Below are 72,089 nucleotides of genomic sequence, written 5' to 3' on the forward strand. Positions count from 1 at the left end.
ATCTTCTCAAGATGTATTATATATTATAAGAAACGTCATGTTTAGTCAAGGTCGAACCCGGCATGGACAAAGTGCGTGAGTAACTAAAATAAATAAATAAAAGAAAAAGATACATAAATTAAACTTGAAAACAGGTAAAAAGTGCTGGAACCCGAAAAGACAAGTGAGCATTCCCAACTACAGTATATAATTTTCGAGAGCAACACCACCACCTTTAAGGTAGACTCGTAGAACTTTCCAACCATAAAAGAAAATAACGCAAAAGTAACACTTGGCATGGCAGCATCACTGAATAGAGAAAATCAGGACCCATGCGGCTTTTTTTATAAAGCATTATTGTCTAAATTCTCATTTCTCAGTCATATTGGTGTTCTCAATACAACATCTCATACATTATTTAGCTCTTCCAGAGCCTCTCCATCAAGAAAAAAACAGAAAGGGAAAACAAAAACAAAGACAATATGCCAACATATTAGTAGTAAACCTAAACCTTTCATGTGAAAGCACCTGGATGGTGGTGGGTGGGTCCAAAATAATATCATAATCCATGTCATGGAATTTCTTAGTAGAAGGTGTCAATGATGAATCATGTATTAATCACTAATTCGTCTAAATATGAAATTAACAATAGTTAGTTCCAGAATTCTCACCAGAGGAACCCCCTTGGCAGCTCTTTCAGCTAAGTAGGCACAAGACTTGAAGAATTCTCCATACATGCTTGACCATTCTTCCAATCTTGAACAAATGTATTTGGATCCAAGAGATTCAGCCCAGAACATGATTCCACCCCTGATCCATGAGCATCCCCATTGATTATACCAACACTTCTTGAGTTTTGTAGAAATGACCTAAAATCAGATAAAACCACAAACCCGTATGGTGGGAATCCCATGCCCATTACGGCAGCAATGTCCAGATCAGCTGCTTTGACTGCAATTCCTTCAGCAAGGACTCGGCAGGCTTCATTCACCACAGGGAAGAATATCATCTCTATAATGTCCTTGTCTGATAACTTCACGAGCTGCATCCACGTTCACCACCACCAAATTCAGAAATATCCTCACAAAACAAGCACATCTTACAGATATAGATACACCTTCAAGTCAGACAATTATTTTACTTCCCAGGTATGGCATGTCATAACTTCAAGTCAGACGATATATTATGGTATATCATTGCAGCACCTGCCATGCAATACATGCAGAACACCAACACAAACTCCCTAGTCATTTCCAACTAGTAAAAAGCAGAGAAAGAGAGAGATAGAGACCTTAGGGTCCACAACAATGCCAGAGATATCCCTCGCCTTCTGAATAAATTTCTTTATTTCTGGATCTGGGTTTGCCTTGCGTTTGTCATCATAGACGTAAAACCCTTTGCAAGTAGTTTCACCTGAAACAAGTGGCATACAGTAAGAAATATTTTATGATTCAAACCCCAGAAATCCCCTGAAATTTGGAGTGACGTAAATCATACCTGCTCTCTTCTCCTCTTGCATCATTGGAATTAACATTGATTTATAAGTTCTCTCAGGAAAGTTCTCAACAAATTGCATGCCAGTTGCAATAGCAACACCAAAACCAACTAGATCACACAATCTGCACACATAAACAAAATATTGTGGCCAGTTCAATTTCACATATCATATCATTTTGACACTCAAGATCAAGAGGTCAAACAACAACATGACACCCTAAGTATTACCAGAATGGGCCCATTGGCATTCCGAATTTGGTAATCGCCTTATCAATCTGATAGACATCTGTACCACGTTCAACAAGTAAAAGAGCTGCTTGCGTGTAAGGGAAGAACATCCTGTTAACAGCAAAGCCAGTGCAATTCCCAACAACAACTGGGGTTTTCTTTATCCTTTTCCCAACATCCAGTAAGTCGACAATTACTTGGGGAGATATTCTCTGAGTACGAACAATTTCTAAAAGTGGCATGATGTGTGCCGGACTGCATTGAAAGCACAAACCAATTATTTTATGCAATAAGAAATGAGGAGAAATAAAAAAATGGACCACAAAGTTACCGAAGAAGTGGGCTCCAGCAATCCGATCATGGGACTTTGTCTTCTCACCAATCAGGTTCAAGTCAATTGTGGAAGTGTTAACTCGCAAGAATGCAATGCGGAGGGCAGAATTTTTCAAGATCCACAAAAATTTGTTGCTTTAAAGAGACATTCTCAATAACTGCCTGTTTCAAGCATAAAAAATAAGAAACATTAAGACTCGGAACAAATTAGTGACCACCAAGAGTTGTAGCCTAATGATACCTCGTCACCTTTCAAAGTAGGAGGTCGAGTGTTCATTCAAGGCCACGTAGATTCAAAGTGGGTGAGTGAGTTTCAAGTAGAGATAAAAAGAAAAGGACAAAATAGTGTAACAAAGCACACAAATGGTAAAGTAAATTAAGATGAATTCTGCAACACCTCTATGACCATGTCCACATCTCTAAAGCTTTCATAGTCAAGAACACCCTTTAGAAGAGAGAGGGTTTTTTCAAACTTCTCGAGTCATTTTCCCTTTCTTGACCCGGCTCTGCAAATTGGCTGAACAAATAAAATTTCAATCAGAAATCATAAAACAAAATAGCCAAGTTAGAATAACTTAAAGCTATAGTCAAAACACAAAACCCTGGCCTCACCTTTAACTCTACCTATCCCAGCTTGTAGGAACTTCTCATTCACTTCTTTCAGGATCACCAAATAGTTGCTAAGAATTAAAGCTGTTGCTATTCCAGAGCCCATTAATCCTCCTCCGATGATAGCAACTTTACTTATTCGTCTTGGTTTTAGACCCAGATCAGTGACCCCAGGAACCTGTTTATAATTCCAAAACTGTGTGTTACAGCATTAAGCAGAAAACTTTGTACCGCACAGACAGATAAGGCTGAATCAAGACCGCAACTCCATGGTTATAATTTGAAGAATTTTTTACCATGATGCAAGAGCAAATCCAAATCTATTCAACATTGAACTTTATAAATTATTCATTGAACAAGATCAAAAAGGTATTTCCTCATGTAAGCATCCAGACAAGTTTCTGACATCTACTCTGCAATCATCAATGGTTGCAGAAAACTCAGGCACAAGCCATGCAACTTGGAAGTGTGAGTGATTTCCGAAAATAAATAAATAAATGAACTCGGAGTGGCTTCCAAGTTTGAACAATAAATCACAAAATTGTTCCATTTTCATTGATTATCAACAATAACTCCATCCTCGGTTCAACTTAACACCAGGATCAATCTTTTTTAAGATTAAGGGTTTCTATAACTAAACTTCAGAGAATTGATTCCACTTCATCAAAATAAAAGATGGAGCTGAGTACAACTATATTGATGGTTTGGTTTTAAAAATTAGCAAACTTCCTGAAAGCTCGCCACACATCCAAAAATTCAGTTCAATTATGGATTGATAGCCAATCAAGTGTAGTGGTGTAGTGACAAATTTAACTTTCAGCCTTGCTTCTAAATGAGGTAAGAGGAATGTCTTCCTCTATCAAATGAAACCTACGGCGGGCTAATTTCTTTTTGGTAATAAGAAGTTTTAATTTTTTTGGTAATATAAGATATTGATTAGTTAATTGCAGGCTAATTTCAGTTTAAGCTAGAAATGAACTGTAATAATTATAGCAATTCTAACTTCAATAAACCTTCGAGGTTCCACGTTGAGCAAAGAAGATGTGGACCAAGCTCTTGCAAGTGTCTGAATGTAGAAGTCCTTGGAAAGCTTCAGCTTCCTGCCAATATCAGACGGTCAAATTTTTGCTCAGCTGTGATCTGAAGGTAAATGAAAGTGAATTGGGGACGGACAGAACCTTCCAAAGCCCAGCACGCGGACCAGAAACTATACCCTCTTCAATAACATCAATGCAGACTAATGGGTGTCTCAGATTGGGAGCTTGTTTTGGAGCCTGATCTCTCGCAAACTTGAGTATCTCCCTTGCCTCACCAAGAGGCTCAATCTTGTCAGTCTTATAAAGGCTAGAAACCCATGGTCTTTTTCGTTCCAAAATTTCAAGTGCCCATCGACGAGCAGTGTTTACTAAATCATCTGGTGAGACTATGGCATCCACAAGACCCAAACTATGAGCTTCCTCCCCTTAAACAGGCTTTGACATCTATCAGAGAGAGAGAGAGAGAGAGAGAGAGAGAGAGAGGTTAAAAATAATATTTGACATTCTATAACTACTTTACATAGGAGCAAGAAAATCCAGATCAAGACAAGATGTACCAGCATCATTTCAAGGGCCTTGGCAAGGCCAACAAGGCGTGGAAGCCGCTGCGTACCTGAGGAAATTCATAAGCAATGAGATCTTTCTCTCACCTTGACTAATTAAAAAACATAGCAGCAATCTCAATATGTACCATTCAATGTGATATAAAATCCATTTGAAGGCATTGTGACAAGATATAAGCAGCAATTCTCGAGAAATCATACAAACTTCAGTTATTTATGTTCTATTTTATGTTCTGCTAAGAGAGCATGCGGACTGACAATCATATATTAAAGCAAGCGAGAAGTCATACTTGAACCCCACATTATCAAATAAGAATCAGAGAAAAAATCATTTGCCGAAAGAGCTTGTATATATGTTATCCATGACATGCACCATAAGAGCTTACAAGATATCATGTATAGGAGTAAGTCACAGATGTTGGGTTAGGTTTGTATATGATTATGCTCATGTTATAATCATTATTCTCCTTAGAGCGTCTTGCAGACTTAAATCCAATTAAAACCTTCCTATTACTGTGTTTCTTAGACAATCTGTTAGTTTGCATGGTTTATACAACATAAGCAGCATAAAAGAACGGTTAAAGATAACTAAGATACCAGCTCTATACTAAGATAAATATCATCATTTGCATAATACAATAAAAAAGAGTAGACAGGAGGGAGAAAACAAAATATTTTGTGTTTGTGCGAGTGTGAGTGTGACAACCACCACAACAGCACCAGCTCTATACTACTATCAAACTCTTGTACTCAACCCTGACCAAACTTTGGTCAACATTTGGAGATCCTTCTCTACTAGGGCTATGTCGAATCAAAGGCAATCATGTCTTCCCTCACAACCTCAAGTTCCTCAACTGAAGTTCTTTTCACTACCCATATAGTGCCTTCTATTTGAACCTTGTTGCTCTTTACCATTGCTATAACAATTTTAGTTGCACATGCAAAACCCATGTCATCCAACTTATGGACATCTATTTTATCAACACATTACTTCTTGAATAAATCATTGGCACCAGCATGCATAGTCCTGTAGCCACCTAACAGAAGATTGTATCGCATTTTTGTTTACAGGAGCCGTCATGTGAAAATTATCCTTTTAATTTGATATGTGCATGTATCAGCCCAACAACACTCGAAAGGAACTTTTCCCCTACTGAATTTATCCTGCTATAATCCTTTTGTGAGTGCAACCCTATTCAGTCTTCCCCTACTAATATATTATCAATGCAAGATAAATTTTCCAGTTTAAAGAAAAAATTTATATATGTTTTGTAAGATCTCCACTTTGTAGATACCAAATTCCATTACCATAAAACTAGATTTTCTACATAAACAGTACACAGTGATGGCTTTAGCCTTAGCCGATTCAGATTGTCCAAGGCCCCAGAGATTTTTTTAAAATGTTTTTCGAAGTAAGCCCCACTCTAAATTTTATTCAATGTAAACTTAATATTGGAGAATGTGAAAATCCTTTCATCTACTTCTATTTTTCCTCTTCTTTCCTTTCTTTTTTTTTTCCCTATTTTAACTTCTTCTTACCTTCTTCTTTCTTCCTTCTTTCCTTGCAAACTTCACTCTTGTGTGTGCCTAATCGTGATACTCCAAAAGATTTAATGGCAATAATTTGTTTTTAAGCTAATAAAAATGAGGAATTATCCACTTGGATGCTAGAGAACTTCACTAGAAGCTACAAAATAGAAATAAAATGGATTCAAGAATTCGTTGGAGCACTGGACGAAATTTTTCTAGCATCACGTTCTGTTGCTCTTTAACTTAATTTAGTTTTGTCTTATTGTTATTTTTATCATAAAATGTGTATTTTGTTTGTGGGAAAAAAAAATTATTTATATTATTGAATTTATTTGCAGGATATGAAAAACTTAAAAAGAAAAAAGGAGGAAAAAAAGAAGAGAGAAAAATAAGTAAACTAATTCAATCTCAAAAAGAAGCTCTTGACAATTTTGTTACTATTAATAACCAAAACATAACAAAAAATTCAGGTGCAAAATATATTTTAGCAAAAATTGAATACAAAAATCTAATTAGTACTTTTGCATCTCAAAAACCAAGAAGGGTGTTTTTTAAATTGAAATTATTAACTATATTTGATATTAGTATATTAAATATTAAAAGGCCATTTTAAAAAAATTCGCCTTAGGCCTCAAATTATTTTAAGCTGAATTGAAAATGATTTAGTTACACAAAATTAAGAACAACTTCGAAATAAATAACATGCCCAATTGATCACTTATTCATTTCAAAAGACATGCTAATAGACTATCATGGTTTTATTTAAACAAAAAGACATACCTCCAAATCCAGGAATTACACCAAGCTGAAGTTCAGGCAATCCTAACTGTGCATTGGCAGTAGATATTCGGGCATGGCAGGCCTGACAACATATTTTTTTAGGGTCATTTACACAAAACTCAAGAGGACAGCTATTCATCCCAAAATAAGAAGCAGCACATACCATTGCAACCTCTAGACCTCCACCTAAGGCAAGACCATCAATAGCAGCAACTGAAGGTTTTCTTGCACCTGAGAGAAAAGGAGAGCATGAAAATAATTAACACAACTTAAATAACCGCACTCAAGAATGAAAAAAAAAAAAACGAAGAAGAAAAAGAAGAAGAAAAAAACCCAACAAAATACCTTCCACAGTGACAGTAAGAACCTCTACAATAAAACCAGGTTTTGGTGCTGCAGCTGTGAACAAAAAGAACTTGAATTTCAACAAAGACGTGACAATGCCTACAAGGATATAGGACTCACAAAACGTTACACATACTTTTTCCCCTTTGAATTCCACCAAAAGCTGATATATCAAAGCCACCAGAAAAACTTGCCATTTGCACCTGCTCTAGTAAGAACATATTAGCTTCAAATCTCAATCATCTCCAATGCATACAAAATAATAAGCAACTCTCCACATTTACCCGTAACAACAATTGCCTTCACATCATCTCTTCGTAACGCTTGCTCATAACTCTCTTTCAGGCTATGTAATACTGAGAAAATATGGGAGCAAAAATAGTGAGTTATTTATTTATTTCGAAAGGTTGAGCAATATATTTATATATGTGTGTGTGTGTAAAACTGTACAAAAAGAAATGGGCCGTCACCTTAAGAGAGGGACCACAAGGAAACATTATCAGAGTTAGACAGCTAACCCAACATAGGCTAAGCCCATCTATGTCTAGAGTCTAGACAGAAGTTAGCCCAAAATAAGCCTAGAAAGAGAACTAAGCCCAACAAGCCTGAATACAAAGGCAACCATAACCGATGGCAAACAGTTAATTCAAATTTTAAAATCAGAGAACAACCAGCCCCTCCACAAGGAGAGGCAAGACATTAGATGTCTGGAGGGCGCACCGGTGGACAGATTATGGATGACGGCAAGCCCCAAGCACGACAGGCACACTGAGCATCCAAACCATTTTAGAGAGGGTCTTGAGTTTCTCTCAAATTGAGTTCCTAGTCTTCAACAGAATAGTATGCTGAGAGCTGCAAATCCCTTTGAAGATTCTTGAATTTCTTTCCTTCCAAATATGGCAAATGGTGGCTAAGAGGTCCAATTTGCTGATAGAATTTGCTGTGGAATTTGATTTCCAATGATGAGCAGCTCACATGATAAAGTCATCAAGGGTGATGGAAGTGTATGGAAACCACAGAGGTTTTGGATATAGCTCCAAATAGGGCCAATGAAGCTACAGGAGAAGAAGAAATTATCCAAGGATTCACTGGTAGAGAGACAAGCTGTACAATGGTTCGGAAAGTGCCAATTTGACAGTGAATTCCGATCTAGTGTTGAGAGGCGGTTGAGAATTGCAAGCCATAGAATGAACTTATGGCGAGGGATAGAGGATGAGCTCCAAACAAGTGACTCCATGGGACAATCAGCATTGGGTTGTAAAATGTGGCGTGTATGCTTTAAAGAAAACAAACAATTTAGAGATGGAGACCAGGATATAGAGTCAGGGCACTGCTTTATTGAGTTATTAAAAGAAAAAATTGAAGAAATCAAAGATATGAAAAATCATGAAAAATGTCTTTGCAAGTAGCCTAAGAGCAAGCCCTTTGATGCATATGTCACATACATCTCATTGAACAGAAAATTAAAAATGAAAACAATCAAGAATAAAAAAGAAAAATGAAGTTAACAGGGTATTGATTTCTAACCAAGAGACAAAATAAACCAGCATGAAAACGTAGTAATATAACTTAGCCACTAGTAACTCTAGTCCATAGGTAATAATGCTCCCCTTACAGAAGTATGACTTGAACGAGAAAGAAAACTTGACATGGAATATATTGGTATGTGCAAGTCCTTTTTTTTCCCCCCCTTTGCTGTTTGTGTGTGTGTCTGTTATAAAACCTGCAATTACAGATAAATGAGGGACAAAGACGAAAACTTAAAGAGGCAAGATAAGAGGAGAGTAGTTCTTTAGATGGCTAGTTAATATGCTGTAAGATCAAACGATTTAGCATGACCTTCTAAAAACATATTTAGCTCTACATTTTTCATTTATACAAAAATTATATAAATTTACCTTCACATTTCTTGGGCACGAAATTTTATCCCATCCATATTGCTAAACATTTTGCTAGGTACCACGTCTGAACCATGGTTTATTTTCTCTCAAATTCTAATGAAATCTCAATCGTTTTCCCCCAAACTCTTTTGTGATACGAGGGAGTATCAGCTGAGATACTTGAGATGTGTTTTGAAAGAGTAAGTTGGTTCCAGTTGAGGTGGTTGAGGAGATTCACGGCCTCGCTGATATTCTTGGGTGCTGGGTTGTCTCTTTCCCTACCTCTTCTTTGGGAGCTTCGTTGAGGAGGGCATCCATTAGGGACCCAGTAGTACAGTGCTTTGAGAGGAAGCTTTCTGGATTGAAGAAGTAATATCTTTCAAAAGGGAGCCTTTAACTCTAATGAAAGTACCCTTTCAAATCTTCCAACATACTTTATGTCCCTTTTTCCGATGCCTATGTTAGTTGTCCAGTCAACTAGTCAACTGGGAGGAGGTCTGTACCCACATTCAGAAGGGCGGTTTGGGAATTGTTACAAGGTTAAATTTGTTCAACAAGGCTTTGGAGATTTGAGGGTGAGAAGTCCAGATTGTGGAGGGCCATTACTTGCCGGAGTGGGGAGGGCGGTTGTCTAGGGAGTGAGTTCTCCTTCATGCGTGGGGGTTTGGAAGTTTATCCGAAAAGGTTGGGATGAACTTTCCAAACGCATTCGGTTCAGAGTCCGGAGTGGGAGACATGTCAAATTTTAGGAGAATCTTTGGTGCAGGGACATTGCTATGGCTCACAGATTCCCTTGGCTTTTCAAGGCAGCTACGAATAGACATGCCTTGATTGTTGACTGTTATCGACTTGATAGCGGAAGGATGACTTGGGACATGCAATTTCGGAGGGAGTTCCATGACTGGGAGCTTGCGAAGGTAGCAGAGTTCTTAGCTTTGCTATACAAACAAGTCGTGAGGGGGAAGGGGATGGATAAGATGGTTTGGATGGGTTTCCCAAGAGAGATCTTTGAGGTTTGATCTTTCTACCAAAGCCTCTTCCAGATTCCGGGTCCCACCTTAAGTTGGAAGGCCATTTGGAGATCGAAAGCCCCGTTGAAGCGCCTTTTTTGCTTCGTCAGATGTCAAGGATTTTCGCCTTAGGCAATCTTAGAAGGAGAAAACAGATTGTGGTGACCTGGTATTACATGCGCAAGAAGGCAGAGGAATCACAAAACCACCTCTTTCTACATTTCCCAATGGCAAGGGATGTTTGATTTATGTTCTTGGCTGCGTTTGGTATGTGTTGGGTATCTCCAAGATCTATGGTGGATATGATCGAGGCTTGGAGAGGGTGTATAGTGGATAGCCGAGCCAAAGATGCTTGAAGGGCCACTCCCCTTTGTTTATGGTGGGGCTTGTGGTGTGAGAGAACTAGGAGATCTTTTAATGGTGGATTCTCTTGGGGGCGCTCCCCTCTTGAGCACCTTTAATGAAATCTTACTTATCATAAAAAAAAATATAAGAATAATAATTAAAAACCTCCCCCAAAGTCTCACCAGCAAGAATCTATAACATATTACAACGGTCATATTCTCAGCCTATAATATGGGGAAATTCCAGTTATCTAGAAAGAAAAGAAAAACAAAAGCCAAAATTATTTGACAAAATTCAATGAAAATCAAACATCCAGCTGAACACTTGAACAATATCCAAATATTTAAACAAATCAAGAAAATTTGGAACCTCAATAACTATGATACATCAACAAGAAATGAAAAGATAGACATACAGCTCCTATATGTATGTTGAACAACAACAACAATATAGTGAAGAAATCAAATGAATTTAAAAATAATGCTTTACCAATGGAAATAATTTGCTTGTTTGATACAACATGGTGGTATAAAGGGTTTGAATCATGCTCTGCTTTCTGTATATACAAGATATTTATATCCTTGGGCAGAATGAAAGACATTTTTGGCAAAAAAATCATGTTCGATGAGCTATAGCATTCTAACTAGGCAAATAATCCATTCTAACTAGGCAAATAATCCACCGCATTATTACTTCACCTAACTATATGTGAAGTGGTAAAATCAGCAATTATGCCTCAATCAAGTAGACTGAATTTCAATCCCCATTTGGTTCCGACTATTTGAATGTATGACTAACTGCAATTACAGGCACATATGCATCCTCCCCGTAAACTATAATTGCATCCCTCAACTAGGATTCATGTGAGGTGGCAAAATCAACAATTATGCCTCAATCAAGTAGACTGAAAATCAATGCCCATTTGGTTCCAACAATTTGAATGTATGACTAACTGCAATTACAGGCACATACGCACCCTCCCCGTAAACTATAATTGCATCCCTCAACTAGGATTCATGGGTATTGACACCCAGCCTCCTTTTATCAACTAAATTAGTGGTCATCCGTTAGAATTTTATAAGTACTATTTGTTGTATTTGAAACCTCATATTACTTTTCTGAGTTTTGTTCTTAATAACGAATAGAGTTTTGTCAAATGCTAACCAACAGGCAGTTCTATAGTTCACATGCTCCACTGTTCCTCTTCTTATTTCAGATTGTGCATTTTATAAGCCTCCCATCTAAGGATTACACAGGTAAAAAATTTAGTAAAATCTCAATTTACATGAGATTCTCCAACTCCACATTTGATCTCCACAATTTCCTCATAAACAAATTGTTGCAAATGAAACAAATTTAGGGCAATGTTATGATGAGTTTTCAACCATAAAGTGAAAATTGACTTCAACACGAAGAACAAGCTCGCGATAAAACTGTATAGAAAATTACAGAGAGACCCCATAATCTACACCGACTAAAAAAACATATATCAGAAACTTAATACTCAGAAAAACGAAAATGAAATCAAGGTTAGTATGAAGCAAAATTGAAGACAGGTTGATGAGATCTGATTAGAAATGTACATAAACACAAACATATATATAATAATATATATGTGTGTGTATGTGTGAATTGTGCTTTACTGACTATTGTAAATTCATATTGAAAAGGAAAAAAAGAGTACCATCAATGGCGAGAGAATTGACAGGAGGGTTGATGATGGTGATGAGGGCCACCCCATCAGCTCCGACCTCCATGACTGTTCTTCCCTTTGTTCCCATGTCTCTCTCTCTATCTCTAAAAATGAATATCTTTCTCTCTCTAAAACTTTCAGATTACACTGGCTTACTGATTGGGTTCTGAGTAATATGGGAAATGGATAGAAGGGGTTGTTGATTTATCGATGGCGGTAACGTGCTCGACTGTGCACGGTAACGTTGGGAGCGTTTGGAAGGAAACCAGCAGTGTTAGAGATAACGATATATACGTGTATACATATATATATATATATATATATACACGTATATCGAAATCACATCATGGTTACGGGAAATAGTGGAATACTGAGTCCGTTCCCATATCGAAATCACATCATGGTTACGGGAAATAGTGGAATACTAAGTCCGTTCCCATATGCAGAGTTTGTGAAACACGCTCTTCACTTCAGTTAGTCTTTTTTATTTTAAATTCGGAAATTAAAATAAAATTGATAACAAATTGCACCGTTTAGTTTGGTGTCATAAATTTCGTTGATGGCACAATTATGAGTATATTTATTTTGGCAAGTGAAGCTTGCACAATTATATCATAGCATATTTATCCGATTTGGATGAAATTAATCCTTTTAATACACATGTCATATCAAGTAACTTTAAATTGTGAAGATAAAATTCTAGAAAAGTAAGATCATACCGAGTGTAATTTTGTGACAAAAATTATGCGCTCTCCTTATTAATAGTTAAATTAAGTGACTTATTACAAAAATTGGTTAGCTTTTTGCAGATTAAAAATTATTTCAAATCAATAGCAAATGAAAAGGGTTTTTTTTTAATCATAGAAGACTCTCTTTATAACAAAAATTACATTGAAAAAAGTGGGTCAAATTAAAGTTGTTTATGCTGTAACGGGATATTTGGTCAATTGTTCTCAATTGCTTGATTCTACATCAGCATTTCTATCAAAATATACCATTCAACATCGTGATAAACGTGACCGACTCATGGCTGACTTTAATTAATTTAATAAAATTAATCAAGTTTAAATAGTTTTAAGTCCCGTAAAAATCATTGCCATTTGTTAATTTGCTTTGTTGTTGAATTCAGTCAAAAACATTGTCTAACCTTTTTGAACAAAAATAAAAATAAAAATAATATATACATATATATACACACAATGACACAAATAAGACTAGAACTAGAATGGCCCGAGGAAACTGAACCAAAATTTTAACCCGACCCGATAGTTAGAGATGGTCGTTTTGTCGACGCATATTTCTGGCGATTCATGGCTAAATAAATTTCTTGAAACTTTCAATATATCACAACACTCGTGTTTCTCTAACAGCACGCCACGTCGGATGGTCTCAAACGGCAAGAGAAGGTCTACAACACACCTACTGTCAGATCTGATAAATCACAGCCCAATAGAGAGGACTCAACGTCACCCCCTCACTACGTGTTCCCATGTGATTGGATTTCCTTCGACATAACCTTTCTAGGTGGCGTGGAGTAATATTGCTTCAAAGGGTAAGGTTGAGATTGAAAACTTCATTAATAGAGTCGAGTGATATTTTCGATGTTCACACATTATGATGTCGTCTTTTTCAGATTGAATTTTCCATTTATTATTTTGACCGTATTATATCTTCCCATTAAAACGCAATCTTTTTTTTTCTCCGAAATATTATACTCGGTATAAAATATGTGCCTTACCCTTGTGTCACACTAATACAATACATTACCAAAAAAAATAATAATAATTAAGTGTTCATGTTTTTGCACTGAAAAAACAGTGTTTAGTAAAAATTGTTTATTTTGTGGCGTCTAAACTTTTCATAAATAATTGTCAAAAATTGAAACAAAAATTGAAACACCAATATAATATGTTTATATGTTTTTGTATTGTACCGTTTAGTATGGTAGTGATGAATAATAAATTTTATATTTTTAAATGATATGTTTAAAGTAATCATTATAATTTTATATTTTTAAATTAATCATTATATTTTTTAAAGTTATATCACTTTTTTACCAAATATGTTTTTATGTTTTTCGTTTCAAAAATCTTATAACAAATGAACATTATCAAAAAATACTTTCGATTACTATTCAAAACACACTATAACAAAGAGTTATTTTGTTTGGAATTAGTAAAATAAACGGTTAAAAATAAAATGCATACCAAACATGTCCCATGTAAATATAATTGGAAGAGCAATTTTTGTCACATAAAATGTAAGGATTAATTCTCCTTTTTGTATTCTTCCCTAAAGGGATTGATTAATGTCCCCGTGGTTATGGATCATTAATTTAAAACTTCAATTTATATAAAATTTTCATGAAAAATGTTAAGAATGATGGTTGTTTCAAGAAAAAAATAAGATTCCAATTTTGAGCATTAAAATCGTGCATAACAAAAAATTCAAATAATTAATAGGTAGTGATTCATACACAGCATCGAAATTCAAAGCATCAATCTTCCATTTTAATTAATTAATCGCACAAATAATTTCAAATCTCACATATTTATCTAATCTTCTTCTTATAAACATATTTTATCTAGTAGTCGTATTATGACAAATAGCATTAAAAGTGAGATTTGTTTTATAAGAAAAATACAGACTGATCCATTTAATTTATTGTCTTCTAAATAAAATTTTGGCATGATGCCCACAATGTTTTGCTCATGTGACGCTTACGCCCCTATTATAATTTGGACATTGTGTCAAAGCTTTGTCACCATGTAAAATCATCTGTATGCCCTTGTGTCTAAGCAAAGCAAATACTAAACCCACTTATGTCTAAGCCTAAAGAAATTTCTGGTGAATGACCAATGAATGAGACATTTTTCTGCATTTTAGGGACAAAATGGAGGTTCCTCCAAACACCTGCTCAGGGAGATAACCACCAGAAACATGACACTACTAAAAAGATAATGAAAAAATTCTGAACCATGTTTTCTTCTCCACCAAACAAAAACATATTGTTCCCAGAACCATGTTTTCTTCTCCACCAAACAAAAACATATTGTTCCCAGCAGTTGTCTGCCCTCCCACATCTTCCCTCAAACAATATTCTCCTTTTACTACTACTACTTTCTTATGTTCACTAACTACTCTGTTGCTGTTGTAACTCAAATAAGCATTGGTGGGCCATCTAGGTCTAGGGTGGTTCCAGCTATAACCTCACCCCAGCCTATGAGACGCCAGTGCTTCTCAATCCTCCTGCTCAGTGCAACCTTCGCTTCTGGTTCGGCACACGCTGGTTTGATAAGTCGCAGCTTTGCCACATTATTCTTTATGGAGATTACATGAGCTCCCGTTGAGATGGACCCAATGTTCACCATCAACACCTCTCCCTTCACGAGCTCTGAGACCCTTCCCTGCTTCGCACCCAGAAGTCGGGACAGGACATGTCTGATTTTAACCTGACCATAGACCACGAGGTTCAAAACCGGAAACACAAATGACAGAATTTAACAAATAAAAGGGGATGACATTATGGCGTGAAGCTCTTAGCAGGAGCAAATAAGACCATTTTGCATGTTTGCAGAACAATATTATAATGTTTGAATTGCAGTTATAAATCAAAATGGAACGGACTTATCCAATTAGTGTCATTATGTCATCCTCCAAAAACCTCAACCTCCGGAACCCCCAAAGAAAACACGCAAGCAACAGGGGGGGCAGGAAGAAAAAAAGATTTTTACAAGCTCTTAAGAGATTGATTAAAAGGAATGCTTGATGCAAAGTACTTCCCTAAGCAAGGAATAATCAGCGCAAATGGACAGGTATAGAAGCATAATCTATTACCTCCAATTCAGTGTAAACTTTAGGCAGGGATCCGACCGCCCCAAGAACCTGACCAACCAGCCTATCAGCACGAGTTAATGCCGGATCCATTGTAGTGCCAATGCCAATGAAACCCCCTGGCACTGCAAACTGCAACTCATTTTCTTCGGCAAAAAGAGAGACAATCCTAGTATACACGGGGGTACATTTGAAATTTTTATTATCATCTCCTACTATAACCCCTGGTCGAATTTCAACCAACTGGTTCACCTGTAAAACACCCTGCACAGAACAAATTTGCCAAAATAAGACTCTGATTTGATATTGTTCAGCTACTTCAGTATTCCACATGTCTCTCTGTGTCTTTAGAGTAACAAGGAAGAAGCATATACCCTGAGGATGCTTCCACCAGCAACACCGCCTTTTATTTCTTCAATCTCGTAACCAGGTTTGTTGACGTCAAAGGATCGGATTATGATCATACGCGGTGGTGCAACAAAATTCCTTTGCGGAACAGGTATCTTTTTAACAATATACTCGCACACGACATCAATATTATGCTTCAGCAGAGCAGAAATTGGTACCACTGGTGCACCTTCACCAACAGTGCCCTGCAATGTGAAAACCCAACATTATTTCAATACTATAAATTTAAAAAGCAGGAATTGAATGACATTCAAAGACAAACGTACAGACCTGGACAAATTTTAGAATCTGCTCCTTCTGACGGATGGCTACATGTTGCGGAACCAGATCGACTTTATTTTGGACGATGATAATATCTTTGAGTTTCATAATATCAACACCAACTAGATGCTCGACAGTTTGAGGTTGGGGGAAATCCTCATTGGCAGCTATCAGAAGTAATGCGCCATCCATAATTGCAGTGTCGTCATTGAGCATAGTAGACTTGAGAATGCCATGTCCCTATAGGAAATAAATGAAAAAAAAAAATCAAGTAGTGAAAGTTAGATCAACCTACAATGTCTACATATTTTTTTTAAGAAATTCCTACTCTCTTTGAGAACAAACACTCATGGTCGTAACTACTCTCTTTTAGTGATTTAAAGTACCTGAAAGTAAAACTAAGAAGAAGGGAAAAAAGAGAGGGAGGGAGGAAGGAAGGGAGGGGGTCTGCTACCTCAAGCCTCACAAGGTGAAAGAGGATTAAGGAAGGCGTACAGTTTGATTAATTAGTTGTACATTTCACAAGAGTCTACACAATAAAGTGAAATGTCATGTTTGGATGTAGCTCTAAAGTTACTTTCATGTACAGGCCAAGTCTGAATATAATATTGGGAAGACGGGAATAAAATGTATCACTTGGGTTAATTTGGGTTCACGAACAAATAAAAATTAAAAATTACACCTTATGCATAAAAGAGAATTCCCAGGGATAGCTTATTACCGGGCAATCAACAAAAGACACATGTCTCAGCAGTTTCATCCTACACTCTTCAAATCCAGGCACATCACATAAGGGACTATCTTCCTTCTCACTTCCATACGCCCTGCAGATATTTTGTACATTAGACTAAAGTTCCAAAGTACGCTGTTAAGTAATCATTACATTTCTTAAAGACGAACATACTTGTAGCACATAGGTCGAGGGCACCGTTCATCTTCACATTTATAAATCTTAGCATTCGGATATCCAAGATTAGTAGTTGTGTTCCGCTCAAGTTCATTTTTAAAACGAACTGTCTGCAAATTAATGTCAAACCATAAGACCCACTTCTACAATATATGCACGTAAACATTTGTAACAAAACAAATGGAGGTTAAATATACTATGTTCTGATTCTGTGCATAATTTTTGTGCAATAGCTAGTAAAACACTAATTTAATGAACTTTTAACACTAGGTAACACTAGTAAAGCAGATATATGCTGAATTAGAAAAGAAATAAACTTTGTTCACTTGGTTGAAAGTCATAATATCACAGGAAATAGTTAAAGTCACACAAGTATAAGTCTACTAATTTCAGCCCCTTCTAAATAGAAATTAAGAAGCTAAAATTACCATTAAGGATGACATGTCATGTATTGATTCAAAAAAAGGTCACTTTAACTCTGAGCAACCAAGTATTAAATTACTTCTACAGCTCTGCTTAGACTCCTATAACTTTAATAAGTTGGTAATAATTTACTCCTTATTCTTTTCCCCTTTTAATACATCAACATGTTAGTTGTAAAATCTATTCCAACAAATAATTGCAAAATTAAATAAATATATATAAACTGAGCATCGTTGAAAATTCAGTTTCATAACTCATAAACTTAACTGACAAGCTGGCCATAAATGCAAGAAAACTTCATGAATGTGTATCTATTTATTTATAACTCAAACTTATTTATTTATTTGGACAAATCTCCCTGAAGACACTTATTAGCAGAAAAAACAAGAAATCTTCCAAGAGATGAAGCTTGAAATCCGACAGATTAAAAATCTTGGCATTAACGTTTAACGGTACTAACATCCATATATCCATTGAAACTGACTTTTATTTCTCATGATAAACATAATATAATGATGAAAACAAAATGAAAGTCTTTCTTTATAGGGCTTCCTCACAAGCCTTGGGCAGGTGTTTACCTCTAAGCCCAGTTAATGATGTTGTCCCAGGTATCAAGATGCACCTGAGCAAACTAAATTCCACATTTATCTTGAGATGGTCATGGTTCTTCTGATGACTGGAGAAGGGATGTTTTTCTGCCGGATAGTAATGAGGATAGGACCGTTGCTGAGGGTGACTCTGTTTTGGATCTCCCACCATCAGTGTGGGAAAATAGTGGAACTGCTGGAATTGCCTCTCCACTGGGAGCAATCAGGGAACTGCAGAGGACCACAAAAATGGAAGGCAAGAACGGGAAGTGGTTTATGGAATGCATTGAAGGGGCACAATTTTTTAGGACTGACGTGCAGGAGATGATAAGCAAGTCCATGAGATGATCCAAGTGGTAGATGATGAGTGGGCACTGGTGAATCATACGAAAAGTGCTGAAATGGAGAGAGAGAGCTTAAAAATCTCATTTCCTATGTGAACTATGAGGGGAGGAGACGAGGTGGAAGTGAGAAGAGAAAGGTTGGGAGGAGAGGGGGGAAGACATTGTGTGCTTAGGAAGCTCAAAATCGTGTCTTGGAATGTTCGGGGATTGAACGACCCAAACAAAAGGAAGGTGGTGAAGGTTTTGATGCGCAAATGGGAGGCGCATGTGGTGTGCTTTGCAAGAATCTAAGTTGGCTGTTCTACATATAGGGTGTTGAGAAGTCTTTGGGGAGGCAAGTTTGGGAATGGGAGGTGGTTGATGTGGAGGTTATTTCGGTGGGGATTGTGGTTCTTTGGTATAAAAGGTGGGTCTCACAGGTTGACAGGTGGAAGGGGATGCCACCTATCTCTCTCTTGTTTGCTTTGGAGGATGATGGTTCACAATGGATGTTTTCAGGAGTTTATGGCCCAGTTGGGGATGTGGAGAGGAGGGATTGTGGGAGTTGTTGATAGCTAGGAGGAGATGGACAGCTCCGCGGTTTGTGGGAGGGGACTTTAATGTTGTTAGGATGCCTAGAGAAAAATCCACAAGACGAAGTTGGACTCCGGCCGTGAAAGAGTTCTCGGATTTCATCGACTCTCATCATCTTCTTGATCTTCCGATGGAGGGAGGGCAGTTCACATGGTCCAGTGGTAGGGAATCCCCTATGCTGTCTTGCTTGGATAGATTTTTTATTTCTGGAGGCTTGGAGGAGAAGTTCCCTAATGTATCTCAGGTGGCTTTGGCTCGAGTGATTTTGGATCATATTCCTATTCTCCTTGATTGCGAAGGGGTTAGGAGAGGGGGAACCCTGTTCCGATTTGAGAATATGCGGCTTCGAGTAGAGGACTTCAAAGAGAGGGTTTGAACCTGGTGGACTAGCTATGAGGTTAGGGGCAGCCTGAGTTCTATTCTAGCTACCAAAATTAGGTTGATTAAGGGAGACATTAAGAAGTGGAACAAGTGTGCTTGGCAATCTGAAATGGCGCAACAACAGAATCCTCCTTGAAATCTCTAAGCTGGATAGGAAGGAGGGAGAGGGGGGCCTTAGCGACATGGAGGTAAGTAGGAGGGAGGAGTGCACGCCTGAGTTTGGAGAAATTGTGGTGATGGTGGAGATCTTGTGGTGGCAGAAATCTAGAGTGCTAAGAAGATTATCGGAATACGAGATTCTTCCATCGCTTTGCAAACATCCATAGAAGAGGAAATCATATTGGAAGGATTTGTATTGATGGGAATATGGTGACCAGGGAAGAGGATGCTCAGGCTGTTTTTTTTTTTTTTGTTTTTTTTATTAGAGGATTCAGGCTGGTTTTGTGTCTTTTTATCAGCAACTATTCACAGAGACAGCTAACTGGATACCTCTACTTGATGGGCTTGAGTTTGCAGTAATCTAAGGGATGATAGAGATTGGCTTGAGAGGCCATTTGGGGTGGAAGAGGTGTTGGAGGCTTTGAGGAGTTGCGATGGTGACAAAGAGGGACCGAAAGGGTTGACTTGGGCTTTTTTCCAACAAAATTAGGAGTTGGTGAAGACAGAGGTGATGGGAGCTCTCAGTTCTTTTTATTCAGATGGTCATTTTGAGAAGAGCCTTAATGCCTCGTTCATCATGGAGTAGTTTCAATTTTGTTAAAAACGAAATCTGATAATTCAAACAATGAGGCCAACAATTTTTGTCTATATAATCTCAGGTACATAGAAAGATTCATAGTGCTCATCTCACAATCAAGGAGCTCAACCTCATTGAATATCAGAGTTCAAGACTTAAGTAAGTCTAATAAGTAATAACTATTTCTTCCAAATTACCTAGAAAGGGTTCCTAACACAATGAAAGAGGCACAGCCACAATTATACCTAAAAATACCTTGTCAATTCAGCTATGCTTCACTCGATGGTACAAGCATGAAATAATAGCGCACCTACCATGTTCAGTGGACCCCGACTAGTATAGCAACAATCAAAGTTCAACGACAATACTTATCAAAAAAAGTCATTGCTGTTGAGCTTTCCTTTTTTATAAGTAAAGATGTATTAAAAAGCATTCAAAAGGGGAACGCATCCCACATAAAACACAAGACCTAATAGGGCCTCTAGACTCTCAAACAGTCCAAAAAATCAAGAATCTCATCTATGGATTTACAATTTCTCCCAAGAACTCAACAAAAAAAGAGAACTAATAATGGAGAACTTCAGCAATGAATCCCACTATAACTCTATAATTTTAAAGTTAAATTTTATACTAGAAATTATATTGTCATGTGTAGATAACAAATACATTGTCAAGCAGATTTCAGAAATTCTACAATACGGCCACAACTTGTCTAAACGAGGATAATAACGTAGTTGCAATGAAATATTAATGTTGCACTGCCTAAATTCCATATTTATTTGAAAAGAAAAGAAGCTACCAAAAAAAATGTTCTTGGCCGACTTATAGTATAGTTGTAATGAAATCTTAAATTGATATATTTACATTCCATGTCTATGAGAAAGCGATGATGGTTATGATAAACCCAAAGCTAAGAATTGCCAAGGTGCAAACAATTCCTTGAGGGGGGGAGGGCGGTGGGCAGTGGGCGGTGCGTGTGAGTGTCAACTAGGTTAAAAAAATTGCTATTTTGTATGGTCCTGAGTGCAATATTGTCTCAGAAATGGAGGTTGAAATAAAATTAGAACAGAAAATCGAGTTGTTATATAAGGAAGAACTATATTTACTCTAGAGTCCAAGTGTTGAAGAGCGAAGGAACTTTGGCATTGATAAACCTGTACTAGCCTTGATGCTTTTTAATGAAATCTTAAAAAAAAAATAAAGTTATGCAGTTGATGTATAGATAAAAAAAGCCATAATTGCTCGCACTCAGGCACACAAACACATTACTTAGATGAAAAACAACCTTAGTTGTAGTTATAGATTATGTAAGGAAATAAAACAAAGAAAAACAAGAAATATGATACCAAAGGTTATGTATGTAGTTCATCAAGTTAATGACTATAACAACATCCAAAGATGACTAGATAGTTCTAACATTCAATAGTAGAAATAATACTCATATGTTGGTTTATTAGCTCTCTCCTAGAACTCATGCATATTCTTATTCTCAATAGTTCTATGTTTCTAATAAATACAAGTCCGCAACTTGTGACTAGAATGAATTCTGTCACCTAGTACTAAATTAGCCAGAGAACCCACTCCTTATGGTTTAATTTGCACCCGAGCAAGCATTAGAGAAGCTACTTCCATAGAACCACCAGGCATGGAATTCTAATTAATGGGGCTACAATTGAATGAAATGAAATAAGTAATGCATAAATGATATCTTCAATTATTTTCTAAGACCTAATCCAATAATTCAATAATGGGGCTAAAACTTCATGAATGCATATTCTTATTCTTTTCCCTTTTTTAAAAAATGGCACTGTAAAGAACATGCAGTATCAGAAGTAAGCTAGAAAAGCAGTCACCTGTATGCCAGATATCGCTTTCACCAGCGTCGATTTACCATGTGCCACGTGACCAGTAGTAACTGATAAAAGATAATTGGTTCCAATGTGTTAGTGTCAACTATAGGATTGTTGACCTTAATCTTCACCAACTTGATGTTAGTGGAGTCATAAGGATTAGAAATCACTAAACCTCAACACAGAGATGTATTATTGCACGAGTGGTAAAAGGCAGTTCAGACATTCATAGTAACGATGATTACCAATATTTATGGTAGCCTGATGAGAAATAACTTCAGGTGAGAGTGGATTTAGCTTGCTCAAGTCCTGCTCCATCAATCCTTTCTGATACATGTTGACTTTGCACTCCTATATAAGCAAGTATTGCCATTCAAAAAATCCAGCGAGAGAAAATGAAATGCCCAGAGACAGAGAGAAAAGTAGGTGCTTGTTCATGGTGACAGAAATATGTAAAGGCCAATAAAATTATACAATTCAATTAAAAAAATAAATTTGTCCATGTACCAAATAGTTTTAAATCACTGGTTGTAATTGCTTTGTATACAATTTAAGCTAATCCAATCTTTAATACTGAAAACCTTATTTTAATATTCACTTCAAGTTAAATTTCATTAATGTAAAGCCAAAACGAAAGGGACTTTTATGCAAAGAAGACTCCTTAGTAACTAAGTGTCCTATTAAAAGGGCTTATACACACACACACACACACACACTCTAGTTCTTGTATAACACTTTAAATGTACACATTAAATGTACACAGGGTAAGTCTTGTTTGAAAAATCAATTCATAACCAAAGATCCAATACAGTCCCCAAATTACACACCTCTTCTGCAAATTTGCCACATGCATATTAAGCAAGTTGGTCATGTGTGTGTGTGTGTGTGTGTTTCGTCATATATAGCAAGAGAAGAGAGAGTACGTTGTGTGTTTGTGTGTGTGAGAGAGAGAGGGGGAACAAAGATGAGAGAGATTAACTATTAGAAATAGCAAAACACGTTTGGAAAGGTCTTGTGTTTCAGGAAATCCGAAAACAAAACACGTTTGGAAAGTCCTTTTGTTGTCAAAATTTATGAATCAATAACAAGAAACATATTTGGTTAAGGGCTATTTTGTTTATGGTTTGAAAAATTAAATATATACTAATACAATTATAGTCCATTTTTATTTGGTTTAAGATATTCTGTAAAAAAATAAATAAAATCTTGGAAAATTTTATAATTTTTTTCTTTCATTAATACTTACAATAAAATTATATGTACTTTAAAAGGTCTCTAACCATTAGTTTTCTAATAGAGTAACTTTGTATTTAACCCATCTCCGTTATATATGATTATTGTTAGAGATTTAATTTAAATAGTCACTTTTTATAATGCTATTACGGTGTTAAAACCAACATTTTGATGCCTTGCTCAGTTGCCTTGGTAATATGTGATATATTAATTTCCCAACACTCTTGTTCATTGTTGGGACAATATATTTATGAGAGGATTCTTAATTTCCATATTGAACTTACATGGTAGTGCTAACAGTGGAAGACTCATATTATGTGCAAGTGTGTGACCATCATGCAATAGATTTTCCTACACTTAACAATTTTTTCTTTGCATTACCTAATTGTAGTACCTCATTATCCAATTTTTTGGAATCTTTGTATACTCAACCCAGGTTTGGTAATGTGCACAAATTACATTGTTAAAAAATTATCAATGTGCACAAATCTGAAAATTACTATTGGTTGCATGTGCACTAATATGAAAAATACATTGGCTAGACTATAGAAATCTAATTTAAATGAACCATACATTGTGCACTAATCTGTAAACCATAGATTGTGCACTAATATGTGAGTGTAGCATTCCATCAACATTGGAGAGTAGCACCAATGTAGTAGCAGCATGCATCAACAACCTTGCATAGAGGGTAACATTCCAGCAACATTGGAGAGTAGCACAAAATAGAAAAATTTTGAACTCAACACCAACACAGGAAGAAATGACAAGAATTAGAATTAGGACAACTATTTATACCAAAAAAATAAAATAGACCAAATTTAGTCATATTTATGTTACCTTTTATCAAACTCAGTGTTTACACAGTAGCTAATAGAGTAGACCAACCAAGTACCACAGCTGAACTCAACAACACATGAAAAAATGACTCAATACTACCAAAAATTACACCACACATGTCCAATTTCCATCATCCAGTGGGTGCACAGTAGAGATTCCACGCATCCACAGGAACAACACATCTTTATATAATTTCCCATGAAATGCATATCAGTTTGATTTTTGGTGTTTTTTATAAACCAGAAGAGAGAAGAAAAAAAAAATCATGGATTTGAAGCTTCATTGATTCAAGCTACAATGCTACATGTTGACAAAAGAACCTTTTTGTGTTTGCACAGAAAGTTTTCCTTTCTAATATTTTGCCTTTTCGGCCAATATTTCTTTGGATCATCAAAATTTACTTCCTGAAAATTCCTCAAAATTTACTTCATGAAATTTTCTTTTTAAAGCAGCGTTTCATTTAGTTATATTTGTGCATCTACGCAAATTGTATATTTGTGCGTTCCATTTACTGAGTTCTATAATGTTAAGTGACTTCTATAAACAATAACAAAGAAAACAAAAGAAGATTCAATGATGTCATTGATAATTGTAAATTACATTCTAAACTCATCATGTACGCAGGGCATATGTTGAGGCCTTAGGCAAGATCTATAATCTAGGCCTTTAAAATTACATGAAATTTTTGTATAGTTTCGCTCATCTTTTCGGAACTACAGAGGAAAAACACAACACACACACAAAATCATATAGACGCACATACATACCGTGGGGTTCAGAAGCTTTTGCTGAGAAAAAGAGACGAAACCTGAGATCCTCCCTCTAGCGACCACGAGCTAGGGTTTCGGTGGAAGAGGCTTTGAATCGCCTTACACACCTGAGAGAACAGACACGATCGAGAGGAAGAAACGGAACTACAGAAACAGACACACAAAATCATATAGACGCACATACATACCGTGGGGGTCAGAAGCTTTTGCTGAAGCTGAGAAATCAGACAAAAAGAGACGAAACGTGAGATCCTCCCTCTAGCAACCACGAACTAGGGGCTTTGAATCGCCTTACACACCTGAGAGAACAGACACGATCGAGAGGAAGAAACGGAGGAAAATGTTCGAAGACTAGGGTTTGTGTAGAAAATACGCTTCACACGGGTCAGAGAACAGACACGGTCGAGAGCAAACATCAACGGGATTGCAGAAAAGTATGTAGGTCTATCAACCACAAACACAATCGAGAGCTCACAACCGGGTTTTAGTGGAATTGCCTTCAGTCGCCTCCCGCGAGAGGAGAGAGAAACGGGAGGCAAAAATGAGGTTTTAAAATTTGGTGTAAGTATGTTTTTGGTTTGGGCCTTGATATGGCGTTACAGTGCCCATAACACCCAATATCACGATATGGGTTTTGCCCAAATATTCATAACAATTTTGGTTCTGTTTAAAACACATTGGGCCACCCCAAACACGATTTGGGCCCAAATTCAGATATCAAAACCATTAAAACAATATCACATCCGATGCCAAACAGGGCCTGTATATCTGTGTGTGTGTGTATATTACGGAGTATAAGTTACCCTCCCTCCCGTCCCATAAAAAGTATTATTTTTAGAGAACTCATGACTCTTACAAATTGAACTGACACAGTTCTCCATTAACGACACTTTTTTTGGGACTGAGGTAGTGTAACATTTGTCCAAAAAATCTTTATTTATTTTATTAAGAAACTCAAATTTTTTTATTCTTTATTTAACCCTAAAACTTTGTACAGTTTAAATTTAACACCCTGAGAATTTTACAAATCACACACTGATCCATTTTTACGTTTAAAAGAAGAACCAATGGGCTTCAAGTGAGAATTACAAGAAAAAAGGATGGTCGAATTTTCAAAGCAACAATTTTCTGCTATCGATATATGAGATTATTCTATTTACATAAATTTCTCTTAAAATTTACATTCAACGCAATGCAATTGTCTCAAAATTTATTTTATTTTTTTGTTAATTCAATCCTATCACGAGTTGTAAGGAAAATACCTTTTTAAAAATTCAAAAAATAATAATAATAATTCAACGGAAACATGGATTTGCTTCTATGCCCGTTAAAAGCACTTTTTATTTTGAAAAACTTTTAATGATTACAAAATTTGAATGAAGCTAAAATTTGAAATCTTAAATATTTTAGGTAATACTTTTTCATGAGTTAATTATGTCCTTTTTTTATTTTTTATAAAGATAATTACACTCATTCCTTAATTAAAATATATTATTGTAAAATTAGTAATAAAATGTTTAAAATAATATTATTACAAAATAAATTAAAAAATAATTTAATTATGAAAAATACTTATTATAGTTTTCACAGATCTATTGAAAAAAAACATTTTGTTGAGAGAGTTATACTTGGATCTTTCTTTTGTAGTTGAAATTGTAAGTCGCAAGTCGGTTTCTAATATTTCTGTCTAAGTTAGAATACTTTTTTTCTAAAAAGTAAACAATACATGATATGATTGATTTTTTTTTTTTTTTTTTTTTTTTTTTTTTTTTTTTTTTAAAAAAAAAACTATTGCTTGCAAATATAAAGTGTTAACAATGTCAATGTGAAAATAATTTTTTTTCCTTCAAGTACGAAACTTAATAATTACGTACTTTTGATTATAGTTGAAAGGAGGGACAAATTTAGTAAAAGGAAGCAAAACAGTAGAAAATGCAATAAAGACAAAATAAAAAGGTACAAAAACCAAATTAAACAAAAGAATTGAACCATAATTATCAGTTAAAAATAGAAAGATGGGTGTCAAGAGCACACGCTCGTGATTCATTGACCAAATTCTCGTGGAAATTCGTGCTCCATTTTAGAAGAAATGAAAATTTGAAAAGAAGGAAGGAAATTGGTTTTGAGGGAAAACATTTCATAATTTGGTTAGAAGGAAAGGAAAATTTTTATCTTTTTATGAGTGATATTTCATTTTTGATGGAAAGAAAAGGAAAAAATTTCTATATATTTTTTATCCGCATACTCTCACTATACACATTAATACATTCCAGATTAGTAGGGTTTTACCAAAGTAATTTTTCATATTTATGGAGCAATTCCTCCTCTTTTCCATCCAATACCAGAGGAATGGAAGGAAAGAGAAAAAATGTGAGCCAAAAATGATGGATGCTTCATCCCTCGTTTCCATTCTTTCAACTAAACAAAGCATATATCTTCGGTAAAGTAAAAGAGGCAAGTTTAAAATCTGTGTTATAAAATTAGTCATTTTATGGCAACTCACTTTTTGTAACATCCAAACAATTTTCTTTTTTTGAGATAATTAACTTACAGTTACACTATCACAAAGCTTTTCCAGATCATTTTATGGCAACTCACTTTTGTAATTCAATTTTTTGCAAATATGGTACACCCACATTCAGAAAATTAGCATAAGTTACACATATCACAAAGCTTTTCATGAAGCTGCTTCTTCGTACAAGGGAAGGGAAATTGCTTTATGGGAACACTCTGCTTTATGCTTTGATTCGACATAGCCCTAGTAGAGAAGAATCTGCAAATGTTAGCTCCATTTTCGTCCTTTTCTTAATAGGTAGTGATTCATACAAAGCATCGAAATTCAAAGCATCAATCTTCCATTTTAATTAATTACTTTGCTCTGCATTGAAGGACCCAAAGAGACTTGCATTTGGTTCAAAATGTACCAGAAATCTCTGCATGATCAAGGGGCCCAAGAAGGCATGCATGGAAGTAGGATTCAAAGGGCTTAAACAGCAAGTGCATGGCTATCTCATAGCACACCTTGAGGTATGCACACATGTCAAACCTCCTGTGTGATTATAGTGCATGGGTGAACGCTGAACTCCACAGCTCAGCAGTCTCTGTCCACACCTCAACTTAAATAAAAGAGATCACATTATTTCTCCCAAACGAAACGACAAATACCCTCAATTATGTGATGACACTTGTATCGGACAACATCCAACACATGCAACCACATCATAAAAACAACCAACCCCATTGGCAAATGAGGGCATCTTAATGAGCCACAATGCAACTTGCCTGAGACGCTGATTGCCTCGATAGCACCCTAACCAGCACCAACTACCCCTATGCCTGGCGATGGCAATGGGATGGGTTTGGGACGGGTTGCCTTAAACTCTACCCCGCCCAGTTTATAAATCCCGATCCAATACCCGTCCCATAGCCGGGACAGGTTCAAAATTATTATCCCATCCCCACCGCATGAATGGAGCTCAAAACCCATCCCCGCCCCCTCAACATCTGAAAATTTTGAAATGAAGAGAGATTAGATTGTGAGACAACCAAAAAGTTACAAAGATTGTATATATATAAATAAAATATAACATAATCCCTATGTATAATTGTGTATATATGTAAATACTATAGATAGTGAGAGAGAGAACTCTAGCTTACCATCACCAACAGCCAACCGCCGAAGAAGTAGCCGATCTCGTTGAGAAATTCTTTTGAAAATATTCATGAGAAAAAGCAGTGTTGGGGATTATTCATTTGGTGAAGTTGGGTGTGATCGATTACCATTAGAGAGAGAGAATTGTATCAGTGAGTGAGACATGAGAGCAGCTACCCCTCTTCATTTTTTTTTTTTTGGGTATAAAAAGCTCTAATAGGGCAAAGCTGACAATTTGTAATGTAATCGGGGCGGGGCACATACAAACCCGTCCCTGCCCTGAACCGGTCCGGGTTCAACATATCTATCCCATACCCGTCCTAAACCATTTAATGACGCACCATATCCGTCCCATTAGGGGCGAGACAGACATGCCAGATCAGGACAAATTGTCATCCCTACCTATGCCTGCAATGACGCCCATACCACATCCCAAATTTGTTGGTCATCAATCCACGTGGCCCCATCCATTGGGCCATGGTAGAGTATGTAGCACGACCTCATCAAAGCCCTGCATGGAGCGAGCACTGCGGCACCGCCTTACCCCCTCAGCCGTGAAGTATAAATAGACCCATGCTAGACCAGAGACAAGAATAAACCTGTATGCTAAATAAGACCATGCCGTATTTGAAACCTTGAGAACACTGGCTAGACCTCTCAATATCTAGACCAACCCTTGGCAACACCCTAACATCATGGAGTTTATGGCGACCTTAGTCTTGACCTCACTTGATTTAAACCACATGATATTCCCACTACATTACGTGCAATGCCTTCAATTTCTATTCAACAACAAGAAAACACCATAAGCGTTATTGAGTGTAGTCCCCATTACTCGAGGGTGGACCCTTAAACTGTGAAAGACCGTGCCTTATTGCCCCTTAAACTAAATAAGATCAAGACATTTGAAACCTTAAGAAACCTGGACTAGAGCTCTCAATATCTAGATTGATCCTTTGCAAGACCTTATTTTTATTCAACAAGCAAAGGCCTTAGGGTCATTTACCTGTAGTTCCTCTTGATCTTGTAATACAACACAGGGTGCTAGGAGGACTAAACAAGATACTGACCTAACATTTGGCATTAAACAACAATAACTCACGCTAAATGGCAATTCCATTGAGGATGTATTCTCCTAATAAATAAGATGGTACCAAGCCTTGTTAAGGTAGACCTCAACCAACAGCAACTAGCTTCAATAATAAGGATAGTAATTTTAGTTCTTTTACCGAGGGGCATTTTCACTGAGTATGATGCAAGGCTAAATCTGAAATTATCAGGTCATTCTCATCATGCTCAGGGCGTAACTCAACTCAACAAAGTCTTTTTCCCAATTTCTTGGGGTCAGTCACATGAATCATAGTTTTCCATTCAACACTATCAGAGGACATGGCATAAATTAAACCACATACTATCATATTCATACTTATGAACACTACCTACCCGCGCAAACTTTGGTCTTCTCCTTCCCCTAACAACTCAATGTGGACCATGTTACACTTCCTAACCGGCACACTTAATAGTCTTCTTTGTACATGACCAAACCATCTCAATCAGCAATCTCTCATTGTATCTCCAATTGGTTCTACTCCAAGCACTCAAGAATGTGCTCATTTCTAATTATATCCTATCTTGTTTTCCTGCACATTTGTCTCAGCATTCCCATTTCCGCCACACTCACTTGATGCATTATGTTGTTTCTTAGTTTCCCAAAATTCTATGCCATAAAGAACAGCTGGTCTGGTAGTTATTTTATAGAACCTCCCTTTCAATCTTGGAGGGATATGCTGATCACACAAAATATGCAGAAGATTCAGTGTATTCTAACAAGAAAGCATGTTAATCTTATAATATGTAAAGGTACTAGTCAAGATAGCCACATGCTTACTGAACAAGCTATAAATTGTGTAACATCGAGGCCCTCAATTGTGATAGCCTAAATTTCACAAAATAGTCAATTATTAATACACCAAGAAAACATATAGCACATCTGTATCTAAAAAACCATTCAGTTTATTAGTTTATCCACTACAACAGAACATCAAGACACAAACAATATATGGTCAAGCAAAATTAATCATATCAAACAGAAGAGCAATCAGAAAATCCAAAATCATCAACACCGAACCTAACCAAAGAAGAACTACTACTAATTACGGAAACATGACCTTTGTGACAATTCGAAACCAGGTTTGTTGACGTCAAAGGATCGGATTATGATCATACGCGGCCATGCGACAAAATTAGACAAAAATTAAATAAAGTGAAGTGTCATGTTTGGATGTAGCTCTAAAGTTACTTTCATGCATAGATAAGTCTGAATATAAAATTGGGAAGACAAGGGAATAAAATGTATCACTTGGGTTAATTTGGGTTCACGAACAAATAAAAATTAAAAATTACACCTTATGCATAAAAGAGAATTCCCAGGGATAGCTTATTACCGGGCAATCAACAAAAGACACATGTCTCAGCAGTTTCATCCTACACTCTTCAAATCCAGGCACATCACATAAGGGACTATCTTCCTTCTCACTTCCATACGCCCTGCAGATATTTTGTACATTAGACTAAAGTTCCAAAGTACGCTGTTAAGTAATCATTACATTTCTTAAAGACGAACATACTTGTAGCACATAGGTCGAGGGCACCGTTCATCTTCACATTTATAAATCTTAGCATTCGGATATCCAAGATTAGTAGTTGTGTTCCGCTCAAGTTCATTTTTAAAACGAACTGTCTGCAAATTAATGTCAAACCATAAGACCCACTTCTACAATATATGCACGTAAACATTTGTAACAAAACAAATGGAGGTTAAATATACTATGTTCTGATTCTGTGCATAATTTTTGTGCAATAGCTAGTAAAACACTAATTTAATGAACTTTTAACACTAGGTAACACTAGTAAAGCAGATATATGCTGAATTAGAAAAGAAATAAACTTTGTTCACTTGGTTGAAAGTCATAATATCACAGGAAATAGTTAAAGTCACACAAGTATAAGTCTACTAATTTCAGCCCCTTCTAAATAGAAATTAAGAAGCTAAAATTACCATTAAGGATGACATGTCATGTATTGATTCAAAAAAAGGTCACTTTAACTCTGAGCAACCAAGTATTAAATTACTTCTACAGCTCTGCTTAGACTCCTATAACTTTAATAAGTTGGTAATAATTTACTCCTTATTCTTTTCCCCTTTTAATACATCAACATGTTAGTTGTAAAATCTATTCCAACAAATAATTGCAAAATTAAATAAATATATATAAACTGAGCATCGTTGAAAATTCAGTTTCATAACTCATAAACTTAACTGACAAGCTGGCCATAAATGCAAGAAAACTTCATGAATGTGTATCTATTTATTTATAACTCAAACTTATTTATTTAGTTGGACAAATCTCTTTGAAGACACTTATTAGCAGAAAAAGCCAGAAATCTTCCAAGAGATGAAGCTTGAAATCCGACAGATCAAAAATCTTGGCATTTTACGTTTAACGGTACTAACATCCATATATCCATTGAAACTGCCTTTTATTTCTCATGATAAACATAATATAATGATGAAAACAAAATGAATGTCTTTCTTTACAGGGCTTCCTCAACAAGCCTTGGGCAAGCGTTTACCTCTAAACCCAATTAATGATGTTGTCCCAGGTATCAAGATGCACCTGAGCAAACTAAATTCCACATTTATCTTGAGATGGTCATGGTTCTTCTGATGACTGAAGAAGGGATGTTTTTCTGCCGGATAGTAATGAGGATAGTACCGTTGCTGAGGAGAAAATAGTGGAACTGCTGGAATTGACTCTCCACTGGGAGCAATCAGGGAACTGCAGAGGACCACAAAAATGGAAGGCAAGAACGGGAAGTGGTTTATGGAATGCATTGAAGGGGCACTATGTTGGTGCTTCAATTTTTGATGGATCAATTGACACTCCACCTTCTGAAACGACATACCCCAAAAATTTCACCTCCTGTAGCCAAAACTCACATTTCTCATATTTGGCATACAATCGGTGCTCCCGCAAAATCTGCAATACAATTCTCAAATGGATCTCGTGCTCCTCCCGAGTCCGTGAATACACAAGAATGTCATCCACGAAAACTACCACAAATTGGTCCAAGTAATCGTGAAAGACGCGGTTCATCAAGTCCATGAATGCCGCTGGCGCATTAGTCAAGCTGAAAGGCATAACAAGGAACTCATAGTGTCCAAACCGTAAACGGAACGCTGTCTTTGGGATATCCTCATCCCTAACCCGTGACTGATAATAGCCTGACCTCAAGTCAATCTTCGAGAAACAAATGGCTCCCCTCAACTGATCAAACAAATCATCTATCCTTGGCAAGGGATACTTGTTCTTGATGGTGGCATGATTCAACTTATGGTAATCAATGCACAACCTCAAAGAACCATCTTTCTTCTTCGCAAACAAGGCCGGTGCGCCCCACGGTGACACACTCGGTCGGATGAAACCTTTCATCCTCAAATCATCAAGCTGCCTCTTTAATTCTTCTAATTCAACTGGTGCCATACGATACGGTGCCATAGAAATCGGCACGGTACCTGGCATTAAATCAATAATGAACTCCATTTCTCGGTGTGGAGGCAACTCTGTCAAATCCTTCGGAAACACATCCAGAAAATCACGAATAACAGCAGGATAATCTTCTTCCACAACACCATCTTCTTCGGCTATAAGGCTAGCCAAAAAGTAATCACCACGACTCCATCCACGAACTCCATAAAAAAATTAAATGTGGGAATCACTCCGATCTCCCACGAAAAAGAAATAGTCTCCCTCGGGAGTGCAAACTGTGACTCTACCTCTAAAACAGTCGATCGTGGCACGAAAGGAAGCTAACCAATCCATCCCGAGAATGACATCAAAGCTAGTCATCTCCAGGAGGATAAGGTCAAACACAAAGATCCGCTCGGCTATCACAATGGAACAATTCGGCACAACTCGGCTTAAAGACACTGAAACCCCAACTGGCATATCAACACACAACGCTTGATCCATGAAACTGACCTCTAACCCGATGCAAGTGCAAATGATGATGAAATGAAGGAATGAGATGCACCAGAGTCAAACAAAACACGGGCCCAAGAACCAAACACTGGAAATATACCTCGGAGAACTAACGATCAGTGCAAGTGCAAAGACACGTCCCTGCGGTGTCTGTGCCTGAGAGCTATCGATCTGAACACCAGACTATTATGCTGACAAAGTAGGAGTATCCCTCCTAGCTGGCCGTGAACCCTATGAAGACATGGCAAGCTGTGGTGATGGCGGTGGTCTGAAACCTGATTGAACTGTGGCCGACTGTGATGGCTTCTGCCGCGACCCTTTGCCACTAGTGGTGCCTGGTCTCTGACTTGGACAGTCTCGAATTAAATGGCCCTGCTGGCCACACCCATAACAAGCCCTCGGAGCTGAAGAAACTGAAGTCAATCTCATGGGACAATCGGACTTGTAATGTCCAGGCTGTTGGCACTGAAAACAAACGACTCCACTCCTATCAGACCCAACTGGCAAATGAGTGGTAGGAGCAGATCGTGCGGACGGTTGCCCCTGAAATTGAGATGAACCACCCCTGTTCCTCTTCCCTGAAGGTCCCTCTGAAAATGATCCTGCATTCCTCTTTTGCTTCCACTGCTCCCTTCTTGCTTCCTTATCTTTGGCCTCCGCCTCTAGCAACAATGCCCTTTCTACTGCTTCAGAATAAACCTTAATGCCCTGTGCTATTAACAACGGCCTCATTTTGAAATCAAGGCCGGAAATAAACTTTCGAACCTTATCAACTTCATTACTCACCATCTCTGGAGCAAAGCGAGAGAGTGAGGTGAACTTGTTCTCGTACTCTGTCACCGACATATTGCCTTGGATAAGGCCAATAAATTGATCCTTCAATTCCCACCTCTTGGGAGCAGGGAAATACTTCTCATAGAACAGCTCCTTAAACCTATCCCAACTCATCTCTTCAATCTTATACTGATTTGTGATCGATTTCCATCAAAACTTGGCATTCTTTGAAAACTTGTAAGTGGCTAGGATGATTTTCAAATGATCATCTATCACATCCATAGAAGTCAATTGAGTTTTAACTTGTTCCATATAGTCATCCGCTTCCATTGGGTCCGAACCACCTTCTAACATCACTGGCATTAACTGAGAAAACCCTTTAATAATTTTGAGACGTTTCTGTGCTGGCGTCTCTTCAACTTGGGCAACAGGCTGTGGTACTGGTTGAGTTACCGGCTGCGGATGTGAAGCAATTGTGGCCATCAAGGCCCTCTGCAACGAGCGATTCAATGTAAGTTCCGCCGAACCCTCACCCTCTTCAACGGGTGTTTCCATATTATCCCTCCTTGTAGAAACAACTCTTGGGGCAATCAAATCCCTAAGAAGTGTGTCCTCATCAACTGGCTTCGTCGGATTGGAGTTAGAGCTCTCGCCAACATCACCCCTTGTTGGCCTAAGGCCAACTTCCCTGGGTTCCTCACGCCGTGACATCGTTCTATAAAACAAAGAAAGCGGTTCAATAACGATAACACAAAGGTCCAACCGTGAACAACTCAACATAAAAGGACACTATACTAACACTTATCATGCAAGACTATGCAATAAATACATTAATATAAGCATATAAGCACATAAGCAAGTAAGCAAGTAAACAGTTAAGCATGCCTTTTCACGTAGCAACACTTTTGCAAATAAGGAATTAACAATGCAAATGACTTCCCAAACAACCCTAAGTAGGCCTCTACCCGTCATCCTAATGGTTTTTGAACCTAGGCTTTGATACCAAATTTGTAACGACCCTAACTGATGCCAAAAATTTTAAAAAAAATTCGGCATGACCTCCGCTAAAAATCGTCCTACAACAACCTGTTTAAAAGATTTTTTATATATATTTTTTTAACCTGTCCCAACACAATAAACATCTAATACATTTCATGGTGGTACAACCACATACTATATCATTCAGATATCATAATTACAGTCCCAAACTACAAGATTACTATCAAATGTCCATGTTTTACAACATTTAGACAGCTTATACCAAAGTTACATCCCATAGGTATAATTATAATATTAAAAGTCCATAAGTCGTCGTACAAAATATGTTATGCTTAGTTTTACAAAAATAGTGAGACCCAAGTACAAAAACTACAAAATAAGCTCCTAATCCATACTAAGTCTGTGGTAGAATGTCATCCGCCACTTCTTTCCCGTTTCATATAAAAAAATGTTAAATAAAAGAGGTGAGCAAAATTGCTCAGTATGTGGTGCCTAAGACACACCTCTTGCGACCCCGTGAATCCAAATAGAGAATAGGACAATAGGAATTTGGGGTCATGCAAAGCCGGGAAAACACAATATCAATTCTAAGTTCAAAGTAAATAAATCTCGTGCCATGAATGCAATGTTATGCATGTCACTCCCCATTTTCAGAAAAATATCATTACTTCACAAACTGTTAATATAACCCGTCCTTTGGTGACTCCGCAGTGACACGAGAGAAGGATTGGCTACTGTTCCTGACCTTTGGTACCTCCGCAGCGTCATTTGGGGCCTAGATAGCTCAACCACGTTAGGGCAATCCCCCTAGTTCCCTCTAGGCTATATTAACACACCGGCCCTTTGGTGACTCCGCGGCGACCGAGTTTTTCTCAAAAACCGTTTCATCAAATTCTCCCCAATCCCCTTTTTATCTTTTTCAAATCATTTCACCCTTTTCATACCCCATGTTTTGAATGCATGCTTTGAATGCATGTTACATGCCTTTTAATACTATAAAAATTTAGGGAAATTAATGTTACACAACTAGCATGCTACCTCATAACAATTTTTAACAATTTAATGAACACAACAAGCATAGAAGATCAACAATTAGGCATACTTTCCATGTAGAACAACAAATACACGTAATAGCATGCTTCACATACACAATTAAAATCATTTAAGAGATTATCAGTTCAAATCTAGCATGATTGACAACAATTAAAGTAGGGAAACTCACAAAGGAACAAGAATTTGGGTATTAGAGACCCCTACCTCACTTTTAAGCAAAACTCCCAATTTCTTCACCTCAAACCCTAGGATTTCAAATCTCCTATAGTGCACCAATCAAGGAATTGCTCCTATCAACGTGTTGATCTCGTCGTGGGCTTCGAATAGCCGCAAACGGCTCTTAAAAACACCAAGAAATGAGGAAGAAATCAAGAGTGGAAGTTGCAAAAGAAAAAAAAATACAGAGAGGAAGATACAGAGAGACAGAGACGGGAGAGAGAATGACATAACAGAGCAACACAAAAAAAAATGTGGTCTTATGACCACTTTAGAAAAAAAAAAAAAAAAAACATCTGTGGGTCCCTCCACTAATGTACATATATATATATAAAAATCTCTTAAACATTACAATAGAAATCTAATTTAAATGAACCATAGATTGTGCACTAATCTGTAAACCATAGATTGTGCACTAATATGTGAGTGTAGCATTCCATCAACATTGGAGAGTAGCACCAATGTAGTAGCAACATGCATCAACAACCTTGCATAGAGTATAACATTCCAGCAACGTTGGAGAGTAGCACCAAATAGAATAATTTGGAACTCAGCAGCGACACAGGAAGAAATGACAAGAATTAGAATTAGGACAACTATTTATACCAAAAAAAATAAAATAGACCAAATTTAGTCATATTTATGTTACCTTTTATCAAACTCAGTGTTTACACAGTAGCTAATAGAGTAGGCCAACCAAGTACCACAGTTGAACTCAACAACAACACATGAAAAAATGACTCAATACTACCAAAAATGACACCACACATGTCCAATTTCCATCATCCAGTGGGTGCACAGTAGAGATTCCACACATCCACAGGAACAACACATCTTTATATAATTCCCTATGAAATGCATATCAGTTTGATTTTTGGTGCTTTTTATGAACCAAAGGAGAGAAGAAAAAAAAAATCATGGATTTGAAGCTTCATTGACTCAAGCTACAATGCTACATGTTGACAAAAGAACCTTTTTGTGTTTGAACAGAGAGTTTTCCTTTCTAATATTTTGCCTTTTCTGCCAATATTTCTTTGGATCATCAAAATTTACTTCCTGAAAATTCCTCAAAATTTACTTCATGAAATTTTCTTTTGAAAGCAGCGTTTCATTTAATTATATTTGTGCATCTACGCACATTGTATATTTGTGCGTTCGTTCTATAATGTAGAGTGACTTCTATAAACAATACTCCCGTAACAAAGAAAACAAAACAAGATTCAATCATGTCATTGATTATTGTAAATTATATTCTAAACTCATCATGTACGCAGGGCATATGTTGAGGCCTTAGGCAAGATCTATAATCTAGAACTTTAAAATTACATGAAATTTTTGTATAGTTTCGCTCATCTTTTCGGAACTACAGAGGAAAAACACAACATACACAAAATCATATAGACGCACATACATACCGTGGGATTCAGAAACTTTTGCTGAGGCTGAGAAATCAGAAAAAAAGAGACGCACTATGCTTCCATCTTTGATCCTTACGATTAAAATAAATAAATAAATCGAGTGAAAAAAATAAGCGCACCTAAATCAATAAAGCTTTAATAAAAGATCAACTCTTTGGTGACTTTCGAGATTTTCATCTCAAATTAAGGTAAGGGATATCTTAGGCTTTTATTTATGTTGTATTGATGATTTTATAAGCTTATACCACTTGTATACAAGTTTTGTATTAATCCTAGGATTTAATTTAATTATTTTCCTTGTATAGGATTTAATTCTCAATGATGCGTCTAACTTAGAATTAAAGTATAGCATGCTAGTAAATTTGGCCTTGGTATGATTGTTGACATATATTAAAATTGTTAATATATAGAATATTGCATAATATAACTATGCAATTAAATGAATATAGTGGTAAATAATTAATATATATTAATTTAATAGTAAAAAACTAATATATATATAACATTCATATATAATATATTGTAACTTAATAATATTTTATATATATATATATATATATATATATATATATATATATATATATATATATATATATATATATATATACTACCCGCGGGGGTAAAAATGTTAAATGGTTACGGGATGGGGTGGAAAGTCTCTCGTTTTTGTAGTTTTGGGCGGGGGTGGGGACGGGGGCGGGGGAGGGTGCCATCCCTACCCACCATAAACAAGAAATTTCGTGTATCAAACATATATTATCAATTGAGAGTAACATACTAATTAGATTTGTATACAAATACTTATTTATTAATTTTGCACCTCAAAAGATCTATGTAATGAGGCCAAGGGCCAAAGACATCTGTATGACATGTATATTGATTCAACTTCATAGCTTGTTTATGAATTATAAGAGATTTCATGCATTGAAGGTTCATATTTCACTTGCAAATGATTAATTAGGTTCATCCATGTTTCTCCTTAATTGTTCAATCACTGTAAGATCGATCGAAGATTGGTCAGATCAATCGAAACTTGTTGTTTTCCACCACTTTGCTCCTTTTTTGCTCATTTCTTCCATTCAGCTTGAGATAGCTTCTTTTATACTCTAAGTTGGTTGAATTGACTTATTTTGGGGATAAGCACCTGAAAAGGGCAATAACATGAAAAAAAATTTGCATAGGTTGATTGGATTGTTTACAATGAAAAAATAGGGTTGGCTATCCTCTGTAGAAATGGTTACCCGTCCCTCTATCCTATGTGTATTGCATCAGTGAAGTGGACAAAGAGGTGGGGATTAACTTGTTAACATTGTTGAGGACAAATTCAATACCAAGCCCTTCTATCAAGTCTGCCCGTAGAAAGATGTTAACAATTATTCAGAGGACTTCTTCCTGCAATCGGTCATTTTAGAGGAAATTAATTAATTTTATTTTAAGTGTTATAGTCACTTAATTGGATTTTAAACTTGATATTGTTGATAACCATGCTATGTTCTTTAACATACATTAAATTGAGGTTATTTGGAAATTATTTGAAATCTAGAGAATTTAATTATTTTTATTTAATTAAATTCTATTTCGTTGTTCTATTGATTTAATTATGTTGTAGGAGTTGTTTCTTTGTTTAAATCATGGATTTGGACTCTGAGTGAGGGAGGAGAAGATGAGACACCGCTGCAAGTGAAGCTTAACGGAGTAGCAACTATAATAGGGAAGATTGGTTTGGCTTTCTGTAATACCCCGATATTTTAAATGATTTATTAATTAGGATAAATTAATTTTATTTTATATTGAATGAATTGTTTGATTTAATTGGGATTAATTGTTTTTATTTTATTTTTATAGTATTTATTTTTATTTAAATTGAGTGTTATGATTAATTTTTTATTTTGATTTTTTTTTATATTAAATTATATTTCGTGCCTATATTTGATGAATTGGTGTGTTGGGTTGCTATAAGAGAATGTCATGATTGTGTTGTTTTTAAGTTGTTTATTTCGCTATGTGTAATTTTTATGCTAATGTGATTTTATTGTGTATTATTTGTAATTATTAGATTTAATTTAATTATTTTATTTATTTAAATTAATTGGTTTGGGCTTAAGGAATGTTGGACCAAAGAATATGGTCTTGGGCTTGGATGAAGCCTTGATGGGTTAATTAATAAAGGCCCATGAGTATTTGATTATTTAAATAATCATTTTAATTAATTTAATTATATATAAAAATAATTAAATAATAAGTGTTACGAAAGGATATGTGGTTATGGATATATATATATATATATATATATATATATATATATATATATATCTCCTATATATATATATATATATATATATATATGTAATATAATATATGTTTATATATATTATATTGTTTAAAGAATATTAGTTTATTTATTTTATTTTGTAATCCTACTAGGAATAGGATTTAGGGTTTTATGTGTATAAATATACACATAAGGATTAGGGTTAAAGGAGTTTACACGTTAAAAAAAATAAAGAGACAGAGAGAGAAGAAGAAGAGAAAACAGATAAGGAGTAGGCCGGATCTGATAAAGAGAATGCCGGATTTGGAAGAGCCAATAAAAAATTAAAGCGTCGATTTCGTTTCGAAATCTTCAGGCAAGTTGTTTCTAACTCTCCTCTTAGGACCCATAAATTTATCATCTTAAGTGCCGGAATTTTAAATTAAATTCATTAATTAAATCATGTTAGATCGGAATAATTAAAAATATAATTTATATATATGATTTGTGGATTTTTGGGATTTTAATTGCGTATATAGGTATTGTATATTTTTAAATTAAGTTCTAGGTTTGATTTGTGACCCAAGAGGGTTAATTAGAATTTCTGAAATTTTTCTAGAATTTTCGGAATTTTTCTATATTTTTCTGGATTTATTTTATATTTTTCTGATATTTTAGGAATTATATTTAATTAATTATGTGTATAATTATATATATATACTGCATATATGAAACCACTGTAGGGTTAGAGATTTCGGCACACTTAGAATAGAGTAGGATTCGGTGCGGCGCGGCACACCTCATTTTGGTGCGCGCGCATTACAGAGGGTTGGATGGGTTTGATGGTTAAAAGAAAAATCCAGTGCATCGCGCAGCATTACATTAGATTCAGCGGTTGAGATGCGATGATGAAGGCTGGATTGATTTGGTGCATCACGGCACATGGACGGTTAGTGCACATGTGTATCTGGGCTGTACAAGTGGTTTGGTCAATGGTGGTTTAATCTAGTGTAGCGCAATTCGTGGAGAGTGGTGCTCACTCAGATCTGGACCATGAATTGTGACTTAATGGAGGGAAATAATCCGGTGGGGTTGCATTTAGACAACAACCGAGAGCTCAACCAGTCACAAGAAGACACATAGCCAGAGGGAGTTATCAAGCGCGTATGCAGCGCATGAGAGCGTGTGGGAGTGCGTGAAGCCACGTGGCTTCTTGTGGAGGCGCGTGGAAGCGCGTGCAGAGGGTTTGGACGCATGTGGCGGCGCGTGGAGGCGCGTGAGGAGGTGTTTTAGTCCTCGAAGAGGTTCTGTGAAGCCCGGTGAATTTCCAGAATTTATTTTAAGCTTGTTAAGGTGGAAATTTACTAGTAGAAGGTGTGTTCTTGGTATTCTGAGAACCATAAAGTGTTACTACAATGATTAGTAACATTTATTTTGCTTAAATATAATAACTTATTATATTTATGAATGTGGTGTATATATGTATATATATAAGTATACATATATATGTGGATTTTATTTAATTTGTGATTAGTATGGAAGGGAGTATTTATATATATATATATATAAATGGAAGGTATTATACATATACATTATATAATATATGTGTATAGGTATATATTATTTAAGATAATTAATATTAGTTATTCTTATTTAATATATTTGGATAGACTGGTTATTAAATTGTAATATGCTTATAATGTGCATGAGATGTCTATGTATGAATTAGACATGGTTGAATTGTAGACATGGATGAGTTGTCATAGGTGTAATTTATTACCTAGGTATTTGTATGAATAAAAATACATACATAAGAAGTATGGATGAGTTGCTAGGTTATTAGTATAAATAAATATACTTAGAGTAGGCATGGTTGAATTGCCAAAGGTATAAATAAATATACTTAAAGGGGGCATGGTTGAATTGCCAGTAATATAAATAAATATATTTATAATGGCATGGTTGATTTGCCAAAGTGTATTTATTGCTATGTGTTAGATGATTTAAATATATCATCTATGATTATTGCATGTATAGGTTGGATTAGGAGTAATTAGATATTCTTAAATTAGAATAGTCTAATACTTTCAGGATAGTGTATTATTTTATACATGTTAACAAAATAATACTGGTGGTGACATGGATGATTTGTCAAAGCCTAATTGTGTGATTTAAATACTTATAAATGATGGTTTTGGTCTAGGGACGATTAAGAATTAATCGTTGGTGAATGATTTTATCAATTTAGTGAACCTATTAATTGATAGGATTACTGTTTTATATAAAAGTTTTTATATATATTTGTAACATCTTATATTAAAGGTTAAAACTTTAATTATGATGATTTTGGTTAGAGATGCTTTATTTATTGGTTTTCAGAGGCTTGGTATAGGGAACTTGCTCGTAGGTCTAACCCACGATTTATTTTTCAGGTTATTAGAAATTCCAGTCTCGAGGTTGAGGATCCGCAGCTGGGAGACTGTCATTCATCTACTCATCGTGTTTGCCTTTAATAGTATAATTGGTTATTGTCAGATGTTTATAATAACTGGTGGATTATAGATTATGGTTTAGGGGTCCTTAACATATGGGATTCCCTAGTTGTATTTTCTTTTAGAATTTGATAAATTATGGAATGTTATTTTTGTAAAAGAGGTTTTATTTTATTAATAGAATTTCATTCAGCAATTTATTCATTCTTTTTATTCCTCTTGTATTCTGTGTTCATTTAAATACTAAATTGTTTTGATATTCCCGTGTTTTCGGGTGTGGGCCTGGCCAGTCTACACGTAGAAATGTGGGGGTATCACACTTTCGCTGTGCTGACGTTTTTGGTACTCACTACACGGTTTCTAGTAGTGAAGGCACTTCACAATGAGATTGTGAAATGGTCCACAAGTGATGCGCTGAGGCTTTTGAATTTCTTTGCCATTGCAGTGACTATACTTGTAGTTGCAGTACCAGAAGGGCTACCATTAGCTGTGACATTATGTAGGTTTCGTTTGGTTGTTGTTTCTTTAGGCTTTTATCGTTTCGTTTGTCCCTACTCGACTTCGTTGAACTTGTTTACGCTATTTAATGTCGTACGTGGTTTAGTTTGAACTAGATCTTGTTCCCTTGGATGTCATTGGTGACTTTTATCCATCTAATCACAGCTCAAAAGTTGTGAATAGGTCAACAATCTCTATTATCAAATGGTGCCTTTAGCCTACGGACCAAGATGCCACCCATCTAACAACAATATCAGAAATTTCCCTGTATTAAACATTGCCAAGGCCCCACATCCAAAACAAACGTCATGACTAAAATATGAGATCCTACCTCTAGCAACCACCAAGTAGGGTTTTGGTGGAAGAGGCTTTGAATCGCCTTACACACCTCAGAGAACAGACACGATCGAGAGGAAGAAACGGAACTACAGAGGAAAAACACAACACACATAAAAAATCATATAGACGCACATACATACCATGGGGTTCAGAAGCTTTTGCTGAAGCTGAGAAATCAGAGAAAAAGAGACGAAATGTGAGTTCCTCCCTCTAGTAACCACGAACTAGGGTTTCGGTGGAAGAGGCTTTAAATCGCCTTACATACCTGAGAGAACAAACAGGATCGAGAGGAAGAAACGGAGGAAAATGTTTGAAAACTAGGGTTTCTGTAGAAAATACCCCACACAGGTCAGAGAATAGACACGGTTGAGAGCAAACATCAACGAGATTGCAGAAAAGTATGTAGGTCTATCAACCACAAACACAATCGAGAGCTCACAACTAGGGATGCAACTCGGGCGGGCCTAACCCGAATTTACCCAAGTCCAGCCCGCATTTTTATGGGCTTAGACAATAATTTTTTGTTCTGGGCATAGGCCTGGGCTGAGTTTATTAACCCCGAATTCAATTCGGGCCGGGCTTGGGTAGATATGTTATGAAGCCCGCCCAACCCGAACCCGCCCGAAATGCTAATATTGGTTATGAATTTTATATTTTGTTGGAATGTGACTTGTTATTTTGTTAACTTTGCACTTATTTATTATTAATGTTGGACTTGTATGTTTTGTATTCAAGGCCCTATACGTTTTGTACGTTTTGAATGTTTTGTATGTTTTGTTAACTTTGTATGTTTTGTATTTTGTTGGAAGCATCATCATGAACACACATCACACAGATTCAAGGCTTTGTGGTACTGCAACTTCATTATCATCATCAACTTATGGAGTTATGTCATCTTGATGTTGTTAGAGATGATGATGTACTACTTGAACATGATAAGGTTGAAACTTGAAACTCATACAACTACTCCAACTCCAAGCACTAATAAAATTGAGAGAGCTCGATTTAAAAGCCCAAGAAAACCCGAAAATATAACCCGAATAAAGAACTCGAGTTTAGCCCATGTTTTAAAAATTAAGTATGGGTTGGGCTTGGGTTCACTAGGCAAAATTATACATGGGCTTGGGCTGGCCTGGGCTTGGGCTGAAGATTTGTATGTTGGGCTGAGCTCGAGTTAAGTATCCAACCCGCCCAAGTTGCAACCTTACTCACAACCGGTTTAGTGGAATTGCCTTCAGTCGCCTCTTGCGAGAGGAGAGAGAAACGGGAGGCAGAAATGAGTGTTTAAAATTTGGTGTAAGTATATGTCTTTGGTTTGGGCCTTGATATGGCGTTGCAGTGCCTATAACACCCAATATCACCAATTTGGTGATATGGGTTTTGCCCAAATATTCATAACAATTTTGGTTCTGTTTAAAACATATTGGGCCACCCCAAACAAGATTTGGGCCCAAATTCAGATATAAAAACCATTAAAACAATATCACATCCGCTGCCAAACAGGGCCTATATATCTGTGTGTGTATATATATATATACTATATATATATATATTACGGAGTATAAGTTATATAACATTTGTCCAAAAAATCTTTATTTATTTTATTAAGAAACTCGTATTTTTTTATTTCTTATTTAACCCTAAAACTTTGTACAATTGAAATTTAATACCTTGAGAATTTTACAAATAACACATTGATTCATTTTTACGTTTACAAGGAGAACCAATGGCTTCAAGTGAGAATTACAAGAAAAAAAGTTAGTCGTGTACACACAAATTTTGTAATCCTGCAAATAGGAACAAAATTGGGGCAAATAGAATTTTATTAATTTATGATGATGGAGTACAATCCTTTGTAATATTCTTTACAAAAAGAATGGTCATCTGATTCGATCTCCTTTTTGTTATTAGTTGGATCCAAGGGCTGCACGAGCTTATTCTTGAATCACTGTGGAATTTGATGAAGAACGGCACATCGTTGGATGTGCGTGTTGTTGATCACCGTAGAATTTGATGAAGAACGGCATGACTTTGGATGTGCTTGTTGTTCTTCGCTTTTGGGTTTGGATTCTGAATTTGTGTCTCTGATTTCTGAGTCTCTAAATTTCTGAATCTCTATACTTTGTTGAATTTGAGGAAGAACGGCACATCTTTGGATGTGTTTGTTGTTCTTCGTCTTCAGAGAGGAGAGAATTTGTTGAATTTGGTGAAGAACGGCACGACTTTGGATGTGCTTGGTATTCTTCGCCTTTAGGTTTGCCCTCGGGATTTTTGGCCCTCTGGATTTCTGAGTCTCTGGATTTATGGACTTTCTGGATTTCTAAGTCTCTAGATTTCTGGACTCTGAATTTGTGTGTCCCTTTCCTCCTTCCTCCAGGCCTCTATTTATAGGCTTCTTGGATTCATAAGATGATGACACGTGTCATCTCCTGATAAGGAAAAAATCATAACTGGGCCGGGCCGATTATATTATGATAATTATCCTTAAAAATAATTATTCCAAATATATTTTATTAGGAATAATTATCTTTTCATTTAATCATCTGGGCTGGGCTAATTAAATAATTTAAGTGGACTAAACTTGGGCCAATTAAATAATTTAATAAAACATTAGGCCCATATTTAATTGGTCCATTTGTCAAAACCCAAAGCCCATTAAAATTTTAGTGTCTACAAATTGCCCCATTTCGAGTTCCAAGTTTGACAAGATTTATTTCCTTTTTCAGGTGGGAATTGAAGTATCCAACCTGGTCTTTAAATTTGTAAAGTTTCATTTTTTTCACTTTTCTATCCAACTTTGAATTATAATTTTACTTTTCCATTTGAACTAAATTATATAAATTTTAATACAAATAGAAGATATTTTATTGTTTATATATACAACCCATGTCACTGGGTCCCATATCAATTTCAATAGCCTCCAAAGGACTTGTAAAATTGCAGCCACTGTCAAAGCAACAGGAGAAAAAGGATTGTTGCACGAATTTTAGCGCCTCGAATTTTAGCGCCTCCTTTTATCAACCTTGAATTTCGTATTTGCCCAGGTAAGTCTTCATTGATACTTCTCACGCTAATGATACTGAGTTTGTCCCATGTGGGTTTGACTTGTAACATCATAATATTGACAAAGTCAATCATCTTTATGGCTTCCAACTAAATTTCCCTGTTTCATCTTTTCTTTCTTTTTGCTGTAACAAATTTCGTTTTTTTTTTCTTCCTTTTGTCTTCTTCCTCATTCCAAGCATAGAGCCATGCACACTGATTACAAATAACTTCATGTGACAAAGGATTATAGACTTGAATAATGATGACCACATGTGACCATTTATTTATTTTTTCCATGTTCATCCTTTTTTCTTTTTTTTTTTTTCACTTCAAACCATATATATATATATATATATATATATATATATATATATATGCATACTATGTATGTGTTACCACCACTATGCACGCAAAACGAAAACAACAAAGTCACCTGATAGTTTTTTTTTTTTTTTTTTTTTTTTTTTCTGTTTCACGTATTTTTTCAAAAGATGATTTTTTTTTTTTTTTCCACGTGCATTTTTTTTTCATTTTTCACGCAATTTTTTTCTTCTTTCTGTTTTTTTCCTTCTTTCCCTTTTTTTTTCTTCTCTCTTTTGTTTGTTTTCCTTTTTCTCTATTTTTTTTTTTTCACGCAATTTTTTTTCTTCTCTCTTTTTTTTTTTTCTTTCCATTTTTCTTTCCTTTCCTTTTTTGCTTTTTTTTTTCACGCAATTTTTTTCTTCTCTCTTTTTTTTTTTTTTTTTTTTTTTTTTTTTTCTCTTTTCTTTTCTTTTTTCACGCAATTTTTTTTCTTCTCTCTTTTTTTTTTTTTTCTTTCCTGATAATTGAAGTTCCAACACAGTTTAGGAAACCCAATTGCATAAACTTTTCATATACATACATGATTTGAATGTACAGCGACTTGACTTGCTAATCTTTATAAATTCATGAAAAGCTTCCATATTATGCATTGAGTTCTCCCGCAAATAAAGTTCACATGGCTGGTACTTAACTTTGACATGTCATGCCAGGTATCATAACCACCAAGTTTTGACTCCTTGATTTTACTTGTATAATCCAAGTACAATCAACATCATCTTTAGCTACGCCTGATCACGATTCGGTTGGGATCGATTCGAGCATAAATCCCAAGCCGAACCAGTCCCTACGGATTGATTAAAACTGAAACCAAACCGATCCGTGGATGCATTCAATCCGAACCAAACCGACCCGTCAGTTAACGGATCGGTTCGGATCGGTTCCCCGGATTGGGCTGATTGTGGGCTTCAGGCCTTGAGACATTAGTATCTTCTCCGGTTGTCATCTGCCAGGAGAAGAAATTGTTACAAAAATTAGTGGAAGATTGCAGTGAGAATTAAACATGTTTGTAAATCAGTGGAGTGGAAAATTCAGCCCTAAAAGAAAAAAATAATGATACGTGGATTTCTAATAATATTAGTTTCCTTTGCATTTCTATTATTATAGCAAAATGCCTAAATCCTAGTAATGATTTTGAATCCAAGTTGAAACAAGCAGTTCTATATCTCCACAAATATCTGTCAAACGAGAGAGGATGGTAATAAGGATGTCGTCTGGCAATCCACTTATTCCATCCTTCCTATTCATATTCCTATTCCTATTCCTTTGATCAACATCCAAATAATCATATAAACACAAGAAAAAGAAACCATCATCAACAAAAATCAATAGAAACCACTACTCTACTAAAAGTTTTAAGGACCACCATACATACATCACAATTTGAAGAAGAAAAAAAAAAAACAGATAGACAATAGTTCTAGTTTTATTCATGAAAAACGTGAGACGTTGGATTTCAAAAAGTGAAGTTGGACGATTGTGTAGAACCCAACAGGCTCTGACAAGATGAAAATCCTTTGAACCACAAAAAAGTTTAGCTCATGGTTAAAGTAGCAAACCATCTAGATCTACCTCGTGATATGATATTTTTGACAATTCTACTGAAAATATTAACCCCGGTAAGGAGTACAATGGAAAAATCAACAAAAATTGGAGAAAATTAAGTAAAATATATATATATAAAACTATACAAAAAATTTGGTTCAGAGAAGAGGAGAATAAGAAGATCCATGCAAAAATCTTGTGAACTCACCAGAAAAGAGGTAGATCCAGTCGAAGAGGTCGCCGTTGCTTCGATACGCAGAGGTCGCCGCTGCTTCGAATCTGGTGAACGATGGTTGAGAAGTGTTGGATTGAGAGACGAGAGATTGGGAGGCGAGAGATTGGGAGGCGAGAGGAAGACAAAGGCGAGACTTACAGAGGCGAGAAGAGGCTGAGTTAGTGAGGGAGGCGCTTGGAGTAAAGTGAGTAATGAAGAATCGAGGCTCAGTTAGGGTTAGGTTAACATTAATAGAAAACTGAATAAAGAAAAAAAAAATACGGTATATTGTATATATATATATATAATATATTAATATATTATTTAGTAACAGTTCGGTTCGGTTTGTCTAACGGTTCGAATTGACAACGGGTCGATTCGGGTCGGTTAACGGTTCGGGTCGGAATTTTCAGGGTCCAATCCGTTAACCGAACTGCAGATACCGGATTGCAGATTTTTCAAACCATTAGATCTGAAAACCGAACCGAACCGAACCGAGCCACACGGATCGGATTGGTTCGGACCAAATTGACGGATTATTTGCTCACCCCTATCTTTAGCCTCTTGGTTTACTTGTATACACGAAGTAATACCAACACCAAACTTGCCTTGGTGTACATCATATCAGCTCCAATCACACGTGCAATTTCCAATCACACGTGTAAAAGAATAAGGAAACCCACTTTTGATAGGTCTTCAAATACTAGTGCAACTTGGACTCTTGGCCGCCAACATACTTCTTTTATCAACTCACACTTATCTTATAAGAACTTGTAGTGTGGATGTAAAGTTGTTAATTTAACAGGAGAATTCAAAATGCAGCTTGCTTGGTTTTAGAGAAGAATTTCGGCTTTAAGAGGTCAGACCACTCCATGAACTCAGAGTAAAAGCGCTAACTCGACCACGAACGAAACGTCCATTCAAGACATCTTTGCACGGAGAGCTTGCCAGCAACATAGTTCGTAACCCAACATGTCTCCCCGCAGGACACTAAGAGGTCACCCAAATATGAATATAGAGCCAATAGGTTGTAGCCATGCTTGGATAACATTAGAATATGAACCAAAGGTGGATTTTTATTTATTTATTATATATATATATATATATATATATATATATATATATATATATATTTTCAGGATTCTGCGAAGCATAAGATTGAGTCTTCTCTCAAACAACATCGATCGAGCTTCAAAATTTATTTGTTGTTCCGTCATGGTGGTGTTCAAATGTTTCACAAAGTAAAAAATGACTATCTCAGAGAGCGAAAATAGTCGAAGAGGCCAAGTAACCACATTAAGTGTATCTGACTCACTTCTCGGTCCCAATGCCAGTCAAATGCCTGATCCTGACAATGAATATTGTTCATCTCATTGGACACGCACGGCCACATGCGAACTCACCAACTTTGGTCTTGATCAGATTAATGAAAAATCTATTGTCTCTGAAGCCTTGATACTAAATTCTTCACTTCATGAGAGAGTTGTTGAAGAAAACCAATTTTCACTATTGGGTCTCAATGTTCAGGTGAAGGAAGTATTATGGAATATTCCCTGTATATTTTCTGTTGCATTGCCGCACACACCGAACTATATTGGGAGTGGTTAAAAGATGTCTTGGCGCGTTTCCACGACTTTCTATCAAAACAACAACTATATGGTGCTCTATTCGCCTCTCTATTTTTATATGATCGCCATGAAGATATATTCAAAGCATTCCTTGAATGTTGGTGCCCAGCCACTAATATTCTTCATGGTTCTATTGGCGAGTTATCAATTTCCCTTCGAGATTTATCTATGCTAGGTGGTCTCCTTCATCAAGAAAAAATTTATGATGAAGTTATTCCTTTCTATCAAAACAACAACTATATGGTGCTCTATTCACCTCCCTATTTTCATATGATCGCCATGAAGATATATTCAAAGCATTCCTTGAATGTTGGTGCCCAGTCACTAATACTCTTCATTGTTCTATTGGCGAGCTGTCTTTATATGATCGTCATAGAGATGTATTCAAAGCATTCCTCGAATGTTGGTGCCCATCCACTAATATTTTTCATGGTTCTATTCTTCGACACCTCAGTAGAAAGCCAAAGATCTTTTTCAGCAATACCTTGGCGGTAAGCAGAATTTTTCTTCAACAACACCTCAATGGAAAGCCAAATTTCTCTTTTAGCAATACCTCAGCGGCGAGCAGAATTTTTTTTTTTTAATGACACCTCAGCGGAAAGCCCAAATTTCTTTTTTAGCAATACCTCTGCTGTGAGCAGAATTTTTCTTGGCAACTACAGTTTGGCAATGAACCAATTTATTTCTTCGCAGCTCCACTTTGCTGGATCAAAATTTCTTTTTTAGCTACAACTATGGCGACAGACCAAAATTCTTCTTTGCAGCTACACTTTGGTGGCGGGCAAAATTTCTTCCTTACAGCTACAATTTGGCGACAGACCAAAATTTTCTTTGCAGCTATACTTTGGTGGCGTGCCAAGTTGACAGATGCGACGAGCACTTTTTATATCGCATGATGAGTGACAACATCTTGATAGCAAGCCAAGTTGAAAATTTGTGACGAGCAACAACAATATTTTGACAGTCGTCCTTTGGATATCTTGTGACGAGCACACTTTGCCATTTTGCAACTTTGAGAAATGTTTTTTTTTTTTTTTTTTTCCAGTGGTTCTAGTCAACCATGGTGTTTTTCAAGAGTTTTAAGCCCCATACTGTCACCGTTTTGGAGCGAGAACAGACTCTGAGAGGTCATACCACCAGCACAGACAGTGTCGTTAGCAGTCACGAATCGACTCGGAGAGCAGCGAGATATGTAGACCCAGGGAGGCTTTACCAATAGCTCAGACAACATTATCAACACCCGTTGCCAAAGCATTTTCATCAGCCATGGATCATCCAGCAGCCATTGACCAGACTCCGAGAGGTCATGTGACCAGCACAGACAGTGTCGTCAGCAGCTATGTATGAATCAATTCGAAAAGCAACGACAGATGTAGATACAGTCTATTAGCCTTCATTAGCCACAGATTAGACAACAACCATTCAGAGAGTAAAAACAAACTCTAAGAGGTCATACCACCAGTATCGTTAGCCATTATCAGTTTTGATGATGATTTCAAGCCGAAGCTCCACCAAAAGATCTGACTCAATGTACAAGTTTACTTATGCACCAAACACCAGTAGCAACTTGACATGAAGTTACCGAGTTACACAAGTGTGCTTGTGCATTTCTATCTTGAAGATAAAGCTCTACCTATTTTGATTTGGGAAAGCCTTATGTAGTTCAAGCTTGAGTTCGACATGGACTGGCTTTTAATTTGACGATAGTTTAGACTCATATCAAATGGCGTATTTATCATTCTCATGTATTTGAGTAAACTCTTACAGATTGATTTTGATTAATAAAAGCATCAAGAGTTTTATTTATTCCGCCGTTCACAATTTAAACTCTTGCGGGCCAGGAGTAATATGAAGTTTTTTTTTTTTTAGGTAGACAGTTTAAACTCGTGTCAAGAAGTGCTTGATTTTTTTTTTTTTTTGGGAGACAGTTTAAACTCGTATCAAGAAGTTCTTGATATTTTTCTTTTTCAGGTAGAAAGTTTAAACTCGTATCAAGAAGTTCTTGATTTTTTTTTCAGGTAGACAGTTTAAACTCGTGTCATTGACAGTTTAGGCTCGTATCTGGGAGCACTTGATTTTAATTATTCTTCAACTTTGCAAGAATAAGACGACAATCCAAACCTATGCTGAAGGGCATGGACTATCTTGTCATCACTTTGAGGATTTTCTTCTTGGTTTCCTTGACTTAATGCCCCTTGTGATTCTCCACTTTCGGTTGGAGTCATTGTTGTAGCATGGTGCGTTTCTTGATGCAAGTCTTTCGAGATGATGCTTATAATGAAAGCTGAAGCTACTTCGTCATCCGAGTTATGAAATATATTGTTTTCTTTTTCGAACTCACTTCCCTCATCTTTCGGAGTCATTCTTATCTGATTGTACCCGGAGTAACAATCCATGAATGAGAGAGCTTCATGCCCTCGTGGTTGCATCTATAGTGAGCTCGGGGATGGGAAGAGGAAAATCATCTTTTGGGCATGCCTCATTCAAATCCCGAAAGTCCACACAGATTCGAATCTGTCCATTTTTCTTCTTTACTGGAACAATGCTCGAAATCCATGTAGTCAATTAATTTGTTGAGTTCTTCTTCTATCCTCGGAACTAGCTCTGGACAGAAGAAACGTTAAGACTGCTTAATCGAACGTGTCCCATGTTTGACAACAAGATTGTGCACTGCAATTTTAGGGTCAAGACCGGGCATCTCTTTGTATATCCAAGCAAATACATCCTTGTACTCGGACAATAATTGAAAGTAATCATTTTCTTCTAAGGAATTTAGGAATGCATTAACAAAAACTGGTTTGGGTTGATCATCAGTCCCTAAGTTGATTTCCTTAAGTTTATCAACAGTAGCATGCCCCCCGTCTTCTAGTGTTGGTGGAGCTTTCTCGATTTCATCTGGTTGTTCAGAGTCAAGTTCCTCTTCAACAGTGATGCGGTACGAAGTTACACAAGATAATTTGCCAGTGTCTTCTATTCTATCCACTTCTTTTGCTTGATTAGTGAATACAATGGTTCGCCTTCGAGCTTTTAGTGTAACATTATTGGTGATATCTACTTTTGTCTTACGTTTCATTCGCGAGGGCACTAGGCTCCGAACGTCACTATTGTTCACCACATCGATGTTAGCTTCCTCTGACTTTCCACTATTGCTGCTTCTTAGCGGTGTATCTTTAATATTACCAATCCGAGAAAATACTGTTTTTTGAGATTAAGTTTGTGGAGATTTTCTTCTTTGGTCATGAAAGCTCATTCTGTTAAAAACAAAGGTACGAGGCAAACTGTTGACATGAGAATTTGAAACATTTGACTTTTGGCTTGACAACCTGTTGAATATAGATATTCGATCACATGGAGCTCTTATATGATCGAAGACTGATTTTTGATGCATAGTCTGTTGGTCTTATTCATCGTCAACTTCTTCAAACCCAATGTATAAAGTGTTCGACTTCTTATCCTTTTTTGTAATTTGAATTCGAAGTGGCTCAAAAGCTATAAAACCGAGACCGGACTTGGGTGGAATGATCTTATGCCCTTGTTCTTTCAACTTCTTCTGTGTCTCATTGAGGCCATGCACTTTCTCACCAGTGACCTCATAATTCAGTTTTTCAAGGTTTGCAGGATTTGTAAAATCATACCCCGACTTAGCCATGAGTTGGTATGCTTTAGGATCGAATCCTTCATCAGTCCTTTGTTTTGGAAGTGATCCATGATCGATCAGAGATTGAGAAGGCCGCACGAACCCTTTTAACGGAGGCTTGGAAGGCAAAGACTTTTGAATCTTGGTGAGAGGAAGAGTTAATTCTCCTTGCAGCTTTTGCATATCTTTTTTTTCCTTGGTTTGTGACATCTTCAATTTAAATTCCTTAGTTTCAATTATCTCAATGACAGGTGACTGCCCTTCTTGTCGTTGAGATTTTGGAACATATTTTAAAATAGGTTTCGTCCGATGTGCCTCGTGTTTTAGCTACCTTTACAATGTCTGTCACTGAAACATCTAATGGATCACTTAATGCTTCTTTTATTTTTGTAGATTGAACCTCTTGTGTAGACGGATGGCTTAGGATAGCCATTTTCAAAGGTGTATTGGGATCGATATAGAACTTGGCATCGGCAAAATGAGACTCTGCTTCTGTAAATGGTTTATGGTCCACCACAATCATTTGTACGCCATTCTTGTAGAATTTGAAGCACTGATGAAGAGTCGATGGAATGACACCATTGCTATGTATCCAAGGCCGTCCCAACAACAAATTGTAGGATTTCTTTGCATCAATAACATGGAATAAGGTTTCAGCTTGGAGCTCGCCAATAGTTAGCTTTGCCCGAAACATGCCAATAGCTCTCTATCCTCCTTGGTTAAAACCTTGAATAATAAGACGGCAACGAGATAACTCGTCGACTGTGATGCCGAGATTTTTCATTGTAAATTTTGGCATGAGATTCACCGCTGATCCACCATCAACAAGAATTCGAGTAACTTTTTGTTCTTTTATGTAACCGGAAACGAAGAGAGGACAATTATGCGGCTTCTAACCCAACTGAAGATCCTCGTCAGTGAAAACAATTGGTGCATAACATGAATTAAGCGTACCTCCGACTACTTCATCATCATCGGATTTTTCAATGATGGCTTCATCCTTTGCATGGTTCTCCACAGTCTGGGCGTTATTTTGATCCTCGCTATTCTTATCATCAGGGTTCGTTATCTCAATTGAAACCATGTAAGCTTTCACAACTTCACCATCTAGATATCCTTCTGGAAAGAACTCTTGCAACGTAATGGGCTTCTGGATCCCTTTGCTCATAGAGGCGTGTTTGGTTGATTGTGTCTTCTTGAACCATTTTCTGTTATGGCCAGACTACTTATGGTGATATTGAGATTTCTTTTTCCTTTACCCCCTGTCAGAATAACTAGTTTGAAAAATGTCAGCTCGTTGCTTCCGTGGTTTCTTTCGTGTCACCAGAGTCCATCTTTCTTCATCATTCTGAGGAAAAACTCTTCCAAATGTTGAAACGTCAAGTACACTTCCTTGGTCAAAATAGATGGGGATTGGTTCGAATGAGCCAAACTGGATGGTTCTGCAATATACTTTAGAATTTAAAGGTTGAGAACGAGCATTCCCCACGACAGAGGTTATCAAAGTAGCAGTAGTATGATTTGAAGTTACAACTTCGTCTATGTCCAGTAAGATTTTTCCTTGTTTTGCTAGATTCATCACCACCTCCTTGAAAATAAAACACTTCTCAATTGGATGACTGACAATACGATGATGTTTGCAGTATTTTGGGTCATTAACACGCCTCATCTCTTGAGGGCGTTTGCATTCAGGGAGTTCTATAACTTTACTTTCAAGTCAACATTCCAATATGCCAGGGACATCAGAATCGGGGAAGGGGTATTCCTTCTTCTCTAACTCTTTTAGCGTAGGACGCTGTCTTTCCCTCTCTTGAAACTGGCGAGGCTTTTTATCATCCTTCTTCTCATCTTTAACAGATATCTTGATTGGGGTGGTTGAGATAGCCATGGAATCTTTCGCAGCGGTCTTTGACGACTTGTCGCCCTTCTTCCGGTCCTTCTTGTCTTTGCGTGGTTCTATGGTCACCGGACCTTTATCGTCATGGGATTTTATACTGATCTCCATGTCATGGGCACTCGTAGCCAATTCTTCAAATGTGCAAGGTTTTATGCCTTGAAGAATGTAAAGAAGGCCCCAATGCATTCCCTGCATACACATCTCTACAGCAGAGATTTCTGACAATCGGTCATTGCAGTCAAGACTGAGTGCTCACCACCAATTAATGTAGTCGATTACAGGCTCATCCTTCCATTGCTTCATGTTAGTCAATTCTATCATACTAATAGTACGACGAGTGCTATGAAAACCTGTTTAAGAATTCTCGTTCCATTTGGTCCCAACTATCAATTGATTCTGACTTTAGGTCGGTGTACCATTCGAACGTGTTTCCTTTAAGAGAGTGAACAAACTGTTTAACTAGTAATTCCCCATCAGTTCCCGCACTGTTGCAAGTCTCGACAAAATGGGCAATGTGTTGCTTGGGGTTGCTTTTTCCGTCAAATTGTTGAATCTTCGGAGGTTGGTATCCTGCATGCATCCTCATATTGTTGATTCTCCTTGTATAGGGCTTTAAGTACATGAGAGTGCTCTGTGAGACGCCACCGTATTGGGCTCGGATTGTATTAGTTATCATATCTTGCAATTGTTCGACAGATAATGAAGAGACTGAAGAAGAGGTATGATTGGTTTGATCAGTCGCCTGTTCTGTCACCGACGTCTGTTTGGGGTCCTCCATGCGAGTATCTTGTGCGGTAGAATTAGGATTCTCCATCGGTACTGCTGTGGAAGATGTAGGATTCCCAGACGGTGGTGGTGTGAAAGTGACACGATTCCCAGATGGCGGTGTTGTGGAAGCTGTAGGATGCCCAGATTGTAGTGGTGATTCACCAAAGGTCTGAACTTCCAATTTGTTCATCAGTGTAGCAATTTGCAAGTCCTTCTCTTCAACAGTCTTTGTGAGGTTCGCAATGGCACGAGACATAGTTGTTAGTTGTTCCTCCACCGTGGCAGCTCTAGTTATCATAGTAGCGACCACATCTGAGTATGATAGGCCTTGAGAGTCAATGTTCCTTGAAATGATTGATTGCTCCGAAGTCTGACGTGGTGACTCTGGGGGTGAACTGACATTAGAGTGAGCATTATAGACGGAATGAGGTAAATCTGGTGACGGAATCTCCTCTGGAACAACGTCAGGGTTCTTAACATGTTGGGTTTTCACGTTCGCCGGCTGTGCAGGAGTGGTTTTCACCAAGTCTTACTAATGTTTAGATAACGCGAGTGCATGGGATTTACTACGTGTCATAGGGCCCGCCAAGGTACTTCCATCACTTGATTTGGCTTTCGTGCCACTTTTCATGGTGGCTTTGGTGTCGATCTTTGCAGTAGTGATGTTCTTTTGGGCTTTCTTGTCTGTCTGAATCTTAGGGAGAGTCATAGAATCTGATAGAGAAGAAATTTGATGGTAGGAGAAAGAGATGAGAGGCAAAGGATGTCCCACCGGGCGTGCCAGAAATTTGTACACACAAATTTTGTAGTCCTGCAAATAGAAACAAAATTGGGGCAAATAGAATTTTATTAATTTATGATGATGGAGTACAATCCTTTGTAATATTCTTTACAAAAAGAATGGTCCTCTGATTCGATCTCCTTTTTATTGTTAATTGGATCCAAGGGCTGCACGAGCTTATTCTTGAATCACCGTGGAATTTGATGAAGAAAGACACATCATTGGATGTGCTTGTTGTTGATCACCGTAGAATTTGATGAAGAACGGCACGACTTTGGACGTGCTTGTTGTTTTTCGCTTTTGGGTTTGGATTCTGAATTTGTATCTCTGATTTCTGAGTCTCTGGATTTCTGAATCTCTGTACTTTGTTGAATTTGAGGAAGAACGGCACATCTTTGGATGTGCTTGTTGTTCTTCGTCTTCAGAGATGAGAGAATTTGTTGAATTTGGTGAAGAACGGCATGACTTTGGATGTACTTGGTATTCTTCGCCTTCAGGTTTGCCCTTGGGATTTCTGGCCTCTGGATTTCTGAGTCTCTGGATTTTTGGACTCTGAATTTGTGTGTCCCTTTCCTTCTTCCTCCAGGCCTCTATTTATAGGCTTCTTGGATTCATATAATAATGACACGTGTCATCTCCTGTTAAGGAAAAAATCATAACTGGGCCGGGCTGGTTATATTATGATAATTATCCTTAAAAATAATTATTCCAAATATATTTTATTAGAAATAATTATCTTTTCATTTAATCATCTGGGCTGGGCTAATTAAATAATTTAAATGGACTAAGTTTGGGCCAATTAAATAATTTAATTAAACATTAGGTCCTTATTTAATGGGTCCATTTGTCAAAACCCAAAGCCCATTAAAATTTTAGTGCCTACAGGTCTAATTTTCAAAGCAACAATTTTATGCTATTGGTATATGAGATTATTCTATTTACATAAATTTCTCTTAAAATTTACATTCACGCAATGCAATTGTCTCCAAATTTATTTTATTTTTTGTTATTTTATTTTCTATGTTGCTTAAAAGCACTTTTTATTTTGAAAAACTTTTAATGATTATCAAATTTTAATGAAGCTAAAATTTGAAATCTTAAAACTGCATTTGGGGTAGTGGTTAAATATTTTAGGTAACACCTTTTCATGAGTCAATTATGTCTTTTTTATTTTTTATAAAAATAATTACACTCATTCCTTAATTAAAGGATATTATTGTAAAATTAGTAATAAAATGTTTAAAATAATATTATTACAAAATAAATTAAAAAATTATTTAATTATAAAAAACACTTATTATAATGTGTCACCAAACATCTAATATATTTTTTACTAACCCCAATTTTTTGACAGATCTATTGATAAAAACGTTTTTTAGAGAGTTATACATAGATCTTTATTTTATAGTTGAAATTGTAAGTCGGTTTCTAATATTCCGGTCTACTTTAGAATACTTTTTTTCTAAAAAGTAAATAATAATATGATTGATTTTTTTTTTTAACCAAAAAAAAAAAAAAACTATTGCTTGCAAATCTAAAGTGTTAAAAATGTCAATTGATACTTACTGCGAAAATAAATTTAACACTCTGAGAATTTTACAAATCACACACTGATCCATTTTTACGTTTAAAAGGAGACCAATGGGCTCGTAGGTCGAATTTTCAAAACAACAATTTTCTGCTATTGGTATATGAGATTATTCTATTTACATAAATTTCTCTTAAAATTTACATTCACGCAATGCAATTGTCTCAGAATTTATTTTATTTTTTATTTTTTGTTAATTCAATCCTATCACGAGTTGTAAGGAGATACCATTTTAAAAATTCAAAAAAAAAAAAAATAAAATAAAAAAAATAAAAAAAAAAAAAAAAATTAATTGAACGTAAACATGGATTTGCTTCTATACTGCTTAAAAGCACTCTTTATTTTGAAAAACTTTTAATGATTACCAAATTTGAATGAAGCTAAAATTTGAAATCTTAAAACTGTATTTGGGGTAGAGGTTAAATATTTTAGGTAACACTTTTTCATGAGTCAATTATGTCCTTTTTATTTTTTATAAAGATAATTACACTCATTTCTTAATTAAAGGATATTATTGTAAAATTAGTAATAAAATGTTTTAAATAATATTATTACAAAATAAATTAAAAAATTATTTAATTATGAAAAATACTTATTATAATGTGTTACCAAACATCTAATATGTTTTTTACTGACCGTAATTTTTTGACAGATCTATTGATAAAAATATTTTTTAGAGAGTTACACATAAATCTTTATTTTGTAGTTGAAATTGTAAGTCGGCTTCTAATATTCTTGTCACTTTAGAATACTTTTTTTACGTGATCTGATTGATTTTTTTTTTTTTCAAGAAAAAAAAAAAAACTATTGCCTGCAAATCTAAAGTGTTAAAAATGTCAATTGATAATTACTGTGAAAATAAATTTTTTTCCTTCAAATACGAAACTTAATAATTACGTACTTTGATTATAATTGAAAGGAGGGACAAATTTAATAAAGGAAGCAAAACAGCAGAAAATGCAATAAAGACAAAATAAAAAAGGTACAAAAACCAAATTAAATAAAAGAATTGAACCTTAATTATCAGTTAAAAATAGAAAGATGGATGTCAAGAGTACACGCTCGTGATTCATTGACCAAATTATCGTGGATCACTTTTTATGAGTAATATTTCATTGTTTGACTGAAAGAAAAGGAAAAATTTTCTATATATTTTTTATCCGCATACTCTCATTATACACATTAATACATTCCAGATTAGTAGGCTTTAGCAAAGTAATTTTCCATATTTACGGAGCGATTTTTCTTTTTTCCTCCTCTTTTCCATCCAATATCAGAGGTAGGGAAGGAAGGAAAGAAAAAATGTGAGCCAAATGATGGATGCTTTATCCCTAGCTTCCCTTCCTTTCAACCAAACAAAGCATATATCTTCGTATCTTCGGTAAAGTAAAAGAGCCAAGTTTAATATCTGTGTTATAAAATTAGTCATTTTATTGCAACTCACTTTTTGTAACATCCAAACAAGTTTCTTTTTTTAGATAATTAACTTACAGTTACAATATCACAAAGCTTTTCTAGATCATTTTATCGCAACTCACTTTTCTAATTCAATTTTTTGCAAATATGGTACACCCACATAAGTTACACATATCACAAAGCTTTTCATGAAGCTGCTTCTTCATAGAAGGGAAGGGAAACTGCTTTATGGGGAACACTCTGATCAGCATACGACTAAAACCGCCGAATATCTTTAGGCGGCTTGAAGTTGACCGGATGAGTTTCTGGGGTTGCATTTTCATCCTCTTTCCACATCTTGATGGTCTTATCGGCTTCACAAGTGATTAGTCTTGTACCGGTAACATCATAGTTCACCGCATATATGCCAGCTTCACTATCGAGCGAGCCTGAAAACATAAACCCGACGTTCATGATTTTCCTTTCAACACAAACATCAAAACCCAAGAAATGGAATAAAGGTACACAAGATACACACACCTGGCTGTACAATTGTTTGGGATTGCTGGAAATTGTGACAACTCTTCCAATCCCAGAACCAGAGACTCCCATTGTCACCTTCAACAACAAGAAAAATAAATAAGTGGTTTCACAATTATTCACATAAACCCTGTTTATAAGGTGAATGTGCAATGAGGGTTCTACCACTAAACCCGTGCACAACTAGCAAAATACCAAACCCCATCCAAACAAGAAAAAAGGGAAGAAAAAAAAAAAACTAAAACCAAACCTAAAAGAGGAAAAATAAAGAAAAAGTTGATACTTCTAAGCTGACTGGATGAATAAAACTTGTGACATCATCTATGTTACATGGACTCTTCAAAAGTAGTAAAGTACCGTGCTGGACACATATTGATCCAACATGGGTATAGGATATGTATCCGACACATTTGGTTAGACATGTACTCAAAAAACATATTCAATCACTCATTTATATTATATTATTACTTTAAAATGAGTTAAATGTCTATATTGAACATTATTCTATTAGATAAAAACATTACTTTACTCTAGAAAATACAATAAAATAATTAATAAAATGAATATTTAGTCTTGTCCGTGTGTACTTCTGTTTGGAGATTTAACACGTCCGACACATGGATACATACCAGTGTTCGACACACATACCCTAGTCCATGTAACAAAGGACATCCATTCACATGTGATCAATCAAATTTAGTCTCAACCAAAATGGACTACATTCTCACCTGCTGTAGCCAGTACACCCTCTTCATTGACTGCCATCGCGTTGATGATTGTTTTCTGCTGAGAGCTGCATGAGAAAACCCCGACAATTCAAGTATCAGTGTAAATTAACAGACTAGACAAACAACTAAAAATAATAATAGCGAGAAACTTAAGAATATAAAACAATGGTACTTTCACTTCCAAGAATGAGTACGTTGTTTTACATTAGCACATTCATGCACACAAGTTAGTAGCAAAATAAGGAGCCATCCCTACTGTCAAATATAATAAAAGCATGGGTTCAATGATTAAAATCATAAAATGCCTGCACTCTAAATCAGTCCGAGTATTTTGGCTTTATTTAGCACTGAATTTGTTCCTATTTAATGAAGAAAAATAATAATAAAATAAGTTATAAAGAATAAAAATAATAATAAAATAAGTTAGCAGCAAAATAAGGAGCCATCCCTACTGTCAAATATAATGAAGGCATGGGTTCAATGATTAAAATCATAAAATGCCTTCACTCTAAATCAGTCCGAGTATTTTGGCTTTATTTAGCACTGATTTAGAGTAATTAAAATCTTAAACTGTTTGGGTTGACAATGGTGTCATGGAATATCCGGGGGTGCTCAATAATCAGGACTAAAGGAAGGTGGTAAACTAGCTATCAGATATTGCAATGCGCATGGTGTGTGTATGCAGGAGACTAAATCGGCAGAGGTGTCGTCAGGTCTTGTTAGGAATATTTTTTCCTATTTAATGAAGAAAAATAATAATAAAATAAGTTATAAAGAATAAAAATAATAATAAAATAAGTTAGTAGCAAAATAAGGAGCCATTCCTACTGTCAAATATAATGAAGGCATGGGTTCAATGATTAAAATCATAAAACGCCTTCACTCTAAATCAGTCCGAGTATTTTGGATTTATTTAGCACTGATTTAGAGTAATTAAAATCTTAAACTGTTTGGGTTGACAATGGTGTCATGGAATATCCCGGGGTGCTCAATAATCAGGACTAAAGGAAGGTGGTAAAACTAGCTATCAGATATTGCAATGCGCATGGTGTGTGTATGCAGGAGACTAAATCGGCAGAGGTGTCGTCAGGTCTTGTTAGGAATATTTGTTTCTATTTAATGAAGAAAAATAATAATAAAATAAGTTATAAAGAATAAAAATAATACAAAAACAGTAAAGATATAGGCTACGCACAATAAGCAAACTGACGTAGTATGTTATTAACTTGATCCCCCCACTTGTTTTGTGGAACCACCCCTTGATCCAAAAGCTTTGAGCGCATCTTGTACCATTAAGACCAGCATGTCATTTCTTCCTTGACACGCTTTCAACCACATATGTATCCTCCTACATTACTATCACCTTCTACTCATTTGAGATGAAATTTTTACAATTTTTAGGGGATGAACCAAGTCAATCACCATTTCCTAGTTTTGCTTTTATTTTCATACATATTGACAAGTTTGACCATATTTACCTCAATGTTGTTACCAACCTAACTGAAAGTACACAACTTTTGGTTTTCGCTTGCAAGGGATTCCTTTTTCTTTTTTCCCTATTGTGAATTTTGAATATGTGATCCCAATCCATATTCATATGGACTGTGTCTAAGTCAGTCATCTATCATTGTCTTATTCGTCATGAAAAGCAAAAAAGGCTATGGTTCAAATATATTAAAGAAGTGCAGACTGTAGATGTAGAATTCCCCAACAAGAATTACTGAAAAACTCACAGCATGTTGTGCACAAATTCTCCTTTTGGAAGGTTGAATTTTTTTATGTTGTCAGCTGATGCAGAAGCAAAACAATTCCTGCAACATCAAAAGATAAAATTAATTTCAAGATGGAAGAAGAGTTAAATATTAATGGGACTAATTGAAAATCGACCATACTCCATTCTTTTACAAAGAACAGAATACAAAAGGCAAGTACATACTCCTTAGGATGCTGAGCCATTGCTCGCACAGATTTCTTATGGTGTGTGAGTGTTGCCATTGTTTTACCTGACAGACATGACAATTGATATCATTAAACGCGAAAGCGAAATGCACAAAGTACTATGGAAACAAAATAATAATAACAACAACAACAACAACAATAGTAATAATAATAATAATAAAATAATCAAGAAATTAATTACCATATCTAAGATCCCAGAATTTTATAGTGGTGTCATGGGAGCCAGTGACGACTTGTGGATCCTGGAAACAGAGTTCTTCAATTAGCTTTGATATGATGCTAAAAAACATAAAGAGGAATGAGAAGATAGATGAATTGTATGAGCTAAATAACAATATTTGTTTTTTTTTTTCTGGATCAAACAAAATAAGAAGATTATTATTAATTTATATTTGTCATGTCAGACACCTCACATGTGTTGGAGATCAAACAAGCTTTCCTTAGTTATAGTGCATTTTGAATTTTGGATGTTATAAAACCGTGTGTCCATGTTGATAAAAGAGAATAATCCAAGCCCTTTCCTCGATTCAATAAAAAAGTAAAACATTATTTTAAGTATAGAGAAGAATTAATTTTTCCAAGGATGTGTAAGTTTCATGAAGCAACAAAGCTACTTGCAATCCCAATGGTTTTTTCTATCAAGACTCTTTTGAAGTTTTTAAGCCTTAACCTCACCCCTCCTTTTAGATTCCACGCTGGCACTTCCATCACCATGTTATGGTGGCTAGTAGCCACACTTAGAAGCAATCTTCATCAGAATGTTTCTTAGGAAATAACATTGCAGATTTTAATTTTTTAACTACCCGGTTATTGATTTTGTTTGTTTGTTTATATTTTTTATAGTAAGAAGCTTCTCATAATTCAAGTTGTAGGCAATTTCATTTCAGAAATAATGTATGGACATATTGGAGGGGAAAAAGACAACGAGTGATAACCAAGAAACCATTTTTGCTTAATCTCATAGTACATAGAAGGGGGGAAATATTTAATGCCCATAGGGCCACGGTAGTCCCAATCATTATTTCTCCCTACTCAGCACCTCAAAAAACCTTAATCCCATCTTCTTGGGACAGTTAAATGGGCCTGCCTTCTCCTTTTTACTCTATGTACACTAGATCCATATCAAAATTAAACTTAAGATAATCCCCAAGCAGGAAATTCCTAATAGCATGTTCATTAGATGTGAGCATAAATATTAAGTTGCTAAACTCATTGGCAGTACTGTCCTTGCTCTGCAGACAACCGTGTAGAAAAAAAGAAAAGATACTAAGTAAAGCATAGTATGAGTTAAACATCATTTATCACATTGCCTAAAAGAATGCTTACCGTAGGCCGAGTGAAAACTGAGCAAACTGTGTTGTCATGCCCGGAGAGTGCATGAATTTGCATCTTGCTACGGATATCCCAGACCTGAAAAGTGCAGATTTATTAAGATCATCCTTCTATGCTAAAGTCAGCAAAATATAGAACACACTCTAACAAGTAGCTTGAAAGACTAAAAGAGTAAAAAATGCAGGATGTGTTTTCTCTTTACGATGACAAATTTCATACCCGGCAGACAGAATCACGACCTCCAGTAAGAAGAATGTCGATAGTGGGATGAAGAGCCAAGCAATAAACACCACTTAAATGACCATGATACGAACGAATAACCTAAAAGAACAAAAACAAAGAAAAATAAGAAAACTTATATGTTCAAACACAGTTTTTACACTAAAACAGCTTTCAAGCAGTCATTTACCAACCTTATTTTGTTCAAGGTCCCAGCATTTCACTTGTTTGTCATCACCAGCAGAGAACATATATGTATGTTTGTTGCTAACAGCAAGCCCTGCAAAGAAAAACATATAATTTTACCATTCTAATGCCTGAAGTACAAAGTCACTTTCCACAACATGATTAGCCAACAGTATAAATTACAACACCAATAACTAAAATGAAATATACCTCGTACTTGTTCGATGTGCCCAGTTAGTGTGAGCTTTAGCTGTCCACTACCTATGTCCCATATCTTGTCAACCACAAAAGAAGGAAAAAAAAAATTCTTCAGTAGCTGGTCCAGAAAAATCTCGATCTATACATTAACATATTTATACTGATCAAGATCATCAGGTTTTTTAAAGGGGAAAAAAAGATTCAAAATTATTACTAATCCACCAAAATAATAAAGAAATAAATAAATAAATAAAAATTGAAGGCACTATATCAATCTACAGTTTATTGAAGAACATAGTTGTGTAAACTGTAAGTTTTAGGTATAAAGTATTGTTAGAGATCATAAGATCGAGGGCATTTCAACCTTGTTTTACTGTCTTCTTACCTGCTGTGCCCCTCACTCTCTTAACCAATGTATTTAGTTAAGATAGTATCCAAGTTGGTTAAGACATACAAACGTAGGATAGAATAACTTTTTACATTCGAACCATCATGTTGTTGGTTTCCTTGATGGAGTCGCCACAACCAACAAAGCTTGAAGAGTTGTGTGAGAATTTAGGAGGTGGCCAAGTTTTACATTTATAGAAAGCCACTACTACCTTTCTCTATATAAAATATAGATAGGGCGAGTAGGGATCGTCCCAAGAGATTTGATGGTGTATCGAATTGTGAAACTATGGTAATTAGGGTTAGTAGGTCGAGTGATCACACAATTGATTGGTTGGTTGATTAAACTAAATTGAATTCAACTAAATAAAATAATATGAAGTAAACAAGAGAGAGAGAGGTCTTGGGGTGTAGAGATCACCAACAAGCAATACTTTTCTATACTACTAACAAGTGATCAATTGAGGGTAATGGATGTGTTGCAATATGATAAGGGTGTGTGTGCATTAGGTTGATTCAATTGGCAAGGATGACAAATCAAGCAAGTATTGTCTAAACATCATGTGAAGAGCACAATATATCTAAACAATAGAGCATATATTGTCTAGACAACATGGGGATAGCACAATAGATCAAAACAAGTCACTAATCCTTCATTAAGCTCACAATCCACATACAACACAATATTAGAGGAATATGCCATTTGGACTCACAAGCATGGAGCATCAAACATCAAGAGTAGATTGTCCTCCCATCTAACATTACACTACCACTACACTAAATCTACACTACTAGCATGAAAATAAAGCTATCTAGACTAGGGGAGAGGCACAAACCATCAAGAATAGGCATAAACCATCAAATGAACCAAAATAGATTAAGCATATCATCTTGATAATCTCTAGATCTATAGCATCAATACACATAGACATGCATCAAAAACACTAAATCTAGGGATAAGCACATGAATATCCTACTCTAGCATACATAGACATATGGATAGAATAGAATAGTCAATTGAAAGCACTAAACCATACAAACCATGAAATAATCAAGATTTATATATACATGAATATCAAGATGTATCATACAACACTAATCCCTCAATAATACACAAGATTAGAGTATAGAAAGCATGCTTGGGGCTAACTCTAGCCCCAAGAGGATGTCTAGCCACTCATGGTAGTGATGATCCAACCCTTAAGGGCTAACTCCATGGCTGCTCCTTGTTGGTGAAGATCTCCTCCAATGGTTGCTCTAGCTTCCTCCTTCCTCCTCTCCAAGAATAGCCTCCAAGATGATTTTCAATGTGTGACAAGAGACTTTCCCTCAAAAAGTGTATCATATTCCTTATATAGGTAGGTCAAATACACCCCATGATTAGCTGTGGTCGTGCAAGGCATATTCTCCAATGATTGGATGAAGGACGGAATAAATGAGCTGGACTTTAACTTTTTTCTCGCTGGAGGAAGTTCGATCGATCGAACCTTAACTTGGATTGATCGAAAATGGGTTCGATCGATCGAACTGCATCTTGGATCGATCGAAGTGGTTTGACTCCTTCGGATAATGACAAGGCTGGGATATTTTCAAGATATTTATGGGGAAAAAGACAAAAGTGGTTGGTAGGCGTACAGCTGTGGATAAGATCAATCATTTGAATAGGACAAAATAGGGTTCGATCGATCGAAGGTGATGTTGGATCGATCGAACTTGGAATTTCAGCAAAGGCCAAGGTTGGATCTATCGAGAAGTACTGTGATCGATCATAGATGTTCGATCGATCGAACTCTAAGTTGGATCGATCGAACTTTTCAGCTGCACAACTTGATTCTTTTTTGCTCCTTTCTTTCTCCACTTTGCTCCCTCCTTTGGTTTATCTCAGGATTGCTTCAATTAAGCTCTTATTTGGCTGAGTTAGCTAAATTTTGGGATTAGTGCCTGAAATATAAATAACACGTAATAAGTCTAAAACGGCAAAGTAAGATAGATAAAGGTACTAGAATGCTTAAGCTTAACGGGTTTAAATGCGCACTTTTCAGTACTCATCACATCACTTGTGCCTAAACATCAAAAAAATAGTTCCACAATGTATTTTTCCCCCTTTTGAGTGCTTTTCAATGAATCTTAACTTATCAAAAATAAATATATTCTTGAAAGAATTTTGCGCTTGAAGTTAGTCTTCTACATGGTTGACTCTATAGGTGTGAGGATGCTATCTTACTGATGAATACTCACCATATGATCCAATTATCAAGTTTTTGTGTCATTATTTGTTAACAGCTTCCACTAAGATTTTCAATTTTTTTTTCCCTCTCCAACCATTTACCAAAATGTTCCATTAAAAGTTTCCTATTTTCTACTATGTAATTTCACTTCTTTGGCAAGGTCTTCTAATGATCATATCAATATCATCACATGCAGATTAAATTCTCTCAACATGAGGTTCAGCACCGATATTTACTTCCTTAATTTATGGCACAATCATGAAATTTATAAGTCAATTTTAACAAAACTATTTGGTTCTAATTCATTTTTTGAACTACTTCTTTTCAGTTCATCTTATTCTTAGATTTATTTCTTTTCCGTTTGACCTTTTTAGTGTCTTCTACATGGCAGGCTAACTTAACTCAACTAGACTCAACTGTGCCTCGTCCCAACTATTAGGGGTTGGGACGGTTGGTTGTGTGAATCCTCTTTCATCATTCTGCTTTGTCCAAAGGCTGTCAATTTGTTAAAGCAGCATGCTGTCGTGTTTTTCACCTTTATTTAATCACATTATTATTATTATTATTATTTGACACAAATTGGGCTGAAATTCAATTGTATTGAAATCACAATGAAATTACACTGTTATATACACTTCAGAGGATCTAAATTAGGAAACTCTAAAACTAGGAAACCGTCTAATCCTAAAGATACTAATTCCCTAAAATCAGGGATTACAATGACTAAAACATTACAAGATCTCCTAGCTAATTATTACAAGATCTCCTAGCTAATTACAGCTATACACACACGGTTTCCTTATTTATAGAACTGAATTTTCCACTCCCCCCCTTAAGCTGGTGAATGGATATCATCCATTCCAAGCTTGCTTGCTAATCTCTGAAAAAACGTCCCAGACAATCCTTTGGCGAGTATGTCTGCAAGTTGATTGCTAGTGGAAATGAATGGAGTGCAAATTAGGCCACTGTCAAGCTTCTCCTTTATAAAGTGCCTGTCAACTTCAATGTGCTTCGTACGATCGTGTTGCACTGGATTATGTGCAATATTAATGGCTGACTTATTGTCACAATAAAGCTTCATTGGACCTTCCCACTTGACTCTTAGATCTTCTAAGACAATTTTCAGCCATAATAATTCGCAAATCCCAAGTGCCATTGCTCTAAACTCGGCTTCTGCACTGGATCTTGCCACAACATTCTGTTTTTTACTCCTCCAAGTCACAAGGTTGCCTCCTAGAAAAGTGCAATAACTAGAGGTAGATCTCCTGTCAATTACAGACCCTGCATAATCTGCATCAGTGTAGGCTTCAAGAGTTAGCTCCTCCCCCTTCTTAAATAGAATTCCTTTGCCCGGTGTGCCTTTCAAGTACTGTAGGATTCGATACACAGCCCTAAGATGTGACTCTTTGGGATTGTGCACGAATTGACTTACAACACTAACTGCATAGGCTATGTCCGGTCTAGTGTGTGACAAGTAGATAACCCTTCCCACGAGTCTCTGATAGGAGCCTTTATCTATTGCCGTCTCTTCTAAAGCATCTTCAAGCCTGTGGTTGAACTCTATAGGCGTCTCTGCTGGTCTGCAACCTAACTTGCCTGTTTCCATCAGCAAATCTGTTACATATTTTTGCTAAGATATGAAAATTCCTTCCCGAGAATGTGCTACCTCAATGCCGAGAAAATACTTTAGTTTGCCAAGCTTTTTGATTTCGAATTCTTTCACTAAACACTTCTTTAAATTCTCCATTCCTTCCAAATCGTCACCTGTCACTATAATGTCGTCTACATAGACTAACAATGCAATCACTCCCCCTAAAGCCGAGTGCTTTACAAACAAGGTGTGATCGCCTTGGCTCTGTTTGTATCCCATATCAAGCATTACCTTGGCAAACCTTCCAAACCAAGCTCTTGGAGACTGTTTTAATCCATACAACGCCTTTCTTAACCTGCATACCACTTGTCCTGTATTCGAACCAAACCCCGGTGGAACTTCCATATAAACCTCCTCCTTGAGATCACCATGTAAAAAGGCATTTTTGACATCGAATTGCTGTAATTTCCTGCCCAGATTAGCAGCCAATGACAACAACACTCTAACGGTGTTCATCTTCGCAACATGAGCAAATGTCTCAAGATAATCTATTCCATACGTTTGGGTATAGCCTTTAGCAACTAACCTTGCTTTGTACCTCTCCAATGAACCATCTGACTAGTATTTCACTGTGAATACCCATCTAAATCCCACCGGTTTCTTCCCTCTCGACAATTTCACCAATTCCCATGTCTTGTTCTTCTCAAGTGCTTCCATTTCGACCTTCATGGCATTCTTCCAATTCTCATTACCTAATGCCTCGGATATGGTTTTGGGAATGGAGATTGTGTTTAGGCTTGTGAGAAAGGCTTTGTGGTTATGGGACAGATTCTTGTATGACATGAATAAGCACAGAGGGTGTTTGGTGCATGCTCTAGGTTTCTTTCTAATAGCAATGGGAATATCATAATCACTTTGATCAAGAACTTCAGTGACACCATATTCATTAGAAATAGGTTCAGTAATTACCTCGCTAAGTCCAAGAGCAGGGGTTGATTTGGGTGATTGAACCTACACAGATTGAGTGATTGGCGCCCTTCTTCTTGAAAAAACCAGCAGTGGACGAGTAGAGTCTTGAATTTGCTTTCCCTTTATCATCTCTTGTGACCTGGGTGTATGAGGCTCGGTTTTAGGTTGTATGGATTCGAACTAAATGTTTGGCTCAAGTTGGACTAGCTAAAGTTGATCAACAGGAACGGACCGAGTGTTTGGCTGGACAACAAAGACAGGAACCGAGGAGGAGGATAATGGAAAATCAAGAAGAAAAAGATCCTTGTCCTTATCTTCTGTGAAAGAGATCTCCCCCTGAAGATAAGGACGAGTAAAGTAATGATCTTCTTCGACAAAAGTGACATCGGCTGACACATAGAATTTTCTTGTGGGAGGATGATAGCATTTGTACCCCTTTTGAGTGGAAGAATAGCCAATAAAGACGCATTTGATAGCCCGTGGATCAAGTTTTCCCCTGTTTTGAAAATGCACATGGACAAAAGCAACACAGCCGAATATTTTGGGAACAAGACTACTTGAAGCATTGAAATTAGGAAAGAATTTCGTTAAAATTTGCATAGGACTTTTAAAATCAAGAACCATTGTAGGCAATCTGTTTATCATATGAGTAGCAGTTAAAACCGCTTCCCCCCCAATATTGCTTAGGAACATTTTTTTGAAACAAGAATGCTCTTTTAATAGCTAAAATGTGACCATTCTTTCGTTCAGCCACACCATTTTGTTGGGGTGTGTTAACACAAGAAGATTTATGTATTATGCCTTTTTCTCGAAAATATGGTGAGAGAAACTGATTAAAATAGTCTTTAACATTGTCAGAACGAAATCTTTTTATTTCAGTACCAAATTGTGTTTTGACCATGTTGTAAAAAACAAGAAAGACAGAGCTCATATCAGATTTATTTTTCATAAGAAAGATCCAAGACACACGAGTGCAATCATCAATGAAAGAAACGAACCACCGAGCCCCAGAAATGTTAGAAACAATGGACGGTCCCCAAATGTCACCATGAATAAGAGTAAATGGAACAGATGTTCTTTTATCGCTTATTGGAAAAGAAGCACGTTTGTGCTTTGCAAGTTCACAGACATCACCGTGAAAATTTTCAACATCTAATCCTTTGAACGATAAAGGAAACATAATT

General features: G+C 36.2%; 1 protein-coding gene and 2 pseudogenes across 1 annotated transcript; all 3 read right to left on the reverse strand.

Moving 5' to 3' along the window:
* Nucleotides 1-254: 254 nt before the first annotated feature.
* On the reverse strand, nucleotides 255-8,510 carry LOC132294178 (glyoxysomal fatty acid beta-oxidation multifunctional protein MFP-a-like; annotated as a pseudogene).
* Nucleotides 8,511-14,480: 5,970 nt separating this feature from the next.
* Nucleotides 14,481-25,501, reverse strand: LOC132294184 (eukaryotic translation initiation factor 2 subunit gamma-like). Its single transcript, XM_059791952.1, has 10 exons — nucleotides 25,165-25,501; nucleotides 24,974-25,083; nucleotides 22,379-22,484; nucleotides 22,137-22,198; nucleotides 17,237-17,349; nucleotides 17,054-17,156; nucleotides 16,342-16,572; nucleotides 16,038-16,256; nucleotides 15,667-15,927; nucleotides 14,481-15,281 (listed from the first exon to the last, which is right to left on the reverse strand). Exons 3-10 carry the CDS (start codon nucleotides 22,467-22,469, stop codon nucleotides 14,988-14,990), a joined length of 1,374 nt encoding a protein of 457 aa, XP_059647935.1. The 5' UTR covers nucleotides 22,470-22,484; nucleotides 24,974-25,083; nucleotides 25,165-25,501; the 3' UTR covers nucleotides 14,481-14,987.
* Nucleotides 25,502-60,575: 35,074 nt separating this feature from the next.
* Nucleotides 60,576-72,089, reverse strand: part of LOC132294191 (protein pleiotropic regulatory locus 1-like) — a 21,222-nt pseudogene continuing 9,708 nt past the window's right edge.

Source organism: Cornus florida, unplaced genomic scaffold (genome assembly GCF_030987335.1).
Source record: "Cornus florida cultivar Cherokee Brave unplaced genomic scaffold, ASM3098733v1 CherokeeBrave_3.0.0_Hap2_Chr01, whole genome shotgun sequence".
Taxonomy (NCBI): domain Eukaryota; kingdom Viridiplantae; phylum Streptophyta; class Magnoliopsida; order Cornales; family Cornaceae; genus Cornus; species Cornus florida.

Bases quoted from the DNA above. Each gene is read 5' to 3' on its own strand.
- LOC132294184 (XM_059791952.1), bottom strand. From the start codon at position 22,469: ATGTATCAGAAAGGATTGATGGAGCAGGACTTGAGCAAGCTAAATCCA. The intron at 15,928-16,037 runs GTATATGCTTCT...TGTTCTGTGCAG, and splicing joins CTGGTGGAAGCATCCTCAGG to GGTGTTTTACAGGTGAACCA. The intron at 15,282-15,666 runs GTAATAGATTAT...GTCTATGGTCAG, and splicing joins AAGTTTACACTGAATTGGAG to GTTAAAATCAGACATGTCCT.